Below are 72,089 nucleotides of genomic sequence, written 5' to 3' on the forward strand. Positions count from 1 at the left end.
CTGGAATAACAAAAAACCCAGGATAGCTAAAGCTATCCTCAACAATAAAAGGACTTCAGGGGGAATCACTATCCCTGAACTCAAGCAGTATTACAGAGCAATAGTGATAAAAACTGCATGGTATTGGTACAGAGACAGACAGATAGACCAATGGAATAGAATTGAAGACCCAGAAATGAACCCACACACCTATGGTCACTTGATTTTTGACAAAGGAGCCAAAACCATCAAATGGAAAAAAGATAGCATTTTCAGCAAATGGTGCTGGTTCAACTGGAGGGCAACATGTAGAAGAATGCAGATCGATCCATGCTTATCACCCTGTACAAAGCTTAAGTCCAAGTGGATCAAGGACCTCCACATCAAACCAGACACACTCAAACTAATAGAAGAAAAACTAGGGAAGCATCTGGAACACATGGGCACTGGAAAAAATTTCCTGAACAAAACACCAATGGCTTATGCTCTAAGATCAAGAATCGACAAATGGGATCTCATAAAACTGCAAAGCTTCTGTAAGGCAAAGGACACTGTGGTTAGGACAAAACGGCAACCAACAGATTGGGAAAAGATCTTTACCAATCCTACAACAGATAGAGGCCTTATATCCAAAATATACAAAGAACTCAAGAAGTTAGACCGCAGGGAAACAAATAACCCTATTAAAAAATGGGGTTCAGAGCTAAACAAAGAATTCACAGCTGAGGAATGCCGAATGGCTGAGAAACACCTAAAGAAATGTTCAACATCTTTAGTCATAAGGGAAATGCAAATCAAAACAACCCTGAGATTTCACCTCACACCAGTGAGAATGGCTAAGATCAAAAACTCAGGTGACAGCAGATGCTGGCGAGGATGTGGAGAAAGAGGAACACTCCTCCATTGTTGGTGGGATTGCAGACTGGTAAAACCATTCTGGAAAGCAGTCTGGAGGTTCCTCAGAAAATTGGACATTGAACTGCCTGAGGATCCAGCTATACCTCTCTTGGGCATATACCCAAAAGATGCCTCAACATATAAAAGAGACACGTGCTCCACTATGTTCATCGCAGCCTTATTTATAATAGCCAGAAAATGGAAAGAACCGAGATGCCCTTCAACAGAGGAATGGATACAGAAAATGTGGTACATCTACACAATGGAATATTACTCAGCTATCAAAAACGAGTCTATGAAATTCGTAGGCAAATGGTTGGAACTGGAAAATATCATCCTGAGTGAGCTAACCCAATCACAGAAAGACATACATGGTATGCACTCATTGATAAGTGGCTATTAGCCCAAATGCTTGAATTACCCTAGATGCTTAGAACAAACGAAACTCAAGACAGATGATCAAAATGTGAATGCTTCACTCCTTCTTTAAATGAGGAAAAAGAATACCCTTGGCTGGGAAGGGAGAGGCAAAGATTAAAACAGAGACTGAAGGAACACCCATTCAGAGCCTGCCCCACAGGTGGCCCATACATATACAGCCACCCAATTGGACAAGATGGATGAAGCAAAGAAGTGCAGACCGACAGGAGCCGGATGTAGATCGCTCCTGAGAGACACAGCCAGAATACAGCAAATACAGAGGCGAATGCCAGCAGCAAACCACTGAGCTGAGAATAGGTCCCCCGTTGAAGGAATCAGAGAAAGTACTGGAAGAGCTTGAAGGGGCTCGAGACCCCAAAAGTACAACAATGTCAAGCAACCAGAGCTTCCAGGGACTAAGCCACTACCTAAAGACTATATATGGACTGACCCTGGACTCTGACCCCATAGGTAGCAATGAATATCCTAGTAAGAGCACCAGTGGAAGGGGAAGCCCTGGGTCCTGCTAAGACTGAACCCCCAGTGAACTAGACTATGGGGGGAGGGCGGCAATGGGGGGAGGGTTGGGAGGGGAACACCCATAAGGAAGGGGAGGGGGGAGGGGGATTTTCCCAGAAACCGGGAAAGGGAATAACACTCGAAATGTATATAAGAAATACTCAAGTTAATAAAAAAAAAAAAAAAAGAACCACAAAATTCAAGGATGCTCTGTTAGAAATAAAGTAATCAAATATATAAAAAAAAATAAAGCTTTATAAATATACCTTTATAAACAGATAGTCACAAATAACATTGGGTTCAATATATATAGGAATATTTGCGTTTTTTTTCTCCATCTTGATTAACTTGGGTATTTCTTATTTACATTTCAATTGTTATTCCCTTTCCCAGTTTACAGGCCAACATCCCCCTAACCCCTCTCCTTCCCCTTCTATATGGGTGTTTCCCTCCCCATCCTACCCCCATTACCGCCCTCCCCCCAACAGTTACGTTCACTGGGGGTTCAGTCTTGGCCTGACCAAGGGCTTCCCCTTCCACTGGTGCTCTTACTAGGCTATTCATTGCTACCTATGCAGTTGGAGCCCAGGGTCAGTCCATGTATAGTCTTTGGGTAGTGGCTTAGTCCCTGGAAGCTCTGGTTGGTTGGCATTATTGTTCATATGGGGTCTCAAGTCCCTTCAAGCTCTTTCAGTCCTTTCTCTGATTCCTTCAACGGGGGTCCTATTCTCAGTTCAGTGGTGTTTGCTGCTGGCATTCGCCTCTGTATTTGCTGTATTCTGGCTGTGTCTCTCAGGAGAGATCTACATCTGGTTCCTGTCAGCCTGCACTTCTTTGCTTCATCCATGTTATCTAGTTTGGTGGCTGTATATGTATGGGCCACATGTAGGACAGGCTCTGAATGAGTGTTCCTTCTGCCTCTGTTCTAAACTTTGCCTCCCTATTCCCTCCCAAGGGTATTCTTGTTCCCCTTTTAAAGAAGGAGTGGAGCATTCCCATTTTGGTCATCCTTCTTGAGTTTCATGCGTTCTGTGCATCTAGGGCAATTCAAGCCTTTGGGCTAATAGCCACTTATGTTTTTCTGTGATTGGGTTACCTCACTCAGGATGATATTTTCCAGTTCCATTCATTTGCCTATGAATTTCATAAAGTCATTGTTTTTGATAGCTGAGTAATATTCCATTGTGTAGATGTACCACATTTTTTGTATCCATTCTTCTGTTGAAATGCATCTGGGTTCTTTCCAGCTTCTGGCTATTATAAATAAGGCTGCTATGGGAATATTTGTTTCTTAATACTTTTAACATGATGCAAGTAAAAGTTCGGCTCAATTTTCTTAATAAATCTAGCAACAAGTTCATACATGGGATTAAATAGGAATTCTCTTTCTAAATAGCTACAACGTGAAACTGACACTCATACACTCAAAATGAAAATTATTTGTCAAATTATTTTTGTTTTGTTTTGATCTTTAAATAATGTATTTTCAGTTACATATACCCACAAAAATATTAGTAAGTTCCAGTTTATTGACCTTAAATGTGAGTAAAAATTGCTTTAAAAACGGGCATTGAGAGAGTATGCTTTCACATAAAGATATTGCCTGAGTATCTGAACATTGCCTCTACTGCTCCAATTGCTATTATCCTGTAGAACTTGCCCATATCACTAATAACTACCCGATTTAGGATTTCTATGTAAAAGGACATGGCCACATTTCCCTCTGCTCTCTTGTAGGATCTGTGATGTCTTGGGGGTTGACGTGTAGGCAATCCCAGGTATTACCAACAACCTTCATCAGATTTTCTCACCAGTGTACTGTTGCTCTTCCAGCCTTTACAATTGCCCTTGGGTAAGTCAATGTCAGTTCACTCTACAGGTTAACATGAGAAATGAATCGATTATTGTTACTTGGATTTTATCTTGCTAATTGCCAGCCTCAGCATGGAGAGGGATTCTGAGAGAAGGGGTGTCTAGGAGTTCAACTTGAAGTCAAATCATGGATCCAAACTGATGACCAGTATTCTGCTGGCTCTTCTAAGAGATCTCTCTGTCCATGTCCTGCTTGCTGTGTGTGCCAGTTCTCCAAGCAGTTCTCTCTGCTTGAAAAATTCTCTGCCTAGCTCATCTTCTACAGGTCCAATCTTTTATTTTACATTGTCAACCCAGTCATTTACTCCATGTTTCCTTTTGATTATCTTATGAATCAGCATCCTAGCATCCATTTGATTCTTAAGAGACAGCAAGCATACATTTATTTTTCTTAACATTACAAAATAATTCAAAGATCCATTTGCCTGTCTCTATTAAGCACATATGGTAAAACTAGCTGGGTGGGACCCTGCCCTGAAATTACCATTTCTACCACATCACTCTGTCCTAGGCTGACCTTGAACTCAGGAATCTGTTGGCCTTTTTATCTTTCTGACAAGCTGGCTCATGGTGTAGCTAGCTGCTTTTGTTCCTTTAGATTCATGAGACCCCTCATAATTCATATTGCATCTTTATATTTTTGCATAGTTGAAAAATTATATATTTTTGAACTCATGTATTTAGAGCTCTTTCCCATAGCCTTAAGAGCTGTCCTGAAAGTCCCAGCATTTACTACTTTGCTGAGATATTAGCCACACCTTCACCTCCTGGACTTGTGCTGTCTCAGATTATCATGGAGTCATTAACATTGACAGAGAGTACATTCCTGGGAGGAATGTGAAAATATGTACATTATTACCCAAACAAGCGTTAAGCCCACAGCAGCCATCGACTCTCATGAAGGCTCACATCTGGGCCCTGCTCCAGAAGCAGGAACCATGCCACTCTGTCCCTATCAGGACCATTCTGGGCTTGGTACTAATAACACAGGTCTACCATTTAAAATCAACTTAATATTTTTTTCATTGCTATCTTTCTGAGATGATCAATAAAGATTCAGAGTAGTTATCTCTCTCACACTTATATTTAATTGTAGAATGAGTAAAAATTAAAGCCTTTATGGGTGATTAACTCAATCAGACAATAAAAGCTCTTTTTTGCTTTGCTTATTATAGATTAACATCTCTTTAAAGTAATAATTTATAGTCATTTAACTCGAAATTACTATGAGATCTTAAGGGAAGAAAAACTTCATCTTCTATTGTCATATTTCATTGAGGGTCATCATTTTACACCCTGGCTTCCTTTTTCTTCTTTCCTTGGTCTTATTCATTAGCATATATTAATTGAACAAAGGGTTTCTTATGGCATTCCCATTCATGCATATGATGTGCTTTAATCATATCGTCCCTCCTCATCCTGCTTTCCTCCCATAGCTTAGCAGTTCCCATTTTGCTATTTTGTACAGTTCCTCTTCGGGAAATACTGGGGGTTTTTTGTTTGTTTGTTTATTTGTTTTTTTTAAAGCTTTGATGCAAGCCAGATCTTTTGGACACAAAGAAGTGTTAAAAATTGAGATGTAACAACTAGAAAATAATGAGGTTCACACCTTAGAGAAGGTGAGTGCTTAATACAGTTCAAGATACAAAGAAAAAGAAAACGGAACGGATTGTTGCAGGCGTATTGGCCAGAAGCTGGACACTCAAGACACCTGGTCTTGTGGGTCTTCGCTTCTTGATTTCCGAATTCGGTTTAAAGTAGCCAGATCTGTTTTTGTCTGTTGGCACAAACCTGCTGTGTGTGGTGCCAGGGAGAATTTTAATGAAGCTATGGTACAGGCTCCTAATATTCCACACACATGAATCAGATCTCTGGTGAATCCCCAGGTTTGAAATACTGGAGGCAGCAATCGTCATGCTCTGTGCAAGAGAAAAGGTTAGCTTCGTTCGTTATAAGTTTATAATTGATTACATTCCCAGAGAGACAACTACAGTGTTACTGAGAAATCTTTATTCTGTTCTTCTCTGGAGCAAAGATCCTCTTGACCTGGAAGGAAACACAACCCCAGGACTGGAAGCTTCACACCGGCGCCACCGCTCTGCTCTGCTGCGGTGTGTTGGTTACTTTCCTCCTGCTATTACAGAACATTTTAGAAGCCAAGGCCTGCTTGGGCTCATGGTGAGAGGGGATACAGCACATCACAGTGTGGAAGGCGTGGTTGTGGGAGTCATTCAGTCGGAGAGAGAGATGAATCCCCGTGCTCAGACAGCTTCCTATTTTCCCCCGTTTTATTCAGGTTAGGAACCCCGTTCATAGGATGGGACCAGGTATGAAGCAGTTCTCCCCACTTCAGTTAAACCTCTCTGGAAATACCGTAATCGATGTGTCCAGGTTTCGCTTCTTTTCTGAACATGTCAGGTTGTCAGTGTTAGCCATTGTTCACACTGTTATATTCTACTGATCCTGTCTGCTCCACCACGGGACGTGTAAAGTGCTCCTCGTCAGCAGACGGAGAGGGGCTTTGTGAACAAAGAAGCTGCGAAAGATAGCGAGTCTGGTCTTCTTGATGCTCAATCCACATATTTCGATATTGTGAAGCAGTGTGCTTTTGGAAACAATTTCTGGGATGTTTAATCTATAAAGCTTCCAGGTTCTAAAATTTATCAACACCTTTGGTAAAGCTAAGATTAACCGTATTATGAAAATAGTTCTCCAATACCAAAAGTCATGGTTGTTTGTTTGATCTGTGGTTTTTGTTTGTTTTTTTGTGGTTTGCGTTTGTTTTGCATCTATCATTTTGGTAAAGGCAATATGCAATTATGTCATTATACCTTTACCTTGATTATTATAATTTAATTTATAATATATGTGAAAAATACTAACAGTGAGTACCACTGAATCTCAGAAAAACAAAATCACCTGGATAATGGAAAAGTTTTTAAAGTCCGAAACTTTACTTTGTATCTTAGTCCTTGACCCTAATCCTTATTGCCTGTTCTGACTCAGATCTGCCAGTTGTGTTCCTGAGGGGAATGGCCAGCTGTGCCTCTGAAGATCCCTTCTTAGATATTTAGAGTAAAGTTGCAAAGTGTGGTCACATTGTCTCATTGCAAACTGGCCTTGGGCAAAATCTACAATGGTAACTAGACTTCTTTTCCTTCTGTCAAAGAAAAATGGCACTACAGAGCTGCCTTCCCCTTGAGTCCCTGCTCATCATGAGACACTTCACCATACCCAACAGTCTTTATCCCCATGTAAATGACTACAACTGAAACAAGTGTTTTAGCTTTAAATCTTACCTCACAGTCATTTGAGCTATCATTTCAGCATAATCTGAAGCTTACAGAGCTGCAAGTTCTGATATAAACAGCACAAGTAGCCTATAGTCTTCACTCTTGTATCAGGAAGAAGTTGGCCCTGGGCTCTCATTAGCTTTTATTCATTGTTTCAGATTTGGCTTTTGAACTTTCTTTTGTTGCACAAAGTGTGAAAATTGTTATATTTCTAATTTTATTCTCTTTGTTACTTAATCCAAAACTATCACTTCTTGGAATCTCCTTTCTTTTCACTGGTCTAACTATAGCTTGACTGGATTTGCTGCATTAATCAGAGCTTACACCTTCTTATGGACTTTTACTTATTCAACTGTACCACATTTTTGACTGGATTGCCTCATGAAGACAAGTCTCCAGCTTGCCAACTACGTATCTATCTGGAAGATGGCCTTAATGACTGTCTTCCTGTCAGTACTAGCACATTTCTTTTTTGGTGAAGATACTGTTTATTGCAATTTTAGTTCTTGTATAAATTAAATTAAGTATGTATCTCTTCAGTATCATTTTTGATAAATTAAGTAATGAATACCCTGTTATTTGGCGAGATTCTGTCATCTATTAATGGCAGCATAGTAAACGAGTTTTGTAAAGTATACTCCACTACTCTCCACTGAGAAAGTTCATGTAGCATTTACATTAACAAGGTTCACTGCTTGATACCATTGAGGAAATAAATTAAGTGAAATAAGCGTAAGAAAATTACTTTGGAATTAAGAATTCTTTTTTTTCCTACACAAGAGGGTAGAAAGAATGTTTAACAAGTATATATCCGATTCTACGTTGTATACATAGCAATGGAGAAAAACTCCCTTGCCACTGTGGGAAGGGTCATGTAGATACTTGTGTGTAATAGTTAAAAATCAACCCACACTGCTGCCGACTAGGCACTGGCCGGTGGTCTCGGTCTGTTCCCAGCTTGGTGCACAGCCTGAGATCGAGACCGAAAGTTTCCCCACTGTCAAGTCCTCTCCCAACCAACGCTCTGCATCTCAAGAGTTCTGAGATTGTTCTCTTGGTCCTGGCGGGCAGCTGGGTGTGGGTGTGCTCTTGCCAGCCCACACTCTGCTCACTACCTTTCCCCGGGAGCTCAGTCCTTGCCCAATCTTCTTGTCCCAAAGCCTGGCCCAATTCTACCTCAGCTAAGTTCTAATCCTCTGGCCCACCTGAGTCACTGCGGAATGACAAACAACAATTGTACTTTAGAAAATCACAACCACCGATGGGCTCAGATTCTATCATCTTGAATTTGTCAACTATTTTATGTCACAAATCATCTGGTGGCGGATCCTGGTAGATTCTGCCACCAGATCTAATAGTCCCTGATCTACATCTTGTCTGCTTTGCTCCAACCTCTCGGTCCAAAAGGAAGTGCCCTCCTCCTGCCTTCCCTCTTCTTCTCTCGGACCCTCCTCCATGCCCAGTGATTGGCTTATTCTCATCTTTTTTATTCAACTAGTTAGGGGAGAATTCCACTACAGATACTCAGATCTAGTTCGCTTTTCTTCCCTGAGTTACCCTCCATTTCCCCGCACAGGTTGATACTTTCCCATCCTCTCCTTTGCACACACACAGGAAATGCTCAGAACATTTAGTGTTCTAGTGATGAAACAATGCCAAGACTTTTTTATGCTTTTTTGTTTTCAATTCTCTAAAACATCATGCATCACTTAAATTGTGCCCTAACAAATGCACAAAGTTAATTACGTTTGAAGGGTAATGATGGATCATTGTGAGCATCCTTTATATGTAGAAGAATCCCTTTTTTCATAAATATACCTACCAATAACTACACGATCCATCTGAAGTTAATAATAGTTGGTCTAAATGGCTAGTTTATTTCATGTACAATTATTCCTTGACTGACGATAGGATTACATCCTGTTGAATCCATTGAAAATTTTTCAATAGAAAAACCTATATAGGACATTGTAGTTTAATAATCCAGACACTGCACACTGATGATCTCATGAGGCTAAGATAATGGTGTATTATACAGATGTAGCCTGGGAAAAAATCCAACTTTAAATATAGTACCATTGAATGTGCACTGCTTCTAGACAGTCATAAAATAGAAAAGTTGTAAGACAAACATTATAAGTGAGGTCCTATTTTGGAGTGACAGTTGGATTGGCCAAATAGCATGTCAAATTTATAACTAATGGCAGCTGATGGCCTATGTCCCCTGGCCCTTGAATTCATCTATATTTACTTAGCTATGCTTTCTCCCACTTTCTGAAAATCCTTCAATATGTTAATATTTTTAGAAATATTTCATATCTACTTTCATATCAATATCATGACCAACTTGTTATAAACTGTAACCTCAAACTATGTCTTCTGTCAAATTTATCAAAATTTGTTTCTCTCTAATAGAAAACAATTCATTTTCTCGAATTTCATTTGTTCTTGGCTTAATTCTCTATTTAATAATATTTACTTCAAATGAGTGAGCTTGATTCCTTCTTCCTGGACAACAGTTTTCCCATATGTGACATAAGGGAGTTTAAGTGAGTTTACCCCTGCTGTGGTTTGACCTCCTATAACTCACCATTTTCTAGTTGCATTGACCTTTGGCTCCTTATAGTTGTGAATGTGACATGTTGTCATATTTGAATATTTGACTATGAGATGACCAACATCAAGCCCAGGTCACTAATCTATACCAGTGTTCCTCACTGAAACACACATTAGTTTCATCTTTGTCATTTACAGTCTTGGAAAAATGTTTTCAGTTTCAGAAATATATGTTGATTTCTTCAAATTTTCTTGAGTGCTTTCATTTTATTTCATCTTATTAATTAAAACACCCTTTTGTTTTCCTAATGACTGGTGTAGGACACATTCCCATGTGTTGTTATCCAGACAAATCCCAGAAATCCCTTAGAGAACACTGGCTATTGCTTTTGAAACTCTTGGGTGCTCACCAGAGCTAGATGATAAGAACCTGAAGTTGAAGATGTCACAGACTTTGGTTACAGGAGTTCCAGAAGTTGATATGTAGGATTCTAGGGAAGAAAATTCATCAACTGAACTATTGACTATTTTTGATGAAATGCCAATCTCTCAAGGAATATACGTATACTGGTCTAATAGTGGCATTGCTATGTTTTGGACAAGCAACTGCTTTGTGATTGGACTGGAGGCTTACTCCATGAGGAATGGTAAATAACTGGTACTATAAGCCTAGTCAAAACCCTATGAATGGGAGGTCATTTCATAGGGCAGAACATACTACTGTCGCTTCCCCAAATGGACACATAAATCTACCTTCTAAATATTTGTATTTATACTTATAGGCTAGTGTGACTCTCAGCTTAGGGCAGAGAGGCATGGGCTACTACTTACTGCCACTCTGCCAGGTCCAGGGAACACTACAGAAGAGGGGGGTAGGAAGAATGAGGAAGCTAGAGGATGAGGAAGAGTGCCCTTAAATCCATCCATACAGACGGAAAAAGCCACTGCAATCACACACAGAGCAGGAGACACCTGCTCAATATTGGACCCTCAGCATCCCATCATGGATAAAAGTGTCTGCCAGGCCTATCACTACCTAAGGAGGTAACTGATTGTTGGCCACTGATTGTGGCAGCAGTGGGTGTCATTTTCTTCATTGGTGTAGCCACTGAGAGGCTAGGTAGAAAGAAGGAATTGCAAGTAGAAGAAGGAGGATAGCAGGAGACAGTGAAAAGATTGTATGTAGCCATAATACATGTATACATGGAAGAAAATTTAAAAGTTTTAAAAATTAAATTTCTTGTTTCTCTAAATGAATTAGGATATAAAAATTTATTTCCTAAAATGCTACAAATATAGATTAAATAAGTTCAGTATAAAATACCATTCTAATGATCCTAGGAACACTAAAACTTGTCTAGAATTTAATATTAAGAGAGAAATGTAATATAAACATTGTCAAAAGCTTGGATATTATAAAACAATCTAGCTCAGAACTGTACCAGAATGAACCAAGCTATGTATTTAAGCTTCATTGTTTTTTCAATAAATTGAAACAAGAATGCAAAGAACAAACTATGGCATTGTTCTTTTCTGGTAACCTCATTTAGCTTTACAGTAAACCACAATACTACATTTATGGGAGGTCCTTTCAGGATATTTAATTAATTACCCCAAGCCGGTTCACACGTTCTATTAATTCCTTTTGAATACGAGGTTGGGTTCCACCTTCAGAATTTTGTTTCTTTTGTCTCCAAAACCAGCCACAGAGCTCTGCTTTGCCAGCAGAGGGCATACACTCCTGCTACTTTTAATCTGTGAATAGGGAAGGAAGAAGTAGAGCCTTTGCTGCTCCAGAGCCGGCACCTCACTTTAACAAAGTCCAACTGACAAAGAAACACTGCCACGTCCAATTTTTTCAGGTCAGAATTAGAAAGACAATTATACTGCTGGTTCTGGACAACAAAAAAAATTCAATATAGACTTTTGCTCCACAAATTTAGCTGTGAATTTTATCCTTCATTTTATTGTATGCTTTATTCTGGTCATTTCACTTTGGAGTTCAGTTCTGGAGCTGTAGCAGAGAAATGGTGACCTAAAATGTATTTGTTTATCAGTCTATAAAATTAAAGTACTAATCTCTTTTTAGTTAATATTAAAAAAGTGTACAGGATTCCAAAGCTGGTTGGAAATCAACTGAAAGATTCAGAGGAAACATTGTTAAGGAAAAAGCTATTAGAGAGTAGCCTACTGATCATTGATTTAAGAACACCCAAGATCATTCCATCCTCTGAGTATTTCCAGAGAATTGGCACAAAATAGTTTCACATTCCACAGAGCAGCTGTCATTTCTACATTCTGTGCATCCTCCAATGTTTTAGTTAGCTTCCTATTCCTGTGATAAACACCAAAATCAACTCGGAGAACATGATTCTTTGGTTTGCTTTTCTCTATCATAGTTTATCATCAAGGGAGGCCAGGGCAGGAGAGTACAGGAACCTAGAGACAGGAATGGAGGCTGAGACCATGAAGGGAGGTTGCTTACTAGCTTGCTCTTCAAGGCTCTCTTTCCATTCTTATACAACCTAGGATCAACTGCCCAGGAATAACACCACTCACAGGCAGGCGGAGCCATCTCACACCAATCACTAATCAAAAAAAAAAAAAAATGCCCCAGAGTCCTGCCCAGGCCAATCAGATGAAGACAATTCCTTAGTTGGATTTCTTTTTTCCCAGTGACTCTAGCTTGTGCCAAGTGAACAAAAACTCACCAGCAAACACACGGCAATTATATAATTCAAGTATAGTGAGTCTGCACACATCGAAAGGTTATGTTTCCAAAACAGAAACATATGGGCAGGCAAGATGTCTCAGCTGATAAAGACTCCTGCCTGATAACCTAGCCCCATCCTCAGGACCCACAGGGTAAAAGGAGAGACACAAATCCAGAAAGTTGTCCTCTCAAATGCACAGCCCCCCACCCTGCAATGTGCACATGCATACATTAATTAGTTGATGATCAAATGGAAAAGCTGGGTTAAAAAGAAAAGATCTTAGGTTCTCAGACTGATGATATTCATCTCCAGCAGCATCAGTCTTAAATGTTTTCTATAAACCACTGTCCAGCTTATCTTGCATCAAACTTAGTGCAAAGGTCTCACAAGTGGGAGCTCTGGTGCTCCATCAGCTTTGAAGGTTCTGAAGGATTAGCAGCCATGGAGGATAATCTTCATGGATTACTCTGAATTTTAGAACTCGTGCAACTAAAGCCACAGTGATAGTCCATTACTGAGCTAGGAGGAAAATAAGCACATAGAAAACTTCCGTTTTTAAAAATGAGTTATTTGAATGTTAAATGAATAAAGAGCAGTAATAACAATGTAAACAAAAAGTCCAGAATTTCTATTCTTCTATTTTAAATAATTCAAAGAACGTTTAGTCACTCATGATTGTAGTAAGTGGAAGGACAAGATTTCAAGAAAAGAAACAGCGTGGTGTTCCTGCACAAAACTGAATGTTCTTCCTTCCCAAGAAAGTATTCTTCTGCAGGGCATTCCAACCACATTTTCTTCTGCATTAGTGAATAAAACTCTGTTGGGCTATTTATTGTTAAGTGCATCAGCTACTGTCAGTACCAAGTGTCTGAAGATGTAGACAGTTCTAAAAATTAAATGCTTACACACACATATATCTTTAGCCTCTAAGCATATGTTAAATACAAATTATATATATGTATATATATATATATAATTTACAAATCTTTTCTTTCCCATACAATAAAGACTGAGAGTTTAAAAACCTCAGATCTCTGACATTCAGGAGCTGAAATGAGAGGCACAGAGTGAGTGAGAGAGAAATCTCGAATGCAGAACAGACAGGAGGCCTTGGAGGGATACAGGTCACATCCCGTGAAGATGCCAAAGACACAAGACCAGGCACGCCACTATTCCACACATACTTTGTGATGCCACAGCTTGTTTTCCTATCTTTGCCTTTTTTTTCTGCAGTTTTCAAATTGTAATATAATGTCATAGTTAAACTTATATGCAGAGCTAACAAATCAGACATATTTCTTTAAGTTTCAAATTACCTGCCTTCTTAAAATAATTATAGATAGCAACAAAGAAAACTAAAATCCATATTTCAGTCACCACTTTCAAAAGGATTACAAATACACATGAATATTTGTTTAAGTCCATGTGATTATACCTTATACGCACATTTTCACATGTGCAGCAACTGCTTTCTTTAGTAATGAGGAAGGGAACAGAAACTGTGGTTCTCCAAGGACAGGCCTCACGGGGTTTCCACACTGTGATTCATTCTGAAATGAACTGACAAATACTTATCACTGCATTTGGAAAATAATGTCCTTATAATTCAACCTTCAGAATGTTTTTATGATTATTATTGTTCATATTTTCACTTTTATATCAGTCTGTAGGAGCCTTCATGTTCAAAGCTACTCGGACAGTCTTTCTGTAAAGGTGAGTAGTTTAAAATGGTGTTACTGCAGCCCTCCCTATGTACTCCCTTCAAGAAGCAGATGATGTGCATATGTGTTTACTTCCACCCTGTCTCCTGCCTTGATACAGACTCAGCCTGTAATTTGCAGTCATTGTCAAGTAGTTTGCATGGGAATGATTTTGTATTAATGACTATACAATACCATTATAATGTGATATAAAATCTTTACGGGAAATGGCATACCTAAATGAGATTGGTTTGTTACTTTTCTTCCTAATCAATGGCCAAATGGGATAATGTGATGAATATGCAAATAAATACTGAATTTCAGCCTATAACGCCTGTCATGAATTGGCTTCCTGTAAGCACGGCCTACACGTGGGAGCAGACGTGCCAAGCACAGAGGCAGGTGCTTTTGTTTTCTTAAACTAATATGGTTTACGGTTAAAAAATAAAACTGGCAGAAGGCAGAGTGAAAAACCCACTAAAACACAGCAGAGGCACCTGCACATGAACACCAGAAGAGCCCAGGATCCTGGAAGCCTGCGATTTGAGAGATGGGAAGTATGTATTGAGTTGGGCAGAAGGTTATTGCTGGGTGTGGTGATGTGATGGGAGGTGTTTGGAGAGAATCTAATTAGATGGCAGCCAGCATGCTGGAAACAAAAAGAAGGTCACATCTATTCAGCAGCTAAAATGTGCTAATACCAAATTAGATGCTTGGTTGGCATAGCCACCTCTGCATGTGGTAAGTGCTTAAACCTCAGAGAAGCAGTTAATTATCTGGCCTCAATTTGCCAGTCTCCCACTTCAAACCCAACTGTAGCCATATATTTAATGTCATATTTGCAGAAAAGGTAGCCCCCTCCCCATTTATGAAACAGAGTCAATCTCTTTCTCCCCCCAGAGAGCAACATTTAATCACTCCTGTATTGTTGGGGGTTATAATTGGAATTGTGATCATTGCCTTTCCTTGCCTTAGGGGCTTTGTGCTTTCAAAGCCTTCACAGCAAATTCCAGACTCATGCGCAAAGGTTCACTGGTGACCAACCCACAGGCACCTTTATCAAGTGTGTTTCTTTATCAAAAGAAACTTTCCAATGTTCTTCAGTTTCGGGCATGGTTTATAATTGTTTTCATTCCACACTGGCCTTACATCAACATATTGTATAAATAAATATCTGTTAGTTTTTTTTTTAAATTTGATACCTATTTTGCACATTCTTTAAAAAAATGGATGAAAATAATTTTAAAAGATGTACACTGCTGCCTGATTTCTGAGAACTTAGGTGTACTTGCTTTACAGGAAATCCAAGGGCTTTATAGGCAATAAAGATGTCAGTGTTATAATGTCCCTGGTGTTTTGGTCACTATTAAAAGAATCATGTATCAAATAAAGTGCAGTTGGCCCCCTCATGACCACAAGCACTGCACCTGCCCATGCAGACACTCGTGCAGCATCATAAATGACTCTCAGACCCTGAAGAGTGTAAGGAGAACGAGCTTACAGAGAGATTTCATTTGAACAGCTTACGCATTGCTAATTCTATGTGTGACAGACACGTCTAAGGTTCTCTTTATAAGCTTTGAATACATACCCTTTGCCTGTTATATCCTTCTAGATTCTGTGGAACTCTTTCTTTCTTTTTTGTTTTTGTGAAAAGATTAAGGATTAAACAGATGAAAACCAAAAGTAAGCACAAGCAATGCTGGTGGGATTTACTTCTCTGCTATACTTTCCTTAATAAGAGATCTAAAATTGTTCACTACTCTATAAACAAACAAAAGAGCACAAACGCAAGCATACACGTCCTTCGTGCTGCTGGGGGTCGCCACGCAGAGCAGCAGGAACTGAGAGCAGCTGCATTTGTGTGTGTGCGCCCAGTGCAAAATGAAACTATGAAATCTCTTTTGAAAAATGTATTCGTAACTCTTAGGCAGAGCAAGGAAGGGTATATGGGAGAGTTTAGCGTGAGGAAATAATATGATTATATTATATTCTCCAAAAATTTAAAAATTAAAAACAAAAAAATAACTGTTAGGAAGAAACAGCTGGCATTTAACCTGTAACAGGCCCCCCAGATCTCAGCTTAACTGACCCTGGGATGGAAGTACTATTTGAGATTTAAACCCAACACACAGGCAGCAACACATGCCAAACCCAATGAAGATTTAACTCATCAAAGTCCACAGTTCTGCGGAAGTTCCTAAATGTTTTTGTCTTGCTTTTTGGCCTCTGTAGTTCTGCTTTTCACTCACTGTTCTTGCTAACTGTTAACGTGTTTATTTGTGCTTGAAAGCCCACCCTGAGAAAGATTTGGGACTCCAGGCAGATTCTGAATATGCGGTGTCATTATGAGTGGGATAATAAAGACTTTCTATTGGCTTGAGCCTGTGTTCAAGTGGTCTCTGGTGGATACCTCACAACAGAACCAACTGCAACCCCCAAGTCATACTCATAAAGGTCTGGAAAACACCAGTATTGAATCTGATAGCATAGTGGTTTTCAACATCTGGGTTCTGACCCCGTTGGGGTCAAATGAGCTTTTCACAGGGGTCTCCTAAGACAATCAGAAAACACAGATATTTACATTACAATTCACAACAGTAACAAAATTACAGTTATAAAATAACAGCAAAAATAATTAGTGGTTGCAAGTCACCACAGCATGAGAGACTGGGTTAAGGGTTGAAGCGTTAGAAAGGTTGAGAATCACTATTGTTGCAGAAGTATGTGAGCCAAACAAAAGGAAGACAAAAGGTCATGAATTCAATTCACTACCTTCTTTGTATGTTGTCCCCTCGTGTGTGTGTGTGTGTGTGTGTGTGTGTGTGTGTGTGTGTGTGTGTGTTGGTTTTTATCTCAAATGTTTACTTGAGTAGACAGGGATTTCAAAACAGCATGACTGCCACAAAAGAGTAAAATTTGTCTCAGCACTGACTCTTAGAGCCACAGGAATATAGGGGTTCAGTTCTAACAACACAGCTGGGGTATTGCATATTTATTTATTAGAATTTTGCAGAGTCTCAAGGACAGTTAAGGCTGTGGTTTGAATGCATTACTTTCAAAGTTTAGGACTTGCCAATGTGACAGGATTCCTAGGTGGCCTTTCAGAAATGTTTTAAAGGTAGAGAGAGGACTCAGTGGGTAAATGCACTTTTGGTAATGGCACACACCTTTAATCCCAGCACTTAGGAGGCAGAGGCAGAAACAGGCAGTTCTCTGAGTTTGAGGCCAGCTCGATCTACAGAGCAAATTTTAGGACAGCCAGACCTACACATAGAAACCCTATCTTGAAAAATAAAATAAAATAAAATAAAATAAAATAAAATAAAATAAAAGGCACTTGATGTTCTTAAACAGGAACCAGTTTAGTTCTCAGCATCAGATGACTCTGGACAGCTGGCAATTCTAGTTCTCCAGTTCTAGGAGCTGCCAAGACCACCTGAACACACATGCTATACAAGCATATACACAGGCGCACACAACGCACATACAGGTAAAATAAAAATTTGTGAAATACACAATTTAAACAGAAGGCATTTACAGTCAGAATAGGCCTACATTTCCTTATGAAAAGACTGAAGAAAGTTTACCTCTGCCTTGAATGCTGTGTGAGAACACATCCCTCACATTGCTACTTAGCAGAAGAGCTCAGTCAGACCCTCAGCAGACAATCATTAGCTAACTAAGCCATGATCATGGGCTTCTTGTCCTCCAGCACTGTGAGAAATAAATTTCTGTTCTCTATCTGGTACTCATCCTCAGATATTTTTTAAAGCAACACAAAGCAGGCCAAGTGACTTTTTGCAAAAAGCAGGTATACAGAACTCTCCTATCACAAGAGGTTGTTATGTGCATGCCAGCTAGCTAAGTTAGGTAAGATGGTATGGTGGACTTATGCATTTCAAGAACTCTAATTACAATCAAAATTCTGTGCCTATAAGAGAATAAAATCTTCCACAAGTTCTGAAGATAGCACTCCTAAGGCAAAAGCACACTGAACATGTGGTAATATATGTCAAGAAGATAGACAATAACCAAGTTTCTTCCATATAGGGAGAGAAGATGGAGATTAAAAAATAATCCGTGTAATTGTTGACAATCAAAGTATCGAATGTGCCTGAATTGTTGCTTCAATTTCCTTCCCCAGTTAAACAGACATCCCCAGCTGTGCTCAGAGCAAGGAGCAAAGGCTGATTCTGCAAAGGAAAGAAGTAGAGAAAGAACATGTTACTACGGAAGAACTGACTCGGGAGAAAAGAGACTGAGAAAGCACGTAGTGGTTCTCTCTTTTCTCTGAGAAAATAGAAGAGAAAGCTTGAAGGAAGAGACATTGTACTATATTCATATCAAAAGACTAGAGTTCTTACCTTTCTAATTCAAAGGAATGCTGAGAAGGAAATTAAAAGACACACACACACACACACACAGAGAGAGAGAGAGAGAGAGAGAAAGAGAGAGAGAGAGAGAGAGAGATACACACACATACACACATACACGCATACACACATATACACATACACAGAGAGAGAGACTCTTCCACACAGAGACACATATAGAAAAACACATAGAGACATATATACATACACAAACATAGATGCACAGGAAGACTCACCTACACATAGACACATACACACAAACACAGAAACAGACAGGCAGACAGGCAGACAGGCAGACAGACAGACAGACAGACAGACACACACACACACACACACACACATTAAACCCTCCTTAACTCTAAGGTTTCAGCAACAGATTTTGCACTGGAACCAAGACAATAATTTTGGATATAAGCCCAAAGCATCTTGGCAAGATTAAGAAATGGTGCCCTATCCTTAGTTCACGTATTACACAGGGGAGATTGAATAATATGGAGAGATGACTCCATTTTGAATTTACACATTCGGGTATCTTTGGCCTTTTGTATGTTTTATATCCTTTATTTCATTGTCATTATCTTTAAAGAATAAAATCTTATTTTTCAGTTGTTCAAAACAAGCATGAATTTTCAGTAACCACATTAGTATGGTCTAAACACTGTGTCTTTCCAAACTGAAATTTAAAATCTAGGACCCACTGAGCATTATAGATCATACCTTTAGTCCCAGCACTGAAGAAGCAGAGACAGGGGAGAGCTCTGTGAGTCAGAAACCAAACCAGTCCACACAGGAAGTTTCAGGACCATCAGGGCTACATAGAGAATCCTTGCCCTCAAACAAACAAAACAAAACAAAAGAAACAACAGCTAATCAAACAAACAACAAAAACATACAAACAAGAACAAAAATGCTATAAAATGTGGAAGTCAGTGTTATAATATGAAGACAGAGGGTCTTTGGGAAACTAATAGACCATGATGCCCAAGACTTAGCAAAGACAGCCCTGAAAACTTGCCTTGCTCCTTGTACCCAAGAGGACACAGTTGACAGATTTTACCACATTCCATATATGTTGTGCCATCATCATGGAATTCCTGGATTACAGAGCCACAGCCGTTTAGGATGTCTGGTAGATTCCTATCTTGTGATAGATATTCACCTTCCCAGCTCAGCATGGGTTTGTGAAACAAGCTCTATTCTGTCTGACAAGACCTAAAATGATCACAAGTTCATTTCCGCAATAAAGAATACTATTTCCCATGTCATAAATTAGGAATGTGAAAGACGTTATAACATTTGACCATTGATGACCTTCTCATTGTTCAGGCACAGAAGACATTTCTAGATAATTTTTATTTATTCTAAATATTTTTATTTATTCTTTGAAAATTTTAAGTGTATATATTCTATTATATACATCCACGACCACCCCCTCCAATTTCTCTAATTCCCCAGCCCTGTCATCCTTGAAATATCTTTCCTTACCTTTTGTGGTTGCTGTAATTAATAACCCCTGAGTACAATTAGTGCTGTCTACATGTTAATGGATGAGGGATCATCCACTAAGCCAGCAGCCACATCTCCAAAAGAGAGTACCTCTCCATCCCTCAGCAATTATCAACTGATAATAGCTTCTCCACCAAGCTGGGGCCTCAGGAGACTCTCCGCAATCCATGCGAGCATTCTGAGTGACTTAACCCTTCAGGTCTTATGAAGGTACCCACAGGTACTGGGAGTCGATGTATGTAATACATACGTCCAGAACCCTGGACTTCACAGCTCTCCTCCTCTGTCAGCTGTTGCAGCCTTTCTATTCATTCATCCAAGATATTGCCCGAGTTTTGGATATAGAGAACTACATATAGATGATTCACCCATAGCTGAGTGCCCACACTTATGCTTGGCATTGTAATCGTATATAGTTTCCTGCATTAATCGCTGTCCGCTGTGGGGGAGGGGGATGTTTCTCTAACCAAAGTGAGAGCAGCACAGACATATGCGCAGAAAAACAGAAAGAGAGGCAACATGACCACTCCAGGACCTCTGGTCTCCCTGCTTATCAGTTTTTAACCAGATCTCTCATGTGGAGTCTGCAGAGTGGGCCTTGTATCTAGTCAGACTCTGTTATGTTGTCATGCTGAAGCCCCCCATGCCACCATGTGGTAAATCTGCCAGACAGATCTGTGTCATAGCATGCAGGGCCCAGTGTTGTGCAAGGCCATTGATAAAAAGACATCTTTTTAAAAAATGGATTAAAAACCTTTGCTCACAAAAGTTAAATGGTTAATGATGTATTTGCCATTTTACTGAAAAGGTACATGTATGCTAATGAATGGGCATGGCTCTGCTCCAATAAAATTTTATTTATAAATACTAAGCATAGTGACATATAGCCTAGGCACTACATACATAAGAAGTAAGATATAACCCGCGGATCCCGGCCCGCAGCAGCTCTCTGCTCCCAGACCCAGTGAGAGAGAGACCCAACCGCCTGGTCAGGTGGGCACTCCTGAGGCTGCAGAGCGGAAGAGACCACCAACACTGCTCACCCCTGCCCACATCCCTGGCCCAAGAGGAAACTGTATAAGGCCTCTGGGCTCCCGTGGGGGAGGGCCCAGGAGCGGCAGGACACCAGCCTGAGACACCTCCGGAACCTGAAAGAAACAGACCGGATAAACAGTTCTCTGCACCCAAATCCCGTGGGAGGGAGAGCTAAACCTTCAGAGAGGCAGACAAGCCTGGGAAACCAGAAGAGACTGCTCCCTGCACACACATCTCGGACGCCAGAGGAAAAAGCCAAAGACCATCTGGAACCCTGGTGCACTGAAGCTCCCGGAAGGGGCGACACAGGTCTTCCTGGTTGCTGCCGCTGCAGAGAGCCCCTGGGCAGCACCCCACGAGCAAACCTGAGCCTCGGGACCACAGGTAAGACCAAATTTTCTGCTGCAAGAAAGCTGCCTGGTGAACTCAAGACACAGGCCCACAGGAACAGCTGAAGACCTGTAGAGAGGAAAAACTACACGCCCGAAAGCAGAACACTCTGTCCCCATAACTGACTGAAAGAGAGGAAAACAGGTCTACAGCACTCCTGACACACAGGCTTATAGGTCAGTCTAGCCACTGTCAGAAATAGCAGAACAAAGTAACACTAGAGATAATCTGATGGCGAGAGGCAAGCGCAGGAACCCAAGCAACAGAAACCAAGACTGCATGCCATCCTCGGAGCCCAATTCTCCCACCAAAACAAACATGGAATATCCAAACACACCAGAAAAGCAAGATCTAGTTTCAAAATCATATTTGATCATGATGCTGGAGGACTTCAAGAAAGACATGAACACACTTAGGGAAACACAGGAAATCATTAATAAACAAGTAGAAGCCTACAGAGAGGAATGGCAAAAATCCCTGAAAGAATTCCAGGAAAACACAATCAAACAGATGAAGGAATTAAAAATGGAAATAGAAGCAATCAAGAAAGAACACATGGAAACAACCCTGGATATAGAAAACCAAAAGAAGAGACAAGGAGCTGTAGATACAAGCTTCACCAACAGAATACAAGAGATGGAAGAGAGAATCTCAGGAGCAGAAGATTCCATAGAAATCATTGACTCAACTGTCAAAGATAATGTAAAGCGGAAAAAGCTACTGGTCCAAAACATACAGGAAATCCAGGACTCAATGAGAAGATCAAACCTAAGGATAATAGGTATAGAAGAGAGTGAAGACTCCCAGCTCAAAGGACCAGTAAATATCTTCAACAAAATCATAGAAGAAAACTTCCCTAACCTAAAAAAAGAGATACCCATAGGCATACAAGAAGCCTACAGAACTCCAAATAGATTGGACCAGAAAAGAAACACCTCCCGTCACATAATTGTCAAAACACCAAACGCACAAAATAAAGAAAGAATATTAAAAGCAGTAAGGGAAAAAGGTCAAGTAACATATAAAGGGAGACCTATCAGAATCACACCAGACTTCTCGCCAGAAACTATGAAGGCCAGAAGATCCTGGACTGATGTCATACAGACCCTAAGAGAACACAAATGCCAGCCCAGGTTACTGTATCCAGCAAAACTCTCAATTAACATTGATGGAGAAACCAAGATATTCCATGACAAAACCAAATTTACACAATATCTTTCTACAAATCCAGCACTACAAAGGATAATAAATGGTAAAGCCCAACATAAGGAGGCAAGCTATACCCTAGAAGAAGCAAGAAACTAATCGTCTTGGCAACAAAACAAAGAGAATGAAAGCACACAAACATAACCTCACATCCAAATATGAATATAAAGGGAAACAATAATCACTATTCCTTAATATCTCTCAATATCAATGGCCTCAACTCCCCAATAAAAAGACATAGATTAACAAACTGGATACGCAACGAGTACCCTGCATTCTGCTGCCTACAGGAAACACACCTCAGAGACAAAGACAGACACTACCTCAGAGTGAAAGGCTGGAAAACAACTTTCCAAGCAAATGGTCAGAAGAAGCAAGCTGGAGTAGCCATTCTAATATCAAATAAAATCAATTTCCAACTAAAAGTCATCAAAAAAGATAAGGAAGGACACTTCATATTCATCAAAGGAAAAATCCACCAAGATGAACTCTCAATCCTAAATATCTATGCCCCAAATACAAGGGCACCTACATACGTAAAAGAAACCTTACTAAAGCTCAAAACACACATTGCACCTCACACAATAATAGTGGGAGATTTCAACACCCCACTCTCATCAATGGACAGATCATGGAATCAGAAATTAAACAGTGATGTCGACAGACTAAGAGAAGTCATGAGCCAAATGGACTTAACGGATATTTATAGAACATTCTATCCTAAAGCAAAAGGATATACCTTCTTCTCAGCTCCTCATGGTACTTTCTCCAAAATTGACCATATAATCGGTCAAAAAACGGGCCTCAACAGGTACAGAAAGATAGAAATAATCCCATGCGTGCTATCGGACCACCACGGCCTAAAACTGGTCTTCAATAACAATAAGGGAAGAATGCCCACATATACGTGGAAATTGAACAATGCTCTACTCAATGATAACCTGGTCAAGGAAGAAATAAAGAAAGAAATTAAAAACTTTTTAGAATTTAATGAAAATGAAGATACAACATACTCAAACTTATGGGACACAATGAAAGCTGTGCTAAGAGGAAAACTCATAGCGCTGAGTGCCTGCAGAAAGAAACAGGAAAGAGCATATGTCAGCAGCTTGACAGCACACCTAAAAGCTCTAGAACAAAAAGAAGCAAATACACCCAGGAGGAGTAGAAGGCAGGAAATAATCAAACTCAGAGCTGAAATCAACCAAGTAGAAACAAAAAGGACCATAGAAAGAATCAACAGGACCAAAAGTTGGTTCTTTGAGAAAATCAACAAGATAGATAAACCCTTAGCCAGACTAACGAGAGGACACAGAGAGTGCGTCCAAATTAACAAAATCAGAAATGAAAAGGGAGACATAACTACAGATTCAGAGGAAATTCAAAAAATCATCAGATCTTACTATAAAAACCTATATTCAACAAAATTTGAAAATCTCCAGGAAATGGACAATTTCCTAGACAGATACCAGGTATCAAAGTTAAATCAGGAACAGATAAACCAGTTAAACAACCCCATAACTCCTAAGGAAATAGAAGCAGTCATTAAAGGTCTCCCAACCAAAAAGAGCCCAGGTCCAGATGGGTTTAGTGCAGAATTCTATCAAACCTTCATAGAAGACCTCATACCAATATTATCCAAACTATTCCACAAAATTGAAACAGATGGAGCCCTACCGAATTCCTTCTACGAATCTACAATTACTCTTATACCTAAACCACACAAAGACACAACAAAGAAAGAGAACTTCAGACCAATTTCCCTTATGAATATCGACGCAAAAATACTCAATAAAATTCTGGCAAACCGAATTCAAGAGCACATCAAAACAATCATCCACCATGATCAAGTAGGCTTCATCCCAGGCATGCAGGGATGGTTTAATATACGGAAAACCATCAACGTGATCCATTATATAAACAAACTGAAAGAACAGAACCACATGATCATTTCATTAGATGCTGAGAAAGCATTTGACAAAATTCAACACCCCTTCATGATAAAAGTCCTGGAAAGAATAGGAATTCAAGGCCCATACCTAAACATAGTAAAAGCCATATACAGCAAACCAGTTGCTAACATTAAACTAAATGGAGAGAAACTTGAAGCAATCCCACTAAAATCAGGGACTAGACAAGGCTGCCCACTCTCTCCCTACTTATTCAATATAGTTCTTGAAGTTCTAGCCAGAGCAATCAGACAACAAAAGGAGATCAAAGGGATACAGATCGGAAAAGAAGAGGTCAAAATATCACTATTTGCAGATGATATGATAGTATATTTAAGTGATCCCAAAAGTTCCACCAGAGAACTACTAAAGCTGATAAACAACTTCAGCAAAGTGGCTGGGTATAAAATTAACTCAAATAAATCAGTTGCCTTCCTCTATACAAAAGAGAAACAAGCCGAGAAAGAAATTAGGGAAACGACACCCTTCATAATAGACCCAAATAATATAAAGTACCTCGGTGTGACTTTAACCAAGCAAGTAAAAGATCTGTACAATAAGAACTTCAAGACACTGAAGAAAGAAATTGAAGAAGACCTCAGAAGATGGAAAGATCTCCCATGCTCATGGATTGGCAGGATTAATATAGTAAAAATGGCCATTTTACCAAAAGCAATCTACAGATTCAATGCAATCCCCATCAAAATACCAATCCAATTCTTCAAAGAGTTAGACAGAACAATTTGCAAATTCATCTGGAATAACAAAAAACCCAGGATAGCTAAAGCTATCCTCAACAATAAAAAGACTTCAGGGGGAATCACTATCCCTGAACTCAAGCAGTATTACAGAGCAATAGTGATAAAAACTGCATGGTATTGGTACAGAGACAGACAGATAGACCAATGGAATAGAATTGAAGACCCAGAAATGAACCCACACACCTATGGTCACTTGATTTTTGACAAAGGAGCCAAAACCATCCAATGGAAAAAAGATAGCATTTTCAGCAAATGGTGCTGGTTCAACTGGAGGGCAACATGTAGAAGAATGCAGATCGATCCATGCTTATCACCCTGTACAAAGCTTAAGTCGAAGTGGATCAAGGACCTCCACATCAAACCAGACACACTCAAACTAATAGAAGAAAAACTAGGGAAGCATCTGGAACACATGGGCACTGGAAAAAATTTCCTGAACAAAACACCAATGGCTTATGTTCTAAGATCAAGAATTGACAAATGGGATCTCATAAAACTGCAAAGCTTCTGTAAGGCAAAGGACACTGTGGTTAGGACAAAACGGCAACCAACAGATTGGGAAAAGATCTTTACCAACCCTACAACAGAGAGAGGCCTTATATCCAAAATATACAAAGAACTCAAGAAGTTAGACCGCAGGGAAACAAATAATCCTATTAAAAAATGGGGTTCAGAGCTAAACAAAGAATTCACAGCTGAGGAATACCGAATGGCTGAGAAACACCTAAAGAAATGTTCAACATCTTTAGTCATAAGGGAAATGCAAATCAAAACAACCCTGAGATTTCACCTCACACCAGTGCGATTGGCTAAGATCAAAAACTCAGGTGACAGCAGATGCTGGCGAGGTTGTGGAGAAAGAGGAACACTCCTCCATTGTTGGTGGGATTGCAGACTGGTAAAACCATTCTGGAAATCAGTCTGGAGGTTCCTCAGAAAATTGGACATTGAACTGCCTGAGGATCCAGCTATACCTCTCTTGGGCATATACCCAAAAGATGCCTCAACATATAAAAGAGACACGTGCTCCACTATGTTCATCGCAGCCTTATTTATAATAGCCAGAAAATGGAAAGAACCCAGATGCCCTTCAACAGAGGAATGGATACAGAAAATGTGGTACATCTACACAATGGAATACTACTCAGCTATCAAAAACAACGAGTTTATGAAATTCGTAGGCAAATGGTTGGAATTGGAAAATATCATCCTGAGTGAACTAACCCAATCACAGAAAGACATACATGGTATGCACTCATTGATAAGTGGCTATTAGCCCAAATGCTTGAATTACCCTAGATCCCTAGAACAAACGAAACTCAAGACGGATGATCAAAATGTGAATGCTTCACTCCTTCTTTAAATGAGGAAAAAGAATACCCTTGGCAGGGAAGGGAGAGGCAAAGATTAAAACAGAGACTGAAGGAACACCCATTCAGAGCCTGCCCCACATTTGGCCCATACATATACAGCCACCCAATTGGACTAGATGGATGAAGCAAAGAAGTGCAGACCGACAGGAGCCGGATGTAGATCGCTCCTGAGAGACACAGCCAGAATACAGCAAATACAGAGGCGAATGCCAGCAGCAAACCACTGAACTGAGAATAGGTCCCCTATTGAAGGAATCAGAGAAAGAACTGGAAGAGCTTGAAGGGGCTCGAGACCCCAAAAGTACAACAATGTCAAGCAACCAGAGCTTCCAGGGAATAAACCACTACCTAAAGACTATACATGGACTGACCCTGGACTCTGACCCCATAGGTAGCAATGAATATCCTAGTAAGAGCACCAGTGGAAGGGGAAGCCCTGGGTCCTGCTAAGACTGAACCCCCAGTGAACTAGTCTATGGGGGGAGGGCGGCAATGGTGGGAGGGTTGGGAGGGGAACACCCATAAGGAAGGGGAGGGGGGAGGGGGATGTTTGCCCGGAAACCGGGAAAGGGAATAACACTCGAAATGTATATAAGAAATACTCAAGTTAATAAAAAATTAAAAAAAAAAAAAGAAGTAAGATATAGCATAAGTTGTTCTAAGATACTAGAAGCAACCACGATTTTTTTCTCACTGTTTTGTCACTTAGCATGATGCTTCTGTGAACAAATGTGTAGGGTCTCCCCCACATTTCAACCAATTCCTTGTCAGGACCAGCAGGGCTCTTCTAATTCAATTCTGACCTTGTCTTACTGGATGTCTCTTCTGAACACAGATGGTGAGGGCTAGCATCCAAGACTGTCTTGCACACCAGGTGCCAATTGTAAACCCTTGGCTGTAGTCTGTGCTTTTAGCCAACTGGCTATGGATCGGGCTTCCCAAGTCGCCCTCTGTATCTTTGAGGAATTTGCTACAGGTTCACTCAACCCTGGAGCCACTTCTCTATGATTGGCGAATACTTCTAAAGCACGTGGAAGAACAGCATGGAGCGGGACAAATGAAACAAGCAGGGACTTCTGTGCCTTGTGTGGGCTGCCCTGTGTTCAGCTCTCCGTAGTCTTCTGGTTTTGTGTAGGCGTCACTGAAGAGTTATGACTGATTAATTCTTGGTCAATTGCAGTGGAATTTAGTCTCTCAGCTAAATTCTTTCCATCTTCAGAAATCCAGGACTGGGGATGAAATCCAACCTTATACTGCCAAGATCTTTCAGTGGCCAGCCCTTATCTTAAAGGTGTATAGGACCTCACCCATCGGGATACTCATTAGCAAAACGATGCATTATTGGAGATTTCAATCAAATTAGGAGCTATATATCACGGTATCAAAGTAGCCTGCACACACAGGGAATATGGGGACACTGATTCTGCTTCCCTTACTGCTGACTTGACCTGAGGAGAGTGTACTCAGGAAATACATGAAGGCAGTTTCTCTTGCTAATGAACAGGTAGTTCATCCCCTCCCTCATGTAACGTTGTGCTTCTTACACAAGGGAATAATAAAGCAATGCTTTGTTCTTTGCCATTTGCTTGTATTCATTTGAGACAGGTCTCACTTTGCAGCTCTCCCTGGCCTTGAACTCACAGAGATCCTCCTGCCTCTGACCTACAAGTATTGTGATTGAAGGTGTGGGCTACCACATCCGGCATATTCTCCATATTTCTCATCAGATGCTTGTGAAAGCTGTGCTTTTACAGTGAGGTGAGGTCAAGCTGGTTTAAGTGTTTTACTAGTAGTATGGAGGCTTCACATGCAGATATGTCTGCTATGCAAACAAACATAAAACAAGGGAAGACGAGGAGGGTCATCACCATCAGGAAGCACACTGCTTTGCACATCCCTGGTAGTGGCCCAGAGTATGAGGAGAGTTCTTATACTTTGCTAACATGGCAGGAACTAAACTTGACTGCTGATTTGAAATTATTAACAATTCAAGGATATCTATCTACTAGTTCTTAGGGGTTCATGTAAAATAATGAGAAAACTGCAATATGGATCTGGGGAATCCTGTGCCAATCAAGTCAAGCATTTTGCTCGGTGCTTCCCCTTACTCAGTCCTATTTAGCTTGTCAAGAGTCAGGTCTGGGGAGGAGTGACCAGGGAAAGATGAGAGCACACTAGCCTACCTGTGCAAACCTCCCCAACCTTCCCTGATGCTTGGAAATGGTACATATCTCTCTGTCCTTCCCTTTCTTTGCAACCGGGACAGCTCTGTCTTCTCCCTAATCCTAATAAGGACCCTTCAAAATTATTTCCTGTCTTACCAGGGGTCCAGATGACATCCTTGTCAATAAGTATGCAAATAAATTACTCTTCTAATAAACTATTCCTGAACATGAAAAGAAAAGTCTGTACAGAGAGAAGCTGGAAACCGACCGCATTTTTGGCTTAAAAAATTAGGAAATGTCAGTTTCATATAACATAAAACGTTTATATAACAAAGTAAAACTTTCTGAATACTTGAAACTATTTAGAAATTTTCAATATAGAAATAATTTCAGAGTGAGTTGAATAATGTGATAAGGCAATGAAGGATAGGCAAATTTAAGAAAAAACAGACTTTGGAAATAAATGCAATTAAAATTGTAAATTTTCAATATAGTCAGACAAGTATGTGCAATAAGGACATGCTGCAAATATGATGGAAGAAAAATAGATAATACATCATGGTCAGTCATAAACAAAAACTATGAATGAGAAAACCATGTAGAGATTTGATGATGTTGATAAGACGACATTATAGACTGTATTTGTTTGTCATCCCGATGACCTACACAACAGATTTCCAGGAAAACAACACTGATTTGTAACAGTTGTAAAATGACAGTACTATGGACATCTGACTGAAATAGAAATTCTTGACTCGAAACAATGAACAAATTACCAGGAATTTTTTCCACACTGTTGCCTCGTTACAAAAGTTGTTAATTTTGCCTTTCGTGGGGAAATAGTGAAGATTAATGAAATAACCCCTGCTCTAACATTCCGATAGAATTTGGGAAAATAAGGCCTTATCTGCTCTAGTGAGGCGTACCACACTGTTCCTAAGAAGAAAATCAAATTGCTTTTGCTCAGCTGCATACAAGACCCCAGGCCTATCATCTGATATCTCCCATGATCTACACAGTCATGGGACTATTATGTCATAACATAAATTCCTTCTGTAACTTTTTACTTTCTTATGAAATTGGGTGAATTAGAATCAAAACACATACGAGTCCATTTACTAACAGCCACACGCCTTCAACTGTTCATTCTTATCACAATGAGGCGTTATTATTTCTAATCTCGTGTGTGTGCCTGGCTGCTCTAACCCTGTTAATGCACAACCGTCAGAGACTATTGACAAGTAAATGACGAAGGCCATCATTTCCTTTTGAATAAATAATAAGCGAGCTCCACGGGCCCCCACCAACTGAGCATCCTCAAAGCCAAGTACAGTTTGAGTGTTTCTCACATACTTTTCTATGCACTGTGTGATTACCCTGAAGACAAAATGCTGTTAGTAGCATTTTATAGATGCACAAACTAAGCAGAGGTGAAGTCACTTGACCATGATTACCTAAATAATAATAGGAGTCACAGGGACCCTCGCTAACAGGCATTTGACCTTCACCTTCTGTAGGACCTGCACTAACAGCACTAATGGGCATTTGTCCTCACCTTCCATGGTTCTTGCGAAATGCAGCTTACAATTTGATATATCCCCTTAACACTAATAACGAAACCTGCAAATGTATGAGGAAGATCAACCAAATACTGAAAATGCAAGCTAGGAACACGTGTGATTTACAAACTATTAAACATATTCTGAAACAGGAGGCTCAGTTTTGTTGATGCTCAGGAAATACTCTAAATATGTTAGCCAATACTTACTAAGTATTCACAAAAAAATTAGTTCATTTTATCCACAGCAAAATGATTTATTAAACATTTAAGTTATGCGGGCTGACCTTTTTTTTTAAACACATGATTTCCATGGTTGGATTAAGGAGTAGAATTAAATCTATTCTTATATACTATTTTTCTGTTGTTGTCTAAGTGCCCTTCTGAGAAGCCTTTGAAAACGTGAATACACAGCTTGCTGACCCCCTCCAGTGTAACTTTAATTTTTTAAAAGCTATTTATGATGGTTTTAAGTGTTTTAACCTCTTTTAGCCCATCATCCACCAGAGGTAGTGGAAAAGAAAGGATATGGGGGAGGGGGGGTGGGTGGACCTGTTTAGAAAGGTTCTTTGGGGCAACTCCCATCTGTGTTGTCTGGAAATTGGCAGTTCAGTTCACAGGTTAGTAATGGCAGCTTGATCTAACCTGTAAACACGTCAGCAGCAGCAATGGCATGACCTAGCAGAACAGCCATTCCTCAGCCTTGGCTCAAATCAGCAGGAGGGACCCAGGTGGATGCCAGGAGAAGTTCTTGGCTGTGTCTCTTTCAGGGAAGCAGAGATCAGTGAAGACTTGAGCCACACAAGCGTTGTACAGCTAGCTCTATAAGCAAGTCTAGCTCTGTCTTCTTCACAGTCAGTCGAGACCTATTTGTACCCTCCAAACATCACGTGCCCTCCATGTGTCTTGCCTCAGCACATGCACCTGTGTCAGCTGACATCACTCTGCTGCCCATCAGCCCAAGTCTACTGAGTCAGTATAAACGCTGAGGCAGACTGCCAGAAAGTTTTGGTGCATTTCTCTCTATGGAGGCCAGGCAAATACAGCTCAACTACACAATACATGTGAACCAATACATGCATGTTGTTAGCAAAGAATCCTTCGTCATGTGCCCGTGCATGTACTTGCTTTAACAAAACATCTTTTCATCTGTGTCTGCTTCATCTAAACATTCCTTCACGTGTTTGCCCCAACCAAACACTGTCCAATGCAAATGACTTTCCAAGGAACCTCTAAGTTTGCACTTCACCCCAGGTTGCTATCTAATTGTGTCCCTGCTCCAGACTGTAAAAGTATTTCACTTTAGGTAGGTAGACATCTTGAGTGGATAGGAAACCATTTGCAGGTTGACCACTGTGAGAAACCTTTGAGAGTTTTTACAAACTGCAACAACCATGTTTTATGTGGTAGTTTTCAAGTAGCTCCTCACTTCCTTTTGGAGACAGGAACCCTCAGGCTAACCTTGAACTTCCTTTGTAGCCCAAACCATTCTAGAAGTGTGGATTCTTTAGCTTGCCTCCTAAGTTTTGTGATAATGGGTGTGTGCTACTAGGCCCAGTGCCCCAGTATTTTTCCTTCTACTATTAATAGCGGTGGAAGAAAAATGTTTGCTAGATCAGGATTGATTGAGACAATGTGGCAATAAAAGAAAGAGAAAACTAACCTCTATGGAAGCAGACTTGTTCTTTAATCAGAGCAATTGAAGGTCACACCAATTTCTCCTGAAGAGTGCAAAGTATGCCGGAGTGCGGGGACTCAGGGACTCAGGCAGAAGAGGGAACTTCTAAGGGAAGTTTTATTAGCAGATGTGTCCTTTATACTTCCAAGACTAAATGATATCAGCAGATGTTCTTGTCAGGTATTCCAGTCAGGTTGGTGTTCTTATCTGTACGCTGAGTCAGGAGCTGCTCAGTGTCTTTGAGTTTCCTTGTTTTAGGTCATTAGCCCTGCAAGTGTAGCCAGATCATTTTCCTTTAGCACGGTTACTGCACTATGTAGAATCAAAAGACATTTTTGTTCTGAATGGACTCAGTCCCTTTTGCCTTGCACTTTATTGGGTGAGGTAAACCTAAACCGAAACATCCCTTGTCCTCTCTGAACCAGAAACTAAAGAAGTCACGTCATGCTAACACACTGTGTCTGGGCCACTCCTGAAAGCAGCAAGCCTGACTCCAGCCGCTTTGTGGATCCAGATAAAGGGCAGCAACCCTTGGGGAAGTTTGTGTGTGACAGAAAAATAAAGGATGGGGAAAGTTCTCAAGTGGTAGCAAGTGGTAAGTCTAGACAGAAAATAAGTCCATAAATGGAAATTTTTTTGAAAAGTTACTAACACCTTGTATGTTGGTTATGTCACGACAATAACGAAGGTCCAGTGGTTCACAGAACCCAGTTTTGCCATATTTGCATAATAAATTCCTTCTGCCAATTCCTGCCAAGTCATCAGGCTTCTAACAGTCCAGGTGGACCAATACAGCCCAAGTTTCCTCTCACTCACTACGAACTGTCCCAGCTCTATTTAAGGTCAGTGGTTCTTGACAGTTTGTCACCATTTTCTTTTGAATAGCTAACCGTAATAATAGCTAAGTGTGAAGTACTTGCATATATAACCATGAACTTGAATGAGTAGAGTAACCTACATCTCAAGAAAGTGTCTGATAATCTAAGTTTCACCTGGGTGGTGTTAGAGTTAGCAAAAGAATATGTAGGAGCAGTAAATAGCAGACCCCACTCTGAACAACTCTGCAGAATTCATGGTGGGTGGATAATTTGCATGCTTCTGCAACAAAATTGAGGCAAATACAGAGAAAGCAGGTGATGAGAGCTGTCAGCTCTCCACATCGGGATCAGGGAGAGGCGGGTCTTGACAATGCTGCCTGCTTTGTGATTTTGCTGCAGAAATATTTTGCATAGAGATTCGTTGGACTAGGTCAAGTACAGCACTTCCTCTAGGTTTCTCCTAGTCTGAACTATCTGAGGAACTTGGATACCCCAAACCCACAGTCATTAAGCCCGTGGAAATTGCCTGAGCTAACCTGGTTGTCTCCTTGAGTCCAGCAGGACAAGCTGACAGAAATGCAGGGTGTTTTTTTTTTTTTTGTGACATTATTTTTTTCTCCAGTTTTAGTTGAAATTGACTTACAAGCAAAATAACAATCATTACCTCGAGCTAAAGGATTCTCATGTCCAGGAAGAAAAATGCAAAAGCTAAAGTGCGGGTGTTGCTGCGCTTGAGGCTGAGCGAAGGTCTGCGACATGGAGAGCAGCGTCCTGACACCTAACTTCTTCCTGTTGTAAACACCTACAACCTGGGAAAGTCTCCTAACATGAGCTCCCTCTAATACAGAAGTTGTTACTATCAAGAGAACTCATCTTTTGAGTCCCAAACACAAGTCTTCCTAAAGAAGAAAGGGGAACTGTTTACTTCTGACACCTGCTATTGTTTTGGCCTAGAGGCCTGACTGCCTCACAGCTCCCTCATAAACAAAGGGAGATTTTATTGACCAATTCATTTTCAGAGAGACTTGAAAAGGCATTAAGCAATCAATTCCCAGCACAGTGTCCAATTTGGGTCTCTCATTCTCTCCTGCCAGAAAGGAACCTGCAAGCAATAGCAGCACAAATCATTCATGCAGGGGACAGACAGGCGTTATTAAATGAGGGGGCTTTGTCCTCGCCCCTCCCCCCTGCCCTTTTTGGTTTCAATATTGAAAAATTTGAGATGATTAAGATTTATTTACTCCTGTGAGGATTGTGATGAATTCTTCACAGAAAACCAGATTCGAATCACACAAGCAATTAACAGGTTTATTGTGGCAGTGACAAAGGCAAGGGGAAACCGCCTTGGCTTGTCTGACCAACAGCTCTCTCAAGGAGAAGGACATTTTTTGATAGCCAAGGTCTTTCATTGTGAGCACCTGCAAGTGACTTCAGCACGGTTGAATTTCATTTCTCTTTGATGTACAGTAGCTAATTTGAAGGAAACAGTGGCTCTCTCGTCTCATTTTTTTGTGGTTTAGAATATAACACATTCACCTCAAGGCATCTGTGTAATGGAAGATAATCACTGATTAAAGATTCTGCTCGAATTCTAATTTCTATGTTTCCACAAAATAGTTTTCTAAATTTTCTTATTTTGTCATTTTATATAAAATCTTAGTCAAGAAAATAATTGTAAATCTAAGGTATCACTATTTCATTTAAAAATACGCTTTTATTTGGGTCATAATAATTGAAAAGCCTTAGACACTGAATCTATTTGATATGTTATATGTCATTTTTTAATTCTTTCTTCACCTGCCCTACATGCAGTTTTCCAAAATTAATTTATTTTTTAAAGGCCAACAATTTCCATATTCTATTTCCTATTTGTAAAGAAGCTATGTTCAGGAAAGCAGAAATAGCTTTGTTTGTTGTATAAAAGTGGCTACCACCTTATTAAGGGAATGAAGCGCACACTACCAGTTCCTTCAAGTTACACTTGACCTCTTTCAGATAACTATGTCCTACTTCTTCCAGAAAGAGAAAAGAAGAAATGCCAGGAGTCAGGACTGGGGCAAAGCGTCTTTATTGACTTCCTCCCTAGTAATAAGCAGACTGAATTACAAAGTGATTTCCCCAAATGACAGAACATACAAAAAGCCTGCTGCTACTGGAGTAAACTACTCACCCTGAAGTCCACGAGTAAGGAGGTGTAGGTTGAAGGAAACTTTTAGCACAGCAGAGTTGAGGCTGACTGTTAGAAGGAGATGAGGTCATGGGGGTGGGGGAGTCTGCTTAGCATATGCCCGAACATCTGGAAACTTCAGTTTCTATTAGTCTCCATTTCCCCTACGTAAACTTTTATCAGGACTGTTTGGAAAGAAATTCTAATAATAAAAGTTGTTGGCATATTCATAACAATGCTAGAAATGAATGGGTACTGATCTCACAAGTTTCTATTTCGTGTTCGTATTTTTGTGAGTAAAGACAAAATTCTAGTGTAGTAGGGAGCTTAACAAGTACAATTCTCTTGAAACACTTAACAATCTAGATTGTTATGCTGCTTTATATTCTGTGATTCTAGAATTTTCCTTTATGTAATTTTAATTCTGTTACTGCTAATATTGCTATCATACTGTCATAATTTTCATGAACAGATAGTTGCCCTTTCTCTCTGTATTTCTTTTTGCTGAGGAACAATATAAAATTGCAGTTCATGAAGTATGTCATCATAAAATCTGTTTTAACCTGAATTCCTCATGTCTTAATTTATGAACCTCCACTTTCTAGATTTTTCTTTTTTTTTTCTTTTTTTTCCCTTTATTTATTTATTTTTTATTAACTTGAGTATTTCTTATATACATTTCAAGTGTTATTGCCTTTCCCGGTTTCCGGGCAAACATCCCCCTCCCCCCTACCCTTCCTTATGGGTGTCCCCCTCCCAACCCTCCCCCCATTGCCGCCCTCCCCCCATAGTCTAGTTCACTGGGGGTTCAGTCTTAGCAGGACCCAGGGCTTCCCCTTCCACTGGTGCTCTTACTAGGATATTCATTGCTACCTATGGGGTCAGAGTCCAGGGTCAGTCCATATATAGTATTTAGGTAGTGGCTTAGTCCCTGGAAGCTCTGGTTGCTTGACATTGTTGTACTTTTGGGGTCTCGAGCACCTTCAAGCTCTTCCAGTTCTTTCTCTGATTCCTTCAACGGGGGACCTATTCTCAGTTCAGTGTTTTGCTGCTGGCATTCGCCTCTGTATTTGCTGTATTCTGGCTGTGTCTCTCAGGAGCGATCTACATCCGGCTCCTGTCGGTCTGCACTTCTTTGCTTCATCCATCTTGTCCAATTGGGTGGCTGTATATGTATGGGCCAAATGTGGGGCAGGCTCTGAATGGGTGTTCCTTCAGTCTCTGTTTTAATCTTTGCCTCTCCCTTCCCTGCCGAGGGTATTCTTTTTCCTCATTTAAAGAAGGAGTGAAGCATTCACATTTTGATCATCCGTCTTGAGTTTCCTTTGTTCTAGGGATCTAGGGTAATTCAAGCATTTGGGCTAATAGCCACTTATCAATGAGTGCATACCATGTATGTCTTTCTGTGATTGGGTTAGCTCACTCAGGATGATATTTTCCAGTTCCAACCATTTGCCTACGAATTTCATAAACTCGTTGTTTTTGATAGCTGAGTAATATTCCATTGTGTAGATGTACCACATTTTCTGTATTCATTCCTCTGTTGAAGGGCATCTGGGTTCTTTCCATTTTCTGGCTATTATAAATAAGGCTGCGATGAACATAGTGGAGCACGTGTCTCTTTTATATGTTGAGGCATCTTTTGGGTATATGCCCAAGAGAGGTATAGCTGGATCCTCAGGCAGTTCAATGTCCAATTTTCTGAGGAACCTCCAGACTGATTTCCAGAATGGTTTTACCAGTCTGCAATCCCACCAACAATGGAGGAGTGTTCCTCTTTCTCCACATCCTTGCCAGCATCTGCTGTCACCTGAGTTTTTGATCTTAGCCATTCTCACTGGTGTGAGGTGAAATCTCAGGGTTGTTTTGATTTGCATTTCCCTTATGACTAAAGATGTTGAACATTTCTTTAGGTGTTTCTCAGCCATTCGGCATTCCTCAGCTGTGAATTCTTTGTTTAGTTCTGAACCCCATTTTTTAATAGGGTTATTTGTTTCCTTGCGGTCTAACTTCTTGAGTTCTTTGTATATTTTGGATATAAGGCCTCTATCTGTTGTAGGATTGGTAAAGATCTTTTCCCAATCTGTTGGTTGCCGTTTTGTCCTAACCACAGTGTCCTTTGCCTTACAGAAGCTTTGCAGTTTTATGAGATCCCATTTGTCGATTCTTGATCTTAGAGCATAAGCCATTGGTGTTTTGTTCAGGAAATTTTTTCCAGTGCCCATGTGTTCCAGATGCTTCCCTAGTTTTTCTTCTATTAGTTTGAGTGTGTCTGGTTTGATGTGGAGGTCCTTGATCCACTTGGACTTAAGCTTTGTACAGGGTGATAAGCATGGATCGATCTGCATTCTTCTACATGTTGCCCTCCAGTTGAACCAGCACCATTTGCTGAAAATGCTATCTTTTTTCCATTGGATGGTTTTGGTTCCTTTGTCAAAAATCAAGTGACCATAGGTTTGTGGGTTCATTTCTGGGTCTTCAATTCTATTCCATTGGTCTATCTGTCTGTCTCTGTACCAATACCATGCAGTTTTTATCACTATTGCTCTGTAATACTGCTTGAGTTCAGGGATAGTGATTCCCCCTGAAGTCCTTTTATTGTTGAGGATAATTTTAGCTATCCTGGGTTTTTGTTATTCCAGATGAATTTGCAAATTGTTCTGTCTAACTCTTTGAAGAATTGGATTGATATTTTGATGGGGATTGCATTGAATCTGTAGATTGCTTTTGGTAAAATGGCCATTTTTACTAAATTAATCCTGCCAATCCATGAGCATGGGAGATCTTTCCATCTTCTGAGGTCTTCTTCAATTTCTTTCTTCAGAGTCTTGAAGTTCTTATTGTACAAATCTTTTACTTGCTTGGTTAAAGTCACACCGAGGTACTTTATATTATTTGGGTCTATTATGAAGGGTGTCGTTTCCCTAATTTCTTTCTCAGCTTGTTTCTCTTTTGTATAGAGGAAGGCAACTGATTTATTTGAGTTAATTTTATACCCAGCCACTTTGCTGAAGTTGTTTATCAGCTTTAGTAGTTCTCTGGTGGAACTTTTGGGATCACTTAAATATACTATCATGTCATCTGCAAATAGTGATATTTTGACCTCTTTTTTCCGATCTGTATCCCCTTGATCTCTTTTTGTTGTCTGATTGCTCTGGCTAGAACTTCAAGAACTATATTGAATAAGTAGGGAGAGAGTGGGCAGCCTTGTCTAGTCCCTGATTTTAGTGGGATTGCTTCAAGTTTCTCTCCATTTAGTTTAATGTTAGCAACTGGTTTGCTGTATATGGCTTTTACTATGTTTAGGTATGGGCCTTGAATTCCTATTCTTTCCAGGACTTTTATCATGAAGGGGTGTTGAATTTTGTCAAATGCTTTCTCAGCATCTAATGAAATGATCATGTGGTTCTGTTCTTTCAGTTTGTTTATATAATGGATCACGTTGATGGTTTTCCGTATATTAAACCACCCCTGCATGCCTGGGATGAAGCCTACTTGATCATGGTGGATGATTGTTTTGATGTGCTCTTGAATTCGGTTTGCCAGAATTTTATTGAGTATTTTTGCATCGATATTCATAAGGGAAATTGGTCTGAAGTTCTCTTTCTTTGTTGGGTCTTTGTGTGGTTTAGGTATAAGAGTAATTGTGGCTTCGTAGAAGGAATTCGGTAGTGCTCCATCTGTTTCAATTTTGTGGAATAGTTTGGATAATATTGGTATGAGGTCTTCTATGAAGGTTTGATAGAATTCTCCACTAAACCCGTCTGGACCTGGGCTCTTTTTGGTTGGGAGACCTTTAATGACTGCTTCTATTTCCTTAGGAGTTATGGGGTTGTTTAACTGGTTTATCTGTTCCTGATTTAACTTCGATACCTGGTATCTGTCTAGGAAATTGTCCATTTCCTGAAGATTTTCAAGTTGTGTTGAATGTAGGTTTTTATAGTAAGATCTGATGATTTTTTGAATTTCCTCTGAATCTGTAGTTATGTCTCCCTTTTCATTTCTGATTTTGTTAATTTGGACGCACTCTCTGTGTCCTCTCGTTAGTCTGGCTAAGGGTTTATCTATCTTGTTGATTTTCTCAAAGAACCAACTTTTGGTTCTGTTGATTCTTTCTATGGTCCTTTTTGTTTCTACTTGGTTGGTTTCAGCTCTTAGTTTGATTATTTCCTGCCTTCTACTCCTCCTGGGTGTATTTGCTTCTTTTTGTTCTAGAGCTTTTAGGTGTGCTGTCAAGCTGCTGACATATGCTCTTTCCTGTTTCTTTCTGCAGGCACTCAGCGCTATGAGTTTTCCTCTTAGCACAGCTTTCATTGTGTCCCATAAGTTTGGGTATATTGTATCTTCATTTTCATTAAATTCTAAAAAGTTTTTAATTTCTTTCTTTATTTCTTCCTTGACCAGGTTATCATTGAGTAGAGCATTGTTCAATTTCCACGTATATGTGGGCATTCTTCCCTTATTGTTATTGAAGACCAGTTTTAGGCCATGGTGGTCCGATAGCACGCATGGGATTATTTCTATCTTTCTGTACCTGTTGAGGCCCGTTTTTTGACCAATTATATGGTCAATTTTGGAGAAAGTACCATGAGGAGCTGAGAAGAAGGTATATCCTTTTGCTTAAGATAGAATGTTCTATAAATATCCGTTAAGTCCATTTGGCTAATGACTTCTCTTAGTCTGTCGACATCACTGTTTAATTTCTGTTTCCATGATCTGTCCATTGATGAGAGTGGTGTGTTGAAATCTCCCACTATTATTGTGTGAGGTGCAATGTGTGCTTTGAGCTTTAGTAAGGTTTCTTTTACGTATGTAGGTGCCCTTGTATTTGGGGCATAGATATTTAGGATTGAGAGTTCATCTTGGTGGATTTTTCCTTTGATGAATATGAAGTGTCCTTCCTTATCTTTTTTGATGACTTTTAGTTGGAAATTGATTTTATTTGATATTAGAATGGCTACTCCAGCTTGCTTCTTCTGACCATTTGCTTGGAAAGTTGTTTTCCAGCCCTTCACTCTGAGGTAGTGTCTGTCTTTGTCTCTGAGGTGTGTTTCCTGTAGGCAGCAGAATGCAGGGTCCTCGTTGTGTATCCAGTTTGTTAATCTATGTCTTTTTATTGGGGAGTTGAGGCCATTGATATTGAGAGATATTAAGGAATAGTGATTATTGCTTCCCGTTATATTCATATTTGGATGTGAGGTTATGTTTGTGTGCTTTCATTCTCTTTGTTTTGTTGCCAAGACGATTAGTTTCTTGCTTCTTCTAGGGTATAGCTTGCCTCCTTATGTTGGGCTTTACCATTTATTATCCTTTGTAGTGCTGGATTTGTGGAAAGCTATTGTGTAAATTTGGTTTTGTCATGGAATATCTTGGTTTCTCCATCAATGTTAATTGAGAGTTTTGCTGGATACAGTAACCTGGGCTGGCATTTGTGTTCTCTTAGGGTCTGTATAACATCAGTCCAGGATCTTCTGGCCTTCATAGTTTCTGGCGAGAAGTCTGGTGTGATTCTGATAGGTCTCCCTTTATATGTTACTTGACCTTTTTCCCTTACTGCTTTTAATATTCTTTCTTTATTTTGTGCGTTTGGTGTTTTGACAATTATGTGACGGGAGGTGTTTCTTTTCTGGTCCAATCTATTTGGAGTTCTGTCGGCTTCTTGTATGTCTATGGGTATCTCTTTTTTTAGGTTAGGGAAGTTTTCTTCTATGATTTTGTTGAAGATATTTACTGGTCCTTTGAGCTGGGAGTCTTCACTCTCTTCTATACCTATTATCCTTAGGTTTGATCTTCTCATTGAGTCCTGGATTTCCTGTATGTTTTGGACCAGTAGCTTTTTCTGCTTTACATTATCTTTGACAGTTGAGTCAATGATTTCTATGGAATCTTCTGCTCCTGAGATTCTCTCTTCCATCTCTTGTATTCTGTTGGTGAAGCTTGTATCTACAGCTCCTTGTCTCTTCTTTTGGTTTTCTATATCCAGGGTTGTTTCCATGTGTTCTTTCTTGATTGCTTCTATTTCCATTTTTAATTCCTTCAACTGTTTGATTGTGTTTTCCTGGAATTCTTTCAGGGATTTTTGTGTCTCCTCTCTATGGGCTTCTACTTGTTTATTTATGTTTTCCTGGAATTCTTTCAGGGATTTTTGTGTCTCCTCTCTATGGGCTTCTACTTGTTTATTTATGTTTTCCTGGAATTCTTTCAGGCATTTTTGCGATTCTTTCAGGCATTTTTGCGATTCCTCTCTGTAGGCTTCTACTTGTTCTCTAAGGGAGTTCTTCACGTCTTTCTTGAAGTCCTCCAGCATCATGATCAAAAATGATTTTGGAACTAGATCTTGCTTTTCTGGTGTGTTTGGATATTCCATGTTTGTTTTGATGGGAGAATTGGGCTCCGATGGTGCCATGTAGTCTTGGTTTCTGTTGCTTGGGTTCCTGCGCTTGCCTCTCGCCATCAGATTATCTCTAGTTTTACTTTGTTCTGCTATTTCTGACAGTGGCTAGACTGTCCTATAAGCCTGTGTGTCAGGAGTGCTGTAGACCTGTTTTCCTCTCTTTCAGTCAGTTATGGGGACAGAGTGTTCTGCTTTCCGGCGTGTGGTTTTTCCTCTCTACAGGTCTTCAGCTGTTCCTGTGGGCCTGTGTCTTGAGTTCACTAGGCAGCTTTCTTGCAGCAGAAAAGTTGGTCTTACCTGTGGTCCCAAGGCTCAAGTTCGCTCATGGGGTGCTACCCACGGGCTCTCTGCAGCGGCAGCAACCAGGAAGACCTGTGCTGCTGTTTCCGGGAGCTTCAGTGCACCAGGGTTCCAGATGGTCTTTGGCTTTTTCCTCTGGCGTCCGAGATGTGTGTGCAGAGAGCAGTCTCTTCTGGTTTCCCAGGCTTGTCTGCCTCTCTGAAGGTTCAGCTCTCCCTCCCATGGGATTTGGGTGCAGAGACTCTAGATTTTTCTTATGTGACATAATTATGTTTATTGTTAGTACTATTCTTCATTTTGTAACTTCATGCAACTGAAGTTAATTCATGCTAAAAAGAAATGAGCATGTCTGAATAGATCATCAAAATAGTCATACTTCGTGTGCTTAGATGAAGAATAATCAAATTTAACACTCTGAGCATCATCACAAAGGGCATGAAGGACTTCAAGGAGGAGCTAAGGCTATTTCAAAGCAAGCCCTGCAAGCAGAACCCAGAGCACAGCTCACACACAGTCTGCTGCAACACAACACTAGAAAGGAAAAATCAACAGAGTGGTCCTAGCCAGGTACCCCTTGCAGCCAAAAACACTGGCCAGACATTCAGCTCTGAAGCAGAGTTTGGACTGTTTGTGTTTGGTATGCATGGTGCACAGGACTTGATGTGACTCTTAGTACACTACAGAAAAGAGTAAGCCCATGATGAACAGAGGAGAGGTGGGCAGAGGGGCAGACGGCAATCAGAGTAGGCAAAGCACTGGCTCATCTCAAGAGCATTAAGTTGACCTTTGCAAAGTAACAAAACATGTCAGAGTCACTCCACTGAAGCAGTATCAAAGATGGCAGAACTCACTCCTCAGGATGGTGTCCCGTCTTTCCCAGACACCTTGACTTTGGACCTTCCCATAGGCTTCCACCTTACACACAGCCATCTCTGATTTTCCACATTTCCATTCCCCAAATGTCTGCTCTTCCTCCTACCCCTCTGAAGGTCTCTTTCAGATGGCTAGCTCTAGGACTGAGAGCAGATTTAAACATCAGAGACAGAGGAAGAGCTGCTCCAGCTTGTACTCCACTTATCGTCTGTCTCCCCAGCTTTATCTTGAAGATGTGGAAGGTCAAATGTGTCTCCTACTACTGTGTGAAATGGCTTAAGTGGAAGAAGCAGCAGATTCTTTGCTGAAAGTATGAAGTATTTTAAAGTCATTCTGTGAGCCACTTGTGAGTATATCTTTATGTGGGAAGTTCTTTTCACAACTAGAAAACCCCATCAAATCACTACATCTAGAGATGTTTTTCCCATTGTAGCTTCTCTAACAAAAGTAGATTTTAATTAAGCTTCCTCTCTGAGTTTTAGAGGATGAAACCACAGTACTTGTCCTTTACAAGCTGAACCAAAGGGAAGACAAACACCATGTTGGAGTTGGCGGTTGTTATTATTGTCATAAATAACTACCAACATTTACACTGCATTTTACAATGGGAGTTCACCAGCACACAAATCACCTCATTAAATAAGACAAACGAGGGCTTCATAGCCAATAATTTCAGTTCAAGAATAAGACAATTTAAACTTGTTTTCCTTCTCACTACCAAACTTAAGGAGCAGATCTATTAGGCTCAGTCACGTTTACTCATTACCAAATACAGCTGGGTGGGACAATGAGGTGATTAAGAGTGATGCCATCAAGGCACATAAGAAAACAAAAAATGACTTTGGCATCAGCATAAAGCATAAGAGATCATGGGCTGATCGATCCATGAAGTAAGAGGTGGAATACAACTTTAGAATGTAGAGGTGGCTTGGATGTGGTACTACAATATTCATGACCCTTGAGAAATTGTTGGATCTACAGAAATCTTGGAAACAGTTTCCAGGAAAATTAAAGACTTGAGCTGAGCGTTTGGGGGAGCAGCTGTGATGAAAGAAGCTGTTCTTGATCAACCAAAAGCAGCTTAGGGTCACTGGTGCCCATAGCAAACAGCCTGCAGGTTCACCTTGCTCCTAATTCTCTAACCTGAGGTATCTGTTATTCACTACTTATTTAAGATGTATCTAGTGTATGGCAATATCAGGAACAAAGTGTGGATCCTCAGAACTGTGGAATGTGAACCTTGGAATCCTTCCCTGTTACAGTCATTTATAGCCCTCCAGCATAGATCACCAAGGAACAGAAAACAGAAATCCCAGGATTTTTAATGAAAGTTCTCAGATTATGAAATGCTTTAATGAATTTGGGGACAAAGACTAAAGAGAATTGAGTGCAGGTGTCCCCCACATTCATGGATTCTGAATCTAAAAAATTTAACCCAGGCACACGCAAATATCTGGTTGTGTGCTGTGTAACTGGACATACAGCAATCACCTCTAAACCATCGTCTCTCATTATTCTGTGCACAGTATATAGCTGCCTACATTGTGTTTATATAAGAATTTGGGAATGACCCAAAGCTGTGAGATGATGTCCTGGGCTATATGCAATACTGAACCATCTTTTTTTTCTTAAGGGACGTAGCATGCACAGATTTTACTATCAGTAAGGTAGGGGTCCAGGAATCAATTGCTTGTGGATATAGAAGGGAAACTGTTGTAAGAAAACAGAGCAACATTTGTTTGCGTTGCTTTTGAGGGGAACAAAGGGGAAAAGGAAGCAACACTGTGAAGGGGGAGGGGACTGTCCACCAGGTTGAGACATGAAGAAAGATGGGAGGATGAGAACATAGCTGACACTCCATCAGACACCTAAACAGAATAGCGATGGGGGAGGGGAGGGTAAAGTCCTTGTTTTAGAAATATCAAAGATATGGTTAGAAGGTAACATTTCCTATTCGATTTAGTTTCTATTGAGCTATTTGTAGGTTTCAGTCCTGCAGTAGTCTAAAGACTGATTTCTGCATACATATACCTAAAAAGGAGTTAGAACCAAAAAGACATTGGTATTTCCAATGAATAGTGTAAAATGTTATTAAAACCAAGAAGGGCACAAGAAATTATGCAAAATAGAAGAGTTAGACATTATAGGCCTTGCTGCTTTTCTGGTCCCAGCTTTTCTCTGGAGAACTCAGATGAAAAGTTGGGGGTTGGGTACTTAAAAATACTCTCAGAGATCATCAGACCATGACCCTGACCATCAAGCTCTGGACAAGAGCAGTTGAAGAAAGTTGAAGACAAGAGTCTGTGTGAAAGAGTTGGGGAAACTGTGTTGTTTTAGGTAAGACAGATATGCTGAGTCCTGTATAGTCATGCAAGGGATGGGGTGACATGGTTTCTGACGGTGGCCCAGACCCAGTAGGGCAGGGCGTCACTTGGAGACAAGTGTTGCTGTGGGTGTAAGGCTTGTTTGTATAACAACGTGCATATTTTCATGTTCCTCCTTTGGGAAATGTTCTCCGTGCCATGCTTAATGATTGTGATAATTAGAAGCAGCATGAGTCCGGGAGGTGTGAGTATGTTTAATGTCTCAGCAAAATGATAAATGCTGAGATCTTCAGGACAGCCCTTAAGGCTTTGGGAAAGACCTCTGAAAACAGGAGTTCAAGAATCTATTATTTTTCAACTACTCAGAATATAATGTTGCAATGTGAATTGTATAAGGGGCTTCATAGACCTAAAAAAAAAAAAAAAGCAACTGCAGTGTAAGTGAGCTTGTTGGAAAGATACTAAGGAAAGAAATTTAGGGAGTGGTGATTTCAGGGCAGGATCCTGCCCAGCTCAGTTTATAGGTTGCACTTATGAAGGCAGGTATACTCCTGAGTTCAAGGTCAGCTTGGAACAGAGGAATTTTTGGTCCAGGCCCTACTAGGAGTGGTAGGAATGGTAATCTCAACACAGGATCCCATCCATCTAAACTTACTGTGTGGGCTTACAAAGGCAGGCAGATCTCTGAATTCATTCACAATGTTAAATGCATGGGCTTGTCTCTTTCTAATAATCAAGGGGCTGGGGACATGAAATGCTGATTCATGGGATAATAAAAAGGGAGCCTGGAATAAATGACTGAATTGATATGTAAATAAAAGACTGGGCTTTTGGTCTGCAAGAGATAAGATATCCAGAAAGTTTTAGATTTTTTTTTTTTTTCTAGCAAGAGAGAGAGCTGTCTCAAGCAGAGAGCTGACTGGAAACCTGTCTCAAGCAGAACAAAGGCTGTCAACTTGGACTCATGATTGACTTTGAGGGTTTCTTTTGTTAACACTCTCAAACACCCCTTCCTCTCAGAAACCCCTCTCATGTTGAGACTGGTCTTTGACACAGGTCGATGAAGCCACTGTGTGTGTGTGTGTGTGTGTGTGTGTGTGTGTGTGTGCACTCTGTTTCAAAAGAAGTAAGCGTATGGGGCTGACTGCATTCTCAGAGTTACTTTTTGCAAACCGCACACAACACTAAGCAAACCTATTGCTAACCACATTTTCTTTTATTCTTGCCCCTTTAACTAGTCCCTGGATTTATCAAAGATTATATATATATATATTTGTTCTCTGTAAAATATTAATTAATTTTGAGTCTGATTTATTCTATATTGAAATAACAATACTCACAAGAGTTATTTTGACTGTTATTTAGTTTTAATTGCATACTCTATTGAGAAAAGTTCTGTTATAGAGGACAAATGCTATTCTAGATCATTTGAATGTGAGATTTTTTTTTTGTTTTTTTTTTTTTATTAACTTGAGTATTTCTTATATACATTTCGAGTGTTATTCCCTTTCCCGGTTTCCGGGCAAACATCCCCCTTCCCCCTCCCCTTCCTTATGGGTGTTCCCCTCCCAACCCTCCCCCCATTGCCGCCCTCCCCCCATAGACTAGTTCACTGGGGGTTCAGTCTTAGCAGGACCCAGGGCTTCCCCTTCCACTGGTGCTCTTACTAGGATATTCATTGCTACCTATGGGGTCAGAGTCCAGGGTCAGTCCATGTATAGTCTTTAGGTAGTGGCTTAGTCCCTGGAAGCTCTGGTTGCTTGGCATTGTTGTACTTTTGGGGTCTCGAGCCCCTTCAAGCTCTTCCAGTTCTTTCTCTGATTCCTTCAACAGGGGTCCTATTCTCAGTTCAGTGGTTTGCTGCTGGCATTCGCCTCTGTATTTGCTGTATTCTGGCTGTGTCTCTCAGGAGCGATCTACATCCGGCTCCTGTCGGTCTGCAGAGAAGATTTATTCCTACATGTTAAATGGATTATAGTATTCGGGTAAAATCTACAAAAACCAGCCTAAGGCTGAATTTTTATTTAGAGAGACAGAGTCATAATACTGTACAGTGCAGTAGGTTTGTGCAGGTGTCTGCTGTTGCAAAGGTGGGAACTTGTAGAATCAGGAAGTTGGCTAGCAAATTAGGAAGTGATTGCCTTTAGAATACAACCATCCCTGTGATTTGCATAAAGAAAGTAAATGCTTCCTTCTCACTTGTCCTTCATATGTCTGCCTTCCAGGTGTAGGTCATGATGGGCCATCTTATTGTAGGAATTGCATCAGGTAGGGAACCTTGGGGAGCCTGACAGTGTGGCCTTTGCACACTTGAAAGAGGATAGTATGCATTTTTAAGTGATCCAGTTCCTGGTACCAGCTACAAATTCTTCCTGATTGTGGCCTCAGGGAGTTAATTCAGTAATATATTCTATTAATTAAAATATTTAGAATAAGTAGCACTTATGAATAAAACATGAGGTAAAAATTGAAACTCTTTACTAATATAGGAGAAAATCACATAGAAACTTGAGTAACAGAGCTTGATAGTTCTTCATTAGTGTGGTACTCCCTTTACTGAGATACCTGAAAAAGGAGGGGAGACTGTTGGTTATCACATATTCTGAGAGAACATCTGCAAAATAACCGACAAGAGCTAGAGACACTAAAGTCCTCAATACACCAGCTCTCCTGTGTCCAAACCACTAGGTCCAGCGCTCAAATGAGGAGCAAGGCCAGCTCTCCTGCTCTCAAGACTTTGGGGCCAGCTCTTCTAAGCTCATACTACCAGGGCCAGTTCTCCTAGGGCATGAGAGGAATTAGGCTGTATGATGTGAAGTACACACACACACACACACACACACACACACACACACACAAAACAATAAAAAATGTGTAATTAAAAAAAATCCTCACTACATAATGTTGGGGATTGATTCTAATGCATTGAATTAATCAGGAATCTGTGTGTACCAAACACTGAAGGTCCTTGACACCAGTTGAATTTTTGATTGATCAACTAAAGAGCCAATGGCCAATGGCTGAGCAGAGAGAGAGGTAGAACTTTAAGATTTGTACAGGTTAGGAACTGGAAGAGAGGAAGAAGGGGAATCATCATGATTCAGAGGGAGATGGATCAGATTTAGAGCTCCAGAAGAAAAATCATCCCAAATTAGGTGAAAGAATGTGGCCCCCATGAGGACCGCCCAGAAGTGTCTTGGGCGGCAAAGATTAGGTGGCTGCCCAGAAGGAGCCAGGGCAACAAAGATAAAATATAGAATTAGAGGGCATTAAACCAGTTGTAGTAAATGTGTACTAGCTGTGGAGAGGATTAGAACTACCCCAGCCTTTGAGCAGGTTAAGGTATATTACAACTAATTAGCTGGGTGTGTGTGTGTGTGTGTGTGTGCGCGTGTGTATGTTCATTCATGAATCTAGATAGCTCTTGGGCAGGTGCATGCATACAACCTGTTGGGAGCACAAAGCAGTTTAGCCAAACTACCACTACAACATAAGGCACAGGAAGAATGGCATCGGTGCTCACAAAAGACCTTCCCTGCTGATAAACATTGATGGGGTAATCTTTAAGTAATGTCAGGAACCTTCACAAAAGCCACTAAGAAACTTGACAAAAAGTCACTAAAGTTTCACTGTGCTGTTTCTTTTCTCCATGGAAGGGTGTGCAACTACATGAATCTTAGTGTGGTACTAGGTTAAAGAAGAATAAAAGAAATGAACAAACACTCATTTGACTTTAAGAAAAGCTAATTGTTGAAGTAAGTTCACCTGAGCAGCAACATTGGCATCCTGAGAAACTCACTGGAAATGCAAAACCTCTCACACTAAGTTGACTTTCTAGTCAGCTTTCTATTTCTAGAAATAAATACTTCAATCTGGCTACCATATAGAGAAGAAAGATTTATTTAAATAACAGATTTCAAGGCTGATACAGTATTTTGCCAGCTCTGGTAAAGGTCAATACACTCTTAGAAGAATTTAGGATTTCATTAGAGCTACCAAAACTACTCCCGCTGACCTCCCAACAGGCCTCACCTTGTCACTCTGGGATCAAGGTCCTGGCATATGAAGTCTGGGAGGATCACACTCAAGCTATAGACAAATAGACACTGGGTGGGGTCCAGTGACAGTTTTGATACATGTACCTCTAAATGATTTTCATACAGGGCTTGAAGTTTTGATAATGGCTAGAATCAGTTTCTGCATACGATGGATATCATAAAAAAGTTTGGTGTAAGGGTTGGGGATTTAGCTCAGTGGTAGAGTGCTTTCCTAGCAAGCGCAAGGCTCTGGAATCGGTCCTCAGCTCCGGAAAAAAAAATAAGTTTGGTGGAATGAGGGATTTTATGTTAGTATGTGGAGAGTATGCGAAGAGAAATCTAGGTTTTATACATATTACCCTGCATTGGAAAAGCTTTGGGCCCTTTGATGACACCATCTTGAAGGCCTGTTGCCAGGTAGTTTTCCATAAGGACAGATTTAAGACACCCCACACCTGAGCACTACACCAGAGAGAACCAGAAGTCAAGGGTTTATGTTTTTTGCAGCTGCTTTACAAAGTAAGGAGAAGCTTAATGGTACAACTTAATTATTTTATGCTTTCTGAAGGTATAAAGTCTGACCCATATCTCTACAGACTTTGGCACCAACTTTCCCCCCTTTCCTCTCTCCTTTCTCCCCTACTCTCTCCTCTTATGGCCTGGTATAGTTTGCTGGCCCAGTTTAGTCTGGACTATTCCAAATGTCTCTGGCTGTTTTCTTCCTCATCTTTACAATAAAACTCCTTCCCAATCATACCTGGGAATAGTCATGATCTCACCCCCCCCCCATTCAATCAGGATTCCAGTTGTAATGATCTCTGTGATTTGCCGAAGAAGGACATCCCAAACTCAAACAGTATGCAATAGCAAAGAACATTTATTGTGCAAAGATGCAGCACGCAGGGGTCAACCACACATCAGGATGTAAGATACAGATATGTGCTTTGCGGGGTCAATTTAAAACCTGTCAGGGTAGGAATGGGTGACCTTCACCTTTCTTTCCATTAATTGGTTGGCTATATCTCCAAGGATCTTTTTTTGATTAAGTCTCTGGGGGATTTTGGAGGAATTTTATTAACTATACTTGGCTCAGGCTAGGTGGTGGGGTAGCTCCTGACAGCCCCTGATTGGATGGCCATGACGGGGTGGTTTTTCCTGGAATTGAGATGTTTTGGACTTTTCCAGTTCTACGAAATACAAACTGAGGCCTAGTTTCCCAAACTGCCAGTTTGCACCCTGTCATGGAGCCAGTCTGGCTTTGGCTAACTTAGTCCTCTCATAGAGAGGGTATCCCATAGTAGTTTAGGCTTCATCCAGGTGGAAGCAAGCAGAGTTCCCTCATTGAAGGAATAGGAGATTCTCCCTCAAAACTCTCTCAAGGTAGATTGACTCATTAATGAGTGAAACTAGCCTAACAGCAAAGCGGAGATCTAGTTATGAACACTAAAATCAAAGGCCACCAAACTTTGCAAAAGTGACCTTTATTTATCTGATGTAATTGTTGTCTTGGAGGCTTATGCTGAATAAACTCACCCTTTCTAGTTCTTTCTGAACTCTGGCTGGTTGGTTCAACTCAGGTGTTCTGGTTTGAACTTTTTTTTTCCAAGCTTACTAATTCAATCAGGCTTCTCTTAGCTTCTCACTAAATTGCTCTGCTTAGCTTCAAATTAACTCTGGCAATTTGTTTTATTCTTTGGGCTCATTATTTTCTGTCATCAGCTGCCTCTACTGGCCTGCACTGAGCAGCATGAACTCATGAAGGAACTCCACTGCACTTCACTGACTCCCAACTGACTGACTCAACTCCACTGCACTGAACTCAACTGACTGAATAGGACTGACTCACTCTCTCTCCCTGCACTGTTCTTAAATAGCTTTCCTTTCCTATGCTTTTCTCACAAGAGTTGGGCATATCCTACCTCTGACTCATTCTGTCAGATCTTTCTCTGATTCATCACTTTCTCTGACCCTCAATGAGACATCACTTTCAAACATAGTTGCTTCCATCTACAAACTAATTTTAACTTAAAGGAGTATCCGAAGGGCATGTCTATATTCCAGCCAGAGGAAATAAAGGTGCAGCCAGGAGCAGCCATGTTGCTGGATGAAAAATCCTTTACAAAAGTTCATCAGAAACAAAGAAATATGCTCTGGGATTTGGAGTGCCATACGCATGTGCTTTCTTGGTACTTCTTGCTGGCTTTGCAGCCAGCATTACAGTGGCTCCAAAGACCCATTTTGGACATCTAAGGCCTTTCAGACAAAAGAGTGGTCTCTATCTCTGGGTGGAAACATTCCATTTTCTCTGTTTTCTCTTAATCCAGGCTGGCAGGTCAAATCCCCTTGCTAAAGGACCACCCTTGAGGAGGGTGGTTCACTAATGCCATGCTAAAGAGCTGGGAAGAATTTTTGTCCTTTAAATGAGATAATCTACTTTCCCCAGAATTCCTCTCCTCGACCTCCATATCCCATGCTATTGCTAGGGAGCCACAGTCATACAATTTCCTAATTCTTCCTGATTTCTGGAATAAAAAGTATAACTTGCCTCAGCCCTAAGTGGAATGTCACCGTCAATATCTACCTCAGGACATAGTGAGCCCTCACCCCTAAAAAGAGGAGGCACAGAGTGTAAGAGCCTGATGTGATGGAGGACGCCAAGGTAACAAGGCTCTCTAAATCAACATAATCAACGTTCATATACGCTCACAGACCCTGTGTCAGCATGCACAGGGCCTGCACAGCTCTGCAACAGGCCCTCTGCACTTACATGATGGCTTCCAGTTTTGTGTGTTTAGGGGATTCCTGAGTTTGCCAACACCTGGGTCTCTGATTCTTGTGCCTTCTGTTGGACACTTTTCTTTGTGCTTGCCTGTCCACCTCCAATGTGATAGTTTTCATTTTATCTTATTACATATTATTTTTCTATATCTTATTATCACTTTGAGGATTGCTTTTTGCTAATGAGAGACAGAAAGGAAGTGGATCTGGATGGGAGAAGTGGGGAGGGATCAGTGGAATTGTGGCAAAGAGATCACACTTGTGCAACACATTTCACATGCAAGATTTATTTGGGGAGGGAAAATGAAGAGGCTGCCTCTGAGTGTGGGTGGAAGGGGAAAGATGGCAGGAAGAGAAGGCACTAACTTTTTTTAAACTATGTAGTCAACCTGTTAGTTTAATCTGCTGTTGTTCTATTTAATAATTTATTACTTCCCATCCCAATTGGAGGTTCCCCTCCCTCCTCTCCTCCCAGTCCTCCCTTCTACTTCTCCACCCATAGGCCCCATCCCTTGCTCCTGAAAGAAGGGAAGACCTCACATAGATAGCAACCTGCCTTGGCATATCAAGTTGTAGTAGAACTGGGCACATGTTCTACTGAGGCTAGATAAAGGCATCCAGTTAAGGGAAAGGGATATAAAGTTAGAAAACAGTCAGAAACAACCCCTGCCCCTGCAGGGTTCCACATGAGGATCAAGCTATACATCTCTTACCTATACGTATAGGGCAACTAGAGAGCTGGAACTCTGTGTGTGTGTGTGTGTGTGTGTGTGTGTGTGTGTGTGTGTGTGTGAGAGAGAGAGAGAGAGAGAGAGAGAGACAGAATGTGTGTGTGTATGTGTGTATGTGTGTGTGTGTGTGTGTGTGTGTGTGTGTGTGTTGTGGGTCATCTCTGGGGCAAGCTAGAAATCTAGGACAATGGAAACTCTGACGAATCTATGATGGTGACCTTAGCTAAGACTCCTAGCAATAGGCGACATGGAACATGAAAAGGTCACCTCCTGTAACAAAAGCAAGACTTTCTATGGAGGCATGGGGATACTAACACAAACATAAAACTGTCAACTTACAATGTTTCCTGCCTCCAAGAGGTGCAGGGATAAAGAGAAAGCAGAAAGTGAGGGAACGGTCAACCAATGATTGGCCCAGTTTGAGTTCCACACCTCTGATGCTGTTAATAATACTTTGCTATATTTGTAGACAGTAGGCTAGCATCACTGTTATCTGAGTGGCTTTGCCTAGGAGCTGATGAAAATGGATGCAGCGACCCACAGCCAAACATTAGGTGGAGCTCAAGGAATCTTGTGGAAGAAAGAAGGAAGAAGGATTGAAAGAGCCAGAGAGATGAAGGACACCAGAAGGAAACATACAGAATCAATTGAGCTGGGCACATAGGGGCTCACACAGAGAGTTAACCACCAATGAGAGAGCACGCATGGAAAGGAAGTAGCTTTTCATAAGGGAATATGCAACTTAAGGCAACAATGGAAATGTATTGCCTTTTGGTGGCTGATGATGACCTGAAGTCACTAGGTTGCTGCAGGTGGTCTTTGGGGTGGAGTTTTCCAACACAAACTAATCAGAATATATCATATAAGAAAACAATCTATTTTTCAATAAAAGGAAAAATAAGTTTTAAAAGTATAACTTCCTTTTCTTTTTCCTTTATAGACATGCTTCCCCTTACAATTTAGGCTTTGGCTGTCTTTCTTTAAATATCCTCCTCCTTCTGTTATTTGACTGTTGTGCGCATCAGTAGGCAGCCCTGACTACTTTCCAGACCCTCACACCTAACTGAAAAATTCCATGACTTTCTCTCTTCCTCTTTATCTCCTTTCTCTGAGCAGCTGCTGAGATGTACAGCTTGCCTATGCTTGGACTTTCCTTGAAACTCTTAATAAAATTGTTGTTCAGCTTCCTTTTAAATCATTGTTAAATGTTTTTGTTGTGAAACTAAAACTCCCAAAAAGGGACCTCAGTTTTCCTGGTAACAGGCAGCAATGCCAGGAATCTCTCAGAATTTCTTCTAGTAACAGTGGCAAGCTGCCCACTAGGGCCAAGCATGCCGTGCTCCTCACTGTTTAGAAACACACTCCACTGTGTTTAGCATCTGCTGCTGTGGTAGCTCTGGAAGAGAAGATGTTTCTGAACAGAGGCTACAGACATCTGTACAAAAGGACTCTCTGTAGGTTTGATCTCTCTTTCCAAAGTATGGACAGATGGCTCAAACAATATATTGGGGAAACAGTGTAAACTTTGAGATATATGGAAGGTATTTGGGGACATGGAATTCTTATCCCTGAGACAAGACTCAAATTGCCTTGGATTCATATTTCTTAAGAAAAATGTTAATTGGATATATTTGCTTATTTTCCTCCAAATTGTGTGGATTTTGTTTTGTTTTGTATGTTTGCAGTAGTCTTATTAGAGAGGAAACTGAGAATAAGACTCTACAAGTTTTTTTTTAATTTTTAATGAATAAATCAAAGGATGATTATTGGTGTAGGTCAAGTCCTGGTGTCCCTTGACATGGAGTGCTGTATATATAAAAACTCATTTCCCAAAGGTTTTTGTTTGTCTGTTTTTAAATAGTAGCTGTTAGATTTACAGTCTACCCTGGTCTCCAAAGTTTCCTTTCTTACTAAAGTAAAAATCACCATTGCCGAGGAGGAAAGAGATAAAAGGTTTGTCACATTTATATGGGAAAGTCTTTACATTGATAGGAGATAAAAGGAGGAAAATGAGTTGAAGCAGATCTTTGGAGGAAGCCTCTGCTCCTGGAGACGCAGCATGCAGAGCTTCAGAAAAAGAAACAGAAAAAGCAGAGGCTGAGAGTTCAGAAATTCCAAAGGAATGGACTTCAGTACTTTTAAATGTTACATTTGTCAGAATTTTGAGCCTGTTTTCTAATGAATAAGCTTGACTTTTAAGGAGTCCTTGGTGTACATAGATATTGATTATTACTTCAATTTTAATTGAAGTATAAGCCACCAAAAGAGGATCTTGCAGCAGACCAACCTGAGCCAATGTTTTAGTTAGGGTTTTACTGCTGTGAACAGATACCATGACCAAGGCAATTCTTACAAGGACAGCATTAAATTGGGCCTGGCTTCCAGAGATTCAGTCCATTATCATCAACATGGGGGAACATGGCAGCATCCAGAAAGGAGCCTTGAGTTCTATATCTTCCTCTGAAAGGTGCTAGCAGAATATTAACTTCCAGGCAGTTAGGATGAGGGTCTTAAAGCCCACGCCCGTAGTGATACACCTACTCAAACAAGATCACATCTACTCCACCAAAGGTCACACCTTCTAATAGTGTCACTCCCTAAGCCAAGCATATACAAACCATGACACCCAGATAACCAGATGTTGGTCCCCAGTGTTCATTATCCAACCTGGAGCCAAGGTTCCAACTTCCCCAGGGCATCAGGTCTGACCTCCATTGTAATCATGGTTAGCACACACCATTCAAGCTGGTAATGCCTGCTCTTCTGATGATATAGTTATTGACAATTGAATTCTGGGCTGGTATAATATTATGGAGAGTAGGGGCTAGAGTTTTGTGTGTAGGTGTCTGGCTCATTCCAGCTGTGACCTTGCATAAATTACCCATCTTTCCTTTGATTTAGTTGTAACTGCAATCTATGTTGGTTGTGACAAGGCAGACTGTATGTTTTTTTTTTTAATACAGACTGTAGGAACCATGTAATTGCTTTTATTTTCTTGCAAATTTTATGTAAATTAAGGTTACCTTATAAGACCACAGAGCAGAGAAACTTCTAAAAATCATTACCAAGCACTTGTGTTAAAAGTGCATATTGTTATGGAAATGCTAACTAATGATAATAACTATTGGAACAGAGCTTAATTGAGGGACAAAAATAGCACACTGCAGGCGAAATCCAGCATGTTTTTTTTAACTTGCATTAATACTATACAGAAGAAAGACACAAAAATTTTAAGACAATAATGTTTTATTCAGCAGCTTCCTGGCGTCCTTCTCCTGGGTCCTCGCTTTTGAGATTGCTTCTGCTAATTGCTCTAACACTTTCCAACAAGTGAATTATTAAGCCGAGAATGCCCAGCGTCCAAATCACTGACGCCTGGGGCAGGTGGGCCACAGCTGCAGGAGACCAACTCACAGCTGGGAAGCTGCTCTTCTTTGTCTAGTTCAGTGTATTTTAGCTGAAAATATAATCCTGAATCTGAGAAGATGACACACTAATCTGTAAAAATGAATTGTTTAATGCTTCCAAATTTTCTCTTTCAGGTGAAAACTTGAAAAATTATGTTACAATCTTGCTTTATCAAGTCTGATTGTGCCTTAGACAACATGCACAATACTGAAATCTTAAATATCTTTTTATTTTATTTTGTTTAATTTGCTATATCTCAAACATTTACCATTTTATAAACCAAAGTACTATACTGTTAACAAAGTAAAACCTTAGGATACTTTTACATAGCAAAGTCACACTGGAGTAGAACATTTCCTAGATTTGAAAAAATAAAATGTCAATAGTAATTACAACAGAAGCTCTCATTTTACAAAGGAGGACTGAGCTCTTTCTTTTTGGTTACAAGAAGAATGACACATAAAAACAGAAAATTAATTAAATCAATTCATTAAACAATAACTTCATTAGTAATAAATGTTCTCAAAAACCCCAGAGACTTTTTGAATATTAAAACAAAGATTTCAGCTTTCAGACAAACAAGCATTTAATTCTCAGGGTCTTTTTCTTTCTGCACTCTCTCTCCTCTTGTTTACTCCCCTGCCCCTGATCCCTTGTTCATGGAACTTTTCCTTCAAGGTCCTAGTTTTCTATTTCTTTAATGAGAAAAGGCTCCTGGAAGCAGCAGTTAGCATCTTCCCATTCATGTAAAGCAAGTTTCCTGCTTCTAAACACAGGGATTTGGGTTTTAAATTTCTTTGCATAAAGCCACTTAGCTTATTTTCACTGGATTTGAAGGCTGGAATAGAAAAAGCCAAACACCTTGTTAAAACTGTCATTGCAAGTAATCTCTGGGGTAGGAAGCATTGTATGAGGATGTGGAAAATAAGTATTGATATTTCTAAGTATCAAGTGCCTTTTGCAGTGTACAGCTGAGGCAAATATGTGAATCTTCTTTGGACTGACCCTCCTCAATGCTATTTCAACTCACACCTCACCCAACACCCACAACCCTGCTGATGCTAGTGAGGAAAGGGCTGGATCTCTCTCTCTCTCTCTCTCTCTCTCTCTCTCTCTCTCTCTCTCTCTCTCTCTCTTTCTCTCCTCTCAAACGACTAGATTTGTCTGACATGTAAATTAATTTCCCCATGTTTGAGTGGTTGGGTGGTTGGGTCCAGCAAACTTCACTTGTGTGCTACTATTGGGAGACTGAGTATGAGAGGTAATAGGGGTCAGATGAGGTCATGGATGAGGCAGCTCAAGACAGATTAGTGCACTTCTTAGAAAAGGCACGGGAGTTCTGTGTGCTCTCTCTTTCTCTCTCCTATGCAAGGTCACAGAGGGAAGGCAGCAGTCCGCAAGTCTGCAACCCAGGATGCAGTGCTCATCGTGATTGACCATGCTGGCCCTGATCTTGGACTTCCCAGACTCCAGAATTAAAAGGAGATAAATTTCAGAAGTTTAAGCCACATAGTCTGTTGTCTTTTGTGATAGCAGCATGGCTGATGAATAGAACCATAATGTGTGTGTGTGTGTGTGTGTGTGTGTGTGTGTGTGTGTGTGCCACATTCCAACCCTAAACACATGTAACAAGAGCATATTAAATCCAAGCATCATTTTCCCCTACCTCCTCTGTCCTGAGGCAATCTTTTCTCAAAGATTCAGTGACTCAGTTTCCTGTGCATTCACCTCCTGTTAACATTTTCCCGATAGTAAATGCCGATTGCAACCATCACTCTTGCCTGTGAAATCTGAAAGGACATAGTCAAAATTTCTAAAGAGCTTCTTGAGAAAATCTCCGGAGCTTGAAGCGTGGAGCTTGAAGTGTGCTTCCATTGCTAGATTACAAAGGGTATCATGCAAAACTCCAAGGCTTCTGTTTTTTAAAATTACGCTTGTATTCTTTTCATTAGCACTGTAAAGCTGTTCATTATTTTGCAAATTGCCAGAGTATTCATTACTATGTGAAATAATAAATAGAACAATGAAAAGAGCAAGTTACTTAATAAGGGATAATTTATTTGGGTTTAGAGAATGGATTATACTTCCAAGCACTGCTGTTCTTAAGTTAAGCAGAATCTCCTTCATCAGAGCTGAGACAGGCTAACAATTGTTTAATCAGAAGAAGCCAGTAATTTTATAATTTTACATGGATTATAATATATAGTCTTGATTGTGTGTGTGTGTGTGTGTGTGTGTGTGTGTGTGTGTGTGTGTGTCAAATCTTGAGCTCCTGATCAGTGGTACTATTGCTAGAAAGAGCATGTTGCGGCAAAAAGTATCCTGTTTTTACATATATGAAAGTCTGTCTGCACTATTAGTATGTTAGGATAACCTTGCATTATTATCTCAAGAAATCTAACCTGATTAATTGATTATATGTAAAAGATCAGTATAAACCACAGTAGTTTTCTACAGTCATGAGAAATTGAGAATGTCTCTTAAAATTCTCTAATATATGAAGGAGAGAAAGCATTACTAGGAAAATTTTTTGTTATATAACTCATTAATATTCTAATCAGTATTAGACTTGTATACAATAAGTACTATAAACTAACACATAATAACAGACTGTTGGCTGGTAACAATGCTATAAAATAAATGGTAGTTTGTTAAATATGATGCAGTGTAAACAATTTAAATTTCTACTTTTAAGAATATTTTTACTTGGGTGTAGTGTGTGTGTGTGTGTGTGTGTGTGTGTGTGTGTGTGTGTGTGTATGTGGGTTTGTGGATTTAGGTGCTTACAGAAGGCAAAAGAGAGTATCAGATCCTTTAGAGCTAGAATTACAGACCGTTGTGAGCCACCCCATTTAGGTCATCTACAGGAGCAATGGTCATTAATATCTACTGTGCCATCTTTAAACAGTTTAATTATAAAGCCTAAATGTATTTGGCTTGTTGATGCTTATGTTTTAAACCAGTTTTGTTTGTTTTGGAGACAGCATTTCCCTAAATAGCCCTGACTGTTCTGTAGAGCAAGTTGACCTTGAACTCAGAGGTCTGCCACCCTCTCTACCCCTGGAATTAAAGTACCTGTATTAAAGATATGCACCACCACTGTGTAGTTTAGTCAAAATATTTTGATTAAAACTCCTTTGCTAATATTAGGTCTTTGTACCAATTAACACATGATTCTTCTGCCAGTGAATTTTACTGTGAAAAGTAAAATTTTCTCTTTTTTTAATATTGCCTATCGCAATGACACGATCTGATAAGTACAAAATTCAAATAATTGTAATTGATTTGTCCTGGATAGTAAAATTATTGTAGAATATTGTAATAATTTAGACTTGGTGGAATTCTATATTACAAGAAATAGTTTATAGAATTTTATTATGTTCATAAAGGTATCAAGAGTAGGTTAACATAGTGCTATCAACTAAATGACCTGACAAGAACTGATTTAATAGATAAAAGAAAATGGTTCCTACAGTTTCCTGCTCACCGTTGCTTGTTAATTATTAAAGGTTCCTTTAGATTTTATTCTCTTAAGTAGTATGGACAAGCTCCAAGCAAGCGCTTGTTATCACAGTGTGATTTTTTTTTCCTTACGCCAGCTACATTGCCAGGGGTTAGAAATCCATACCAGAAAAGAAAATAGACTCTTTAAATGCTACCATCAAAACTGCTTCCTTCTGACAGCATAAATGAGTTCATAATATCCCCGAGTCCCTCAAATAAAAAGGATTTTCTGGTAACTGAAGGCAGAAGCTTGTAAGGTATACACTCGATTTAGGTAAAAGCTGTAATTCAGGCAATTCCAGTAAAGACCTGGGAACTCTCTGTGTCTAATCTAAATATTTCACGGCAGAGGTAAGTGACACCTGACTTAATACCACCTTTTATCCTTTCTTCCAATTGATACAAAGAGGCCTGTGTGTGCTTTAACACTAGCTCCTGTGTGCTTTCTCCCTAGGACTTGGGTGAAAGGTGCCTTCATCCATTCTTTACTCTGACAAAGACATGATGAAAGCAGACTCTTGCTAGGCTCTGGGCTCTAGGCTGGGCTCAATTCAAAAGCAAAATAAGCCAGGCTCAAAAGACAAAAATTACATGTGTTTAGTCATATGTGGAAGTTCATTTTAAAGATAAAGAGGTGTGTGTGCACATGTGTCCACGTGTGTGTGTGTGTGTGTGTGTGTGTGTGTGTGTGTGTGTGTGTGTGTGTGTGTGTGTTCGGATGGAAATCGAGGCTCATGTCTGGACAAACCACACCAGGTCAACACGGTCTCACATGGAGGAGGTTTATTGGGATGGTGGAGACAAGGGAGGGGGTGGGTAAGAGGGAGAAGAAAGAGATAGAAAAAAGAGAAAAGAGAAGAGAAAGAGAAGAAGGGGGCAGGAAAGGTCTGCCTTTATCTGAAATGTGATGTAACTGTTCCCAGGTGAAGGTGGGAATTGAACGAAAGGTATGCTGGGAATGCATGACCGTTGCCATGGCAACAGGTGACCAGGTGATGTCACTGCTAGGGGCGAAAGTAGTTCCTGATACCAACAGTGTGTGAACAGGCTATGAAAGGAGGAAAAAGGGTGTAAATGGATGGGAAAGACAAATAAGGGACATGGGGTAATTAAGAGAGGGAGAAAAAAAACCCCAAAACATTGTGTGTCCTCTCACATACAGAATCAAGAACTAATATATATTTAAATATACATGTTAATGAAAAGAAGCAGAAAGGAGACATTTTCAGGACAGGAACGTGACCCCGGAAACAGGAAAGAGACACGGAGGGAGCTAGAGAGAGAAAATAAGAACAAGGTATAATGAATGATACATGCATACATGTGACAGTCTCATAGTCCCATTATTTGGTAAATTAATACAACTTAATATATATGACAAAGGTAATCTTTAATCTCCTGGCACATGTTGTTGACTAGAAGACCTGAGTCCTGACTGCAGTGCAAATATATTGTGGAACTCCCACGGTGCCAGGAAGGAAAGCTGGGTGAAGAAATGCCTGGAGTGGGCACACTGGTCCTGGACTTCTTCAGTGGGACGGTCTTCCACCCACCCGTGCTTGCTTCACAGAGATGCCATCTCTCTTCTCTTTGTAGCTTTCACTGTCCCTGGGTTGTTCATCGAACCCGGGAAAACTTTCTTTAGCCTGGGATGTTGCCTTGACCTCAATTCCAACCATGAATCTGACCCTTCACTTAGTTTTAGAGCTGTGTTTGATTTTGCTTTTGACTTGAGGGCAAGCTTTTGCACTGCAGCAAGGAATCAACCCAAAGGCAATAAGAGGTGTCACTGCCCCCAAGCTATGTAGTCATAAGAGTTGGGAGATTGAAACAAGTTAAAAACCAGTCTGGGCTACATAGCAATACTCTATCAAGACCCAAATATAAACAGGTATTTTTAAAAAGCAAACGAAAGTATTTTTAGAATAATTGTAGGATCCTGTGAACTTAAATCTCAGTACTGTATCATGTACCAGTAGGATTAGTATAATGGGAAACTATGGTTATTACTAAATAAACACTTATCATTTTGTTAAACTTTGGAAGGTGCTCTAGTTTTGAAATTTGTATATGCTAAAACCAAATGTGTCTTGATTAAGAGGGTAATTTTATTAAATTTTTATATTTTATGTATGCTATCACCGTATAAGTAGGGTAACATGAATCCAGGACTTAACAAGGAAGCTAGAATCAAATTATTTGGCTGTTTGGTAATTTATTGTGCTGAGATTTTTAATATGTTGTTCAGTGTGGTCTTTGGATACTCTGTCTAGGGTTAGGTGTTAGGTTTCAGAATTGTGCCCCCACTACAGGATACAATATTATCCTAATCGTCCTCCAAGGGTTCACATGCTAAAGGCTTAATCACTGGCCTGAGTCGTGGCCAGGAGGTGATTGACCTTTAGACAGGAAAGCTTGATGGACAAAACCTATGTCATTGTAGCTGAGTGCTTGAGAATAGGATTGGGACCCTGATCTCTTCCTTTCTTCCTTGCTTCCTATCTACCATGAGGTGAGCAGCTTTACCACAAGCCCCAAAGCCACGAACAAGTGAATGGGACAAATGAAACCTCAGAAACCAGGTGGCTTAGTGCATGGGAAGTAACACTTTTAAAAGGCATGTCCTTGTTGGAATAGGTGTGGATTTGTTGGAGAAAGTATGTCCTTGTGGTATAGGTGGGCTTTGAGGGCTCCTTTTATCCTCAAACTCTACCCAGTTCAGAAGAGACCTTCCTTCTGGAAGCTTGAGAAAGAGATTCATCTCCTGACTTTTTTGGATGAAGATGAACTTCTGGTTCCTCCAGCACCATGTCTGCCTGCATGTGCCATGCTTCCCACCATGATGAAATGGGCTGAACCTCTGAAACTGTAAGCCAGCCGCAGTTAAATGCTGTCTTTTATAAGAGTTGCCTTGTTAATGGTGTCCCTTCACAGCAATAGAAACACAAACTAAGACACGGGCTAAATCTTTGCTCTTTTAGTTCTTTACCAACAGTATGCTATGTAGAGGACATGCTGAAGGACACGGGGACACAGTCTAACTTCCTTACTTGGAAACAAAGAGAAAGCCTTTCTTACTTCTAAGCATCTTCCTCGTATTTGTTCACTTAGCTATAGTATTTGTTACACATACTCATGTTTGAGCACAATTCAATTCTTTACATTTTAGTCATGGTTAAGATTTTATTACCTTTGTCTTCCCCTGGTCTAAGGGCTTCAGAACTCCGTGGGACTCTTACTGACCTACTTGCTATGATTCAGGAGCCTAAGATCCAATTGGCCAGGCAGCAGTTCCCTGCTGCTGAATTCAGGAGACGGGGAACCATGCCATAGAGTATATTTCTGGGAGGAAAATAAGCCATCTTTGTCACAAATGCTTTTGAAGAAAGCTATCTTCGTTTAATTTTATTTTTTATGCTGCCATTTGGGGAAAAAAAGAAACCATAGTTTATAACCTATGAAGGAAGATTATTATGTACAGACAGGATTGTAGTAATATGATTGTCTGAGAAAAAAGGGAAATTTAAAGCAAAAAAGGCCACACTGTGTATAGCCACATGGTTTCATGGTAGCAGCGACAATGGTGAGACAGTCACATTTTGACCCATTTTGTATTTTCATCCCTTTATTATATTAATGTTTGCATGGATCAGTTCCCAATTTGGGAGGTGGCTCTCTTAGCCTGGGTGTGGACCTAGTTTAACCCTCTAACTGAAACAGAAGACTCCAGTTTCCTACTCGCTGTGAATGAACTCTGAAAGAAAGAATGAACATGCTGAGAGTTTGTTCTCAAAAAAAAGAAGATGAAATCACAAGGACCCCAAAAGGACAAGAATGTATTCTTCACAGGTACAAAGATTTTTTTATTATTGTAGCAATTATTTACTAATCTTCCGGTAAGCCAAATATGCTAGTACATTCTTATCATTCCTGCACTACAGTGCTGAGTCAGGATTTTGAGTTCCAGGATAGCCTGGGCGACATAAAAAGATTCTCTCTCTCTCTCTCTCCCTCTCTCTCTCTCTCTCTCTCTCTCTCTCTCTCTCTCTCTCTCTCTCTCACACACACACACACACACACACACACACACACACACACACACACACACTGGTAATACAGATATCTTTCAGAAAATAGAATACTTAACTCTTATTGTTCTGCATGGCAGCAATGCCAGATTCTATGAACAAATTTGTATGCTCTTACAACAGTGATAGACAAGGGAGATTTCAGCTTCTGAATGGGGAGGATTTAGAATACAGCTTCTGTATGCTGGAGATCTTGCAGAACACTGTTAATATAATTACTATAGATACATATTTCATGCTGTACACCTTCAGGGTGCCTTATAGCATTGAGTTTCGTCATTAAAATAAAAAAGAAAGAAAGGAGCAGCTCTCACCTCAATGGAGCAAGACACACAGTTTATTCTGGAGCATACATGAGTGGCTCAGGTTTTAGGTTACTACAAATTCCACGTTCCCATATGAAAGCAGTTTCATGAAGTTTTATAGTCTTATGAAACAAACAAAGTCATAAAGCAAGGGAAGTTTAAAATGTATTGGTGGTTACATCAGAGAGGTAGGTGCAGTGAGATGGGGGGAGCATTCTTATCAGCCAAAGTTGGTACTTGATGATCTTCTCAGCTTTGGGTTGGCACAGACTGAGCAAATACTGTTTTATAAGGTGTTTGGCATTTCCGAGACAAATAGATACGTTACTTGAAGGAAGACTAAATTCTTTTGTAAAGTTATTAGTAATCATTAATTTTGTATGAGAGAAATAATAATGAATTAGGCATATTGCAAGTGTTGTTATTAAATAAAATGGGACACCATCAATAATATTGGTTAATTATTCACCAGAAGCAGCTGTATTTTTCTTGAAATGTGAAGGATGGAAATTCATCTACTGACACAGAGTTGAAGCACATGGTTCTATCATTTTCATTAGTAGGCCCATTGGAACAACAATGGTTGTTCATTAGATCGGGTACTAGAAGAAGGGAATCAAAACTAACACAATATAACTATTATTTTTCAATTTTCTTTAAGCAAAATCAGAAGTAAAATAAATCCAAGAAATTCCTTAAAATTTGTCACTATTGTGTACATGCTGCTTACATGCATATTCAAGATTTACTTTCAAAGAAAATTCTTCCTCGATTGAAGAAATAATTCCTGTCTCTTGTCTTAAGAGAAATTCTGCTAAGTGTAGAATACAGGGACAGATTTGCGAGCCAACCTGCTTCTGCCATCACTTTTAGCCAGGTTCGACTCATTAGTTCTGCATGTGGGAAGTTCCAGGGAAAACGACTGTATTCCATGTAAAGTGCTTTAAATGTACCACGTTCCCATTCTCATCTGCGAGGACTCTCTTAATTTTGTCATAACCAAACTTAGTTTTAAAAATGTTTTCTTTGAATGTCTTAATTTGAATATCCTTAAAATTCTACCTAAACGAGCATCTCATTCATCATATTTTATAGTAAACATGAAGTATGTGCATAGGTCTTTTAAATACCTGTGCTCATTCACAGAATTTAGAATGGTATTTTACAAAATAGTCACTCAAAAGTATCTTTGGCATGACTAAACTGTAACAGAAATTGCTTAGTTGCATGCAGAGCAAAGAGCTTCCCGCCCAAGGGAATTTAGGGGTTTCGTTCATACCAGACATCTACTGAGGAGGAAATGCATAGTTTCTTACCTGACCATGTTTCTTGGGCAACAAAACAAACAAACAAACAAACAAACAAACAAAAGTGATAGCATGTTTTTAAGTTTTGGAGGATTTTACTTTTCTATGATGACAGAAGTTGCAAGAATCTAAAACATTAATGTTTTCTATTTGTTCTGCTTCCCTCCTGCTAAAGACAGTAGAGTGATTTTTTTTTAAAAAGCAGGTGTTAGGCCTGAAGTTCTTGAGATAGCAGGGATCCTGAGCTAGGAGGAGGAGGGAAAACAGTCTCCTAACAGGCAACATGCAGGAAGAGCTACAGTGGGCAAGTGAGCTCCCTGGAGATAGCCATTGTCTTGCTCGTTAAGATAGGTGCTCTGGAAAGGCATGGCCCTAGAAACTTCATACCAGGATTGCTTCTTGCTACTGATGTGCCTTCTCAGGTTTGTCATTGCTATACTCCTCATTCATCTCTCTTGGTGTGAGTCGACACTGGGAGACCCTCACCATCCATAGCCTGAAGTGATTACTTCCTGGCTGGTAGCCCACTCTGTTGGTCAAGTTTCCTGTAGATCAACAGGAAGATGAAAATACTTGAGGTAATGCTGTTTAGGTGAATTAATGATTTTATAGGATTCCTGATTTGATTTAAGAAGTTTTATGAAGTTAGTTTGTTTTTAGATAGTTTTGGGAAGTTAGGGAAATTGACAGAGTTTAAAGTTAAAAACAAGAATAGAACGTGTACCTTTCTCATAGAATGGCAAAGGCTGCATGAGTTAGAGAAAGAAGCACTGTGAGAATTCATGCATTGCAAGCACGGAATTGTAACTGCAAGAAAAATAGGCATGGGACAAGCTAATGAACAAAGAAAGCATTCACTGTAGGTTGGACCTGAGTTTCTTAGTCTTGGGATCTGGGGATGTGGTAACAGGTTTTCATTGTGCAGCATGAAATAGGAAGGTTATGTATAAAGAGTAACAATTCTATTATGAGTGGAAGAACAGAGAACAGATGATTAGATCTTGATTAGCTGATCAAGATCTCAAAAATAGGACGTAAGACGGATGAACTGTTCCTTAGTAAACACAGATTGTCCACAGCTAAGTATAGGGAGAAACTTGCTACTACAGACTTGGTCTGCTTAAACTTTGTTAGTCTGTGAGAAAAGAGTTACTGCTTGGGGTTACAATAAGCTTTTAGGAAGAAAGATAGAGAAGAGTTTAATTAGATATAAGTTTCAAAAATAAATGTAATTAATAATCCTTCTGTAATTTCCTCTTATGCTCTTATATAACAATTTTAATCTGTTTTTGAAGACTGTTTTTTGTCGTGATTGTTTCTAGAAAATGTTTAACTTGTGGCGATGAGGTAATTTTCTTTCTAAATAGAAAAACTTTATCTTAAGGGGGATAAAAAAGGGGTAAGAGAAAAATTAAAATGCTCTAGCCTGCTGTTGCTTTAATCACTTTGTGCGTGTGTGTGTGTGTGTGTGTGTGTGTGTGTGTGTGTGTGTGTGTGTGTGTGTTTATTTGCAACAGCAGCCCCCACTGGTGGCTGTCACTGCTGTCAGCATTGACTCTGATCACCAATGCCACAGTTCATTGTCTGACTCACTTTACCCTGTAGTGTCAAAGCTGCCCTTTGATAATACCCTGTTGTCTCAGCTGCATTTTTTTTTTGGTTAATCTTAGAGTTAATGTAAATGCTCCACTGTGGAGCCTAGCAATGGGCTCAAGCTCAGGTGTCAACAATAGCCAGCAGCTTGAAGCATGGTTTCCAAAGACAACTTTGAAAGCCTTGGTTTAGATGACGATTCACCCAGCAGTGTGGAGCATTACCCTACCTTGTGACATAACTGGTGAGTGTAGTTAAGAAAAGGTTACATATGAGCCTTAGCCTGCAGCCACACAGAATGAAAGACAGCCTGATGCTCCTCCTCATCCAGCAGGAAGTTCAGAATAGTTCACCTCCTCTGAGCAGTGGAGAAGAGACTGGGGAGGCCACCCATGCTCATGGAGCCTTGAGGAGCATGTGAATATTGGGCAAAGTCATGTGAGTTAAAAACACTGTTTTTTAAAAATATGGGTTAATACTTTTGCAAGATTAAAAGGCTCTCTTCATTCATATAACTCAGTGCACTCATTCAGTAGCTCCAAATCAGTTACTTTTAGGGTTTGCTGGTAGCATGGTGGAAGACTGAGGATAGCTTCAATTCTAAATGAAGACTCCAGAATTCATTGTTTGTGTCTCAGATACATGAAGAAGAAATCTGAAATAAAACAGTGAATTATTTATGATGTGTCTTTCTTTCTGGGAGGTAAGGCCTTATATAAGTAATGGAATAGAACATTCTCAGTTTTCTTTTTTCATAATTCACGTTCTTTTCTGGTTTATAATTATTAAAAATTCTATCACTCTCCTAAATTTCCTCCAACCCCATAGCAATCACTGGCAGAGCTATCATAAACATAGCTTCAGTAAAAATCTCTTGCTCGGTTTTCTGCATCAGAGAACCAGTACATAAAACTATGTCTTATCCATCCTAATGGATCAGATAACATCCCAGTCTCAGACCAGTAGAGAATTCTGGGGCAGGAATGAAAATATCATAGTTTCATCCTACTCTGTCACTTACTACCAGGACCTCAGAAAAACATCAGATCAAGGTTCTTTGTGTGGACTCTGAATGTACGAAGGCCGCTAGACCTGCAGAACATAACCTGACCCAGCAGGTGACGCTCACTTCCTTACTAACGCCTATTGGTTGGTTCAATGGGCAAACCATCATTTGAATTGAGCAGGAAATAACGGCAGTGATGTGAAGGCTGCCCCCCTCACCCATCGCTGCAGACTAATTTCTGCTAAGAAAGGCTCTCAAAGAAAAGCTGATATTCATCGATTTTGTCAAGGATTAACAAGTCTCTTCTTGTAGTTATTTTTATGCTACTATTAGATACAGATTATATTGAAGAGTTTCATGCTGTCAAAAGCCTTAATCCCCGTCAAAAGTTATTATACTCCGCAGCAAGACTCTTATGGATAAAATATGAAGTGTCTTCAAAGGGGAGAGCAGATGAGTTGACAAATCCCGATGAAAGAAGTGGATGCTGAAACTTATCAACTATCAAAACGAGACCATATTATGTTATTTCTCAAACAAACCACTGGCTATTTAACAATCAGACTTTGTGAGCATATAGAGCTAATTCCACCATCTTTATATTAGCTGGATCTTAGCAAGTCATTTACCTTTGTTATCCCTTGTTTTATCTTCTCTCCAGTCGGGTTTTGGTATCCATTCATTCGTTCCTGGGATTCAGATTCATTTAACATCAATTGACAGTAAATTTTAAGGAACATTCTCTCATCAAGAAAATGGGAGTGACTGAGCACACATAAAAAAAAATGTGGTGGTCTGTATATGCTTGGCCCAGGGAGCAGCACTATTTGGAGATGTAGCCTGGTTGGAATAGGTGTATCACTGTAAGGGGTAGGCTTTGAGACCCTCCTCCTAGCTGCCTGGAAGCCAGTCTTCTGCTAGCTGCTTTTGGTGGAACTCTCAGCTCCTCCAGCCCCATATCACCCTGGATGCTGCCATGCTCCTGCCTGGATGATAATGGACTGAACCTCTGACCTGTAAGCCAGACCCAGTAAATGTTGTTCTTATAAGAGTTATCTTGATTATGGTATCTGTTCACAGCAGTGAAACCCTAACTAAGACAGAAGTTGAATGTGAATTTTAGAGAAGAAATTGAGCAAGCTCATGCTTAACAAATGACACCTCTTGCTTGTGATCTCTCAGGCACTCAAGGTAGAACTGTGGGAAGGAAGAAAACTCTATGGGAGTTGTACATGAACAATCACACCCCTGTTTTTTCCATGTCTGAGTCTGCAACTTACTACAAAAGGTCACTAAACATTTTTCACGATACCTGCTTTTCTAGGGAAACAGTAATAAAGTGTACACACACACACACACACACACACACACACACACACACACACACACTTTAGGTGGAGTCTAGTGAAAGGCAGCATTTCCACTTACTATTACTTTCTCCCCATCATCACTCACAGTAATAGTCAACCAGGGAAGATAAGCCCATCATAATATGCATTTTAGTCAGTCAATGTCACTAGATAAAGAGGAACAGAAGAAAGAATTGACTAAATATTTTTAGAATTTGTAATTGAAAGCCAAGTTCCTTTGAATTTGTGTTCAGACTGGTGTGGTCTTTAACTGCTCTGTTTCTAGTTTGTAGTAGGGCTTCATTTATCATTATTTTCTTTTCATACTTAGACAAATACTAGTATTTTGACGAAATTCCCTTTTATTTTAGAAAATCTAAATTTTAGCAAGGTGAATAAGACTGCCACACTAATGAAACGAAAGGTCTAACACACTCTGTGAAACAGAAATCACGAGTTATAAGTGGAGAGATAGCCGCGAGGGTGATCAACAGACGGCGTCCTTCTGGGTGTGGTTCTGGTGTGTTGTAATCCAGTATGTTCCAGGTAGATGAGGATGTAAGGCTAAAATGATAGAAATAGTAACACGACCCTTTATTCATGTTTCATTTGTATGTTTCCTTTTGTGGTATGTACACTTGTCCATGATTATGTGTGTGCACCTGTGAGAGTTGGTGAGTATGTGGCTGAGGCAGCCAGAGGTTTCCATGAGATTTTTTTCAGCTCTTCTCCACCTTGTTTTTGAGATAGGATCTCTCCCTGAACCCAAAGCTTACCAATTAGGCTAGATTGGCAAGCAGGCCTGCAGGATCTCTCTCTCCTCAGTGCTGAGATTTCCATATCTGCCACTGAGCCTAGATTTGGACAGTGCTGAATTCAGGTTCTCATGCTGGCATGATAAGCCCCTAATCAACAGGACCACCTCACAATGCCATTTTGTTTCCTTACTAATTTAGAACTGGAATCTAGCCTCGAGACCATAGACAACACCATCTTCTTGAAAGGAAAGAAAAGGAAAAAAAAAAGAAAGAAAAAAATTAACTTCCAGGTTGCTGTTTCAAATACTGACAAATTTAGCATTCAGAGTCTGGGATTTTTTTTTTTTTGAAGGAAAGTCCAGGATAGGAAAGGACCGAATTGGCTTTGGTGTGTCTCCTGGGAAGCAATTCAGACTCTACAGTCAGGAGCACAGAGCACTCTCTGTCCATCTTCTATCACTTTGTTCCATGTTTGTGCTGACTCATCAGAATCTAGTAAAGGAGCAGATAGTTCCACAGCCACCAGCCTCAGGCAGCTGCCTCACCTGGGTGTGACTGGAAGAACAGGGGCTATTATATACAAAGTCTGGAGGAAGGCCACTAATGAACCTTTACCACTGTATAACCTGGTAATATTCAACCCAGCCTGACAGAGAAGGCACTAAAACCATGATTTGGCTTGAAAATCTGACAAAATATCCAGATAATTGTAATCTTTTGGGCATACATAACTTCACAATAAAAGGCTATATCAAAGGAATGAAATATCTTTGTATCTTACCCTCCTTTGAAAAGATACCAACCTTATAAAATAATATATTATAATAATACAAAATAATAGAGAACAAGAGATAAAAATAAACCATTAACTTCTAAAACCATAGGAATGTTTCCTTTCTTTTTTCAAATTTAGACATACACAAAGTCTTGAGGTGTAATGACTTACTTGTTCTTAATTTTAATTTTTACATATTCAGTTTACATTTCAGTCACTGCCACCCTCCTACAATCCTTCCCTCTCTCCCCTTCAACTCTGAGCTGGATGGGGTACCCCCCTGGGGATCCTCTTCCATTGAGGTCAGACAAGGCAGCCCAACTTGAAGAATACATCCCACACACAGGCCATAGCTTTTCAGATAGCCCCATTCTAGTTGTTTGGAATCCACATGAAGACCAAGCTTCACACCTGCTACATATTTGCAGGGAGACCAAGGCCTAACCTATGTAGGTTCTTTGGTTGGTAGTTCAGACTCTGAGGAATTCCAAGGGTCCAGTTAATTGACATTGTTGGTCTTCCTGTGGAGTTCCTCTCCTTGAGAGGCCTGTAATCCTTCCTCCTATTCTTCCATAAGGGTCCCTAAGCTCCATCCACTGTTGGCTGTGGGTTTCTGCATCTGAGTCAAGAGCTGGATGGAGCCTCTCAGAGGACAACATCATGCTTCTGTTGGTAAGCATAACAGTGCAGGGGCTGTTTGCTTGCCGATGGGATGGATCTCAAATTGGCATGGTTATTTGTTGGCCATTCCCTCAGTCTTTGATTCATCCTCCCTTCCTGAATTTCTTGTAGACAGGATACATTTAGGTAACCCACTTACTGTGGGGCAAGTGGAATCATATCACCAGACAAAAACTTGGTAAGGTCAAGTGGAATAAAAAACCCAGGTACCTGAGGAAAGTAGGAGTTTTATTTACTCCTAATCAGATTCCTGTCCTAGAACATGTGACCATGACACTCCATGGAGAGGACTGTGGCAATCAGTCACTTAGGAGCATCACTCAAAGCCCCTCACATGCAGATGAGGCATCCCTAATATCTCAGAGCAAGCCAATAGAAAGCATCTACTCTTAGACCATGACCCAGTCCAAAACGTATATGTAAGATCTTGTCCACAAGGAACAAAGAACACATGTGTTATTTCATCAAAGACCATCTGAAGGCATTTATTGTATAGAACTGTAACACTTTGGAGAAGAGAAATTCTCTTCCAAAGCTTTAGCAGCTGGAAGCTGCTAGGACCTACTGAGGTCTCTTCCTACATGGTGGTCATGACATTGTCTCCTAGCTGCTGAGCTGCACCACCTCTAGAATATTTGGCTACTCCAGCCAGGCCAGAGCCCCTCAGGTCTCTGCAGACAGTGTCTGGTACACAAACAGACAACTTCTAAATAGTTAAAACTATCTACCCACATTTTTTATTTCTGTTAACAGTTTAACTCACTCTATGAGACAGTTTACAATTCATAATTGTTCAAAAAGAATAGAATATAGCAACCTACCAAAGGTCACAAAAGTCAAAAACACTTAAATGCATTTAAAAACAATCCCCACTGGACACCAGAGTCCCTGTGGCAACAGCCTGACTTTCAGGGGCTGCTGGATAATGTGTAACACCAGATTACAT

General features: G+C 40.2%; 1 long non-coding RNA gene across 1 annotated transcript; it reads left to right on the forward strand.

Moving 5' to 3' along the window:
- The first annotated feature begins 14,302 nt into the window (after nt 1–14,302).
- Nucleotides 14,303–28,126, forward strand: LOC148006278 (uncharacterized). The gene is made up of 3 exons (XR_015687229.1): nt 14,303–14,507; nt 18,098–20,742; nt 27,181–28,126. It is a non-coding gene; the product is annotated as an uncharacterized LOC148006278 (long non-coding RNA).
- The last annotated feature ends 43,963 nt before the right edge of the window (nt 28,127–72,089 follow it).

The sequence above is a fragment of the Rattus norvegicus genome, chromosome 4, assembly GCF_021556685.1.
Source record: "Rattus norvegicus strain SHRSP/BbbUtx chromosome 4, alternate assembly SHRSP_T2T, whole genome shotgun sequence".
NCBI classification, from domain to species: domain Eukaryota; kingdom Metazoa; phylum Chordata; class Mammalia; order Rodentia; family Muridae; genus Rattus; species Rattus norvegicus.